The 72,089-nt window shown below is 41.6% G+C and overlaps 1 long non-coding RNA gene across 1 annotated transcript; it reads right to left on the bottom strand.

The window, feature by feature from the left end:
• Positions 1-27,959: 27,959 nt before the first annotated feature.
• On the bottom strand, positions 27,960-66,346 carry LOC132813935 (uncharacterized). The gene is made up of 3 exons (XR_009644223.1): positions 66,258-66,346; positions 29,123-29,192; positions 27,960-28,068 (listed from the first exon to the last, which is right to left on the bottom strand). It is a non-coding gene; the product is annotated as an uncharacterized LOC132813935 (long non-coding RNA).
• Between the last annotated feature and the right edge of the window lie 5,743 nt (positions 66,347-72,089).

The raw sequence follows: 72,089 nt of genomic DNA, 5'->3' as shown, positions 1-72,089 counted from the left end.
GCACAGCAAATAAAATTAAAGAAAATAAATTAAACACTCTGAATATAACAGCTTTAAAATTTTCAACCTCTGTAAAACAAAATCCTGTCTATTCCCAGACACCATCTCTTTCCAGCTACTCAAACTCCAGGGAAATATTCCCTCCCTGTCTGAACCTTTGGTTTGATTTAACTGCTTTTCAGTTCTCGGTCTGTGAGCTGTGAAGCGTTCTTTTTTCCCCATTTCTCCGACCCAGAAATGTGATCACAGCAAGCTTCGCACCATCAAAATCATCATTACACCATTTTGCTTTTGGTGAACATATAATCACCAGCAGTGCAAAAGTGAGGGCTGCAGATGCTGGAAACCAGAGCCTAGATTAGAGTGGTGCTGGAAAGGGCTTTTGCCACAATGTTGAATTTCCGGCTCCTGACCTGCTGTGCTTTTCCAGCACCACTCTAATCTAGACATTTAATCACCAGCAATAAACCATTTGTGTAACCAATTGAATATTTCCAAACAAAGCCATGCAAACCATTACAAGTGACAGAGTGAGAAAAGGACGAAATCAAAGTAGAGTTGTGGGGAGGGGGCAACGGTGGAGATAAAGCACTTTATTCCCTGCAGTGCACACCTCTATCTAAAGGCATCAAGAGAATTGATACACACCGCATACTCCTCCAAGGACACCCTGCTGTGTAGCCTTTATACGCAATCATGGAATAGAATCCCGACAGTGTGGAGGAGAGCATTGGCCCATCAAACCCCAACAACTACCCGAAGAACATCCGACACATTGCACTCCATCCCTGTAATATTGCATTTCCCAAGGCTGATCTACCTAGTCTGCACAATCCTGGATACTGTGGACAAGGTAGCACGACCGATCATGGGAGAATGTGGGAAATCCACATTGACCAAGGCTGGACTCCAACGTTGTACCTCGTGCTGTGAAGCAGCCGTGCTATAATCACAACTTAAATCAAAACAGATGATCCCTGCTCATTGTCCCATTGCTGTTTGTAGAGACATCCTGCCCAGAGAGACATCCTGAGATTTAGAAAGTGGCAATGTAAGTTCAGTCAACTCCAGCCCAGTTAATGTGGTTAACAACAACAACATCAATACTCCAACAGTGTCATCATGTACAAGGGCCACTCCTGACTCTGATGGACAGTAACAAAGTCAGAGTCCTGCAGTCCTCACGGAGCAGGTGGATAACCACTTCCCTGTGAGCACTCACTGGTCTCTCAACAATGTTGAAGACGCAGCAAATCCCTTGTCACACAGAGGGGTGAACAGCTCCTACCCAGTGTGAACTCGCTGGACTCTCAGGGGGCAGGATGAATCACTGAATCCCTTCTCACACACTGAGTATCTGAATGGCCTCTCCCCTGTGTGGGCTCACTGGGATCTCTACAGGTGGTGCATTTGAGTGAATCTCCCTCCACACTGGGAACAAGTGAATGACCGTTCCCCAGAGTGAGCTTGTTGGTGTTTAAGCAGGTCAGAGGACTGAGTGAATGCTTTCCCACACACTGAGCAGGTGAATGGCCTCTCCACGAGGGGAATGCACTGATGTCTCCACTGGTGAGAGATTTGAATGAATCCTTTCTCACACATGGAGCAGGTGAAGGGTTTAAACCCACTGTGCCATCCCTGGTGCCTCAGCAGATTGGAAGATCGAGTAAATCCCTTCCCATACGTGGGGCAGGTGAGCGGCCTCTCCGCAGTGTGACTGTGTCGGTGAGTGTCCCACTGGGAGGGGTAAGTGAATTCCTTATTCTGATTGAGTACGTCCTCCTGTTTTCTCTCAGTTGTTATTGACAATCTCATTCACCTCGCACCAGAACCTGTTCCAGAGAGGGTTCCAGATCAGGCAGAATGGTCAGCTGCAGCTGGTCACCTGACCGGTCACTGGTCCCAAAGGTTCACTCTCCACAGATGCTGCCAGATCTATTGAATTTTTCCAGCAATTTCTGTGTTTATTTCTGATTTCCCAGCATTTGCAGATGTTTAGTTTTCCAATACTCGTCTTGTCTGTTGCAGAGGAGTTTATTGATGAAATTAAAGGGTTTCAAAAATTGTACATTAGGTCACAAATCAGCTATGATCATCATGAGTGACAGAGCAAAGTCGAGGGGCTGAATGGCCTCCTCCTGTTCCAATGAAAGTTGCCCATCTGCAGCTTGTGGTAACATTTCCCCTCACTGCTCACTTCACCTCCACTTCAAACACACTGTTACTGACTGAACAAACCTCTTGTGTTTGAACTAAACCTGCTGATGTTCAGTGGCTCCCTCTCCTGCCTCCTGGGTTTAACTCTCACCGTGGAATGCTGTCTCAAATTACTGCAGGAATGCCCACAAGGACTAATCCTGGAGAGTGTATCCGCTGGGATCCACAATCACCGTTTATTTCCTTCTTCCTCTTTCATTCTGGCTATTGAACTGCCGGTTTCAATCCATTCTCCTGTCAAGCTTTTCAACATGTCCATGTGGGTGAACTAGAGGCAGTTGGGATGAAGGGAAGTGGGGATTAGGTGGAAGCACGAGGAGAGGTGATAGCAAAGACAGTTCTCATTGTAACGGCAGAGTTTCTCCGTGACCCAGTGAGTGGTGAGGCAACTGAGTTTGTGGGGGGAGACAGATTCAGTCAGGGATTTGGGAAGACACTCAGACATTGACCTGTCCATCTGATTGTTAACTCAGACAGTTAGAAAGAAAGATGCACATTTAGATCGCACATTTGATGATCTGGGACAATGAAACATGCTTTCAACCCAATGATTTCAACCTCAAATCTCTGAAAACACAGACACAAAGCTTCCTACTTATAACAGGTTTTCTCTGAGCCTCGTCTTTTCTTGAGAAAGCGTTTTGAGCTGTTCAGCCTTTCCTGGTGATTATAACCGATATGTTCCTATAAGATTTGTGACTGAACCTTTATTTCCTGTTCCTTGTGAGTGATGAAAGTAGCAAAGACAGTTCCTGACCTGTGAGGGGTTTCGGTTGGAGTATTTATATTTGCAAATCCATTCCCACCCTCACATTCAGTGTGAAATTGATGTAAAACTGAAGGGAAGGAGTGAGTGAGCACCCACAGAACCATAAAGGAAGCATATGTATCTGAGTTGAATGAACCTACTCTAAGATCAAACTAACCAACACGCCCTTCATTTACTATCATCCATCTGCCTATCCAAGAGTCGCTTAGATTCACTGATGGATCTGAATCTACTGTCACCACTGGCAGTGCATTCCATGCACCCACCACTATCTATAAAGAAACTATGTCTGACATCTCCCCACAACTTCCCCAATTCACCTTAAAATTATGCCACTTTGTGGGGAAAACTCTTTCATTATCCATTCTATCTATGCCTCTAATCATCTTATAAAAATCTGTCAAGTAAACTCTCACCCTCTTTCACTGCAATGACCAAATCCCCAGCTCCCTCAACATTTTTTTTCATAAGACATGCCTTCTAGTCCAGGCAGCATCTTGGTAAATCTCATCTGTACCTTTTCTAAAGCTTCCACATCCTATGTCTAATGAGGTGATCAGAACCGAACCCAATATTCCAAGTGTAGTCTCACTAGGGATCCATAGAGCTGCAGCATAATCGCAAAACTCTTAAACTCAATTTCCCAGCGAATGAAAGCCAACACAGCATACACCGTCTCAATAAACCTATCACCTTGGATGTCAGCCATGAGGGATGTATGGACGTGCACCCCACGATCCCTCTGTTCCTCCACATTCTCATGAATCCTGCAGTTAATCCGAAAATATGCACTCAAATTTGAAATTCCAAAATGAATAACTTCAAACTTTCCCAGGATGTATTCCATCTGCCACTTCTCAGCTCAGCTCTGCCAATGTCCTCTAGCAACCTACAAAAGCCCTCCACACTATCGACAACTCCACCAACCCTTGTGTTATCGGCAAACTTCCTAACCCACCCTTCTACTTCCTCATCCAAGTCATTTATAAAAATCACAAAGAGCAGAGGTCCCAGAACTAATCCCTTCAGAATACTACTGGTCACCGTGCTCCAATCTGAAAACTATCCATGTAATCTTACCCTGTCTTCTATGGGCCATCCAATTTATTCTCTAACCAGGCAGGTTTCCCTGTATCCCATGCCTCATTACTTTCTAAATGAGCCTACCATGGGGAACCTAATCAAACTCCTTGCTAAAATCCAGATACACCACATCCACTACTCTGTCCTCACCAATGTGTTTGTAATATCCTCAAATAATTCAATAAGGGTTGTGAGGCATAACCTGCCGCTCACAAAGCCATGCTGACCATCTCTAATCAATCTATACTTTTCCAAATAATCATAAATTCCGTCTTTCAGAATCCTCTCCAATAATTTGCCCACATCTGATGTAAGACTGACTCATCGATGATTCCCAGGATTATCTCAATTCCCTTTCTTGAATAAGGGAATAATGTTTGCCACCCTACAATCATCTGGTATGACTCCAGTGGACAGTGAGGATGCAAAGATCATTGCCAAAACACAGTAATCCCTTGCCTCCCTTCCCATAACAACCTAAATTATATCTTTTCTAGCCCAGGGGACATCGATCCCTGTGATTTTTCAATGTTTTCAGAACATTCTCCGCCTTAACATCAACCTGTTCGACCATATCAGCCTGTTCCACGCTGTCCTCACAGGAACAAGGTCCCACTCACTCATGAATACTGAAGCAAAGAACTCATTAAGGACCTCCCCTATCCACCCTGACTCCTGGCACAAGTTTGTTTCAGTATAAGGGGTATAAATATGGAATTATGTCTCAGCACTGAATTAATGTAAAGATATTGCAGTGTACAATCACTCAATTACTTTGAATATTGAGCTGTATTTTAACTGAGAAAACACAGTCGAATTGATTTGATTATATTTCACTTCATGCTAACATTTATTGTGTTTCGAAGCACAATAAGAGTTTCATTTTTACATATATAGAACTTACTTAAAATTCCTCGCACGGTTATGTACAGAAAATAGAATTAACATCTGCTTGTTCCTTTCTTTATCGATGACTGTTCATTTTGAATTTGTGGAAGTTGTACATTCTTGAAACGAAGGGAAATTGCATTTTTAAAATCAAAGTACAATGATCACGCAGTTTTATCAATTTGTCTTTCAAAGAATTGTCATGAGATTCCTCTTTATTTAAGACCACCATTGTATTGTTATTGTAAAATATTGTTTAATTTCCAGTCCATTACACACAGAAACTACCTAATTCGAATTACTACAATAAACAGCTGATTAGTTTTCATTTGTGTAACCACATTAAACATAATATTGCAGTCCTGCCCGTCCTGAGTGGGAACATTATGAAAGGAGCTTGTGAAGCTGTGGCAGTGTCTCTATTACTAGACCCGAGGGAAGGTTTCAAATCACACCTTCACCAGAAATATATCAAGAGCTATCTGAATGGTGAATAGAGAGTACCTGAGCACAGACTGAACTGCTTTTCAATTCAACATTAGATCTGCGTTTATCTATTATATCAATAATCACAAAATCTGATACTTATTTGTGTCAGGTTACCAAGAAATATGTATTGAAAACTTCACTTTCGCCACTTTGCTTTTACAAAAGACTTACATCTGTCCCTGTTTACTCTAACTGAAAGAAATCTGAAGAGGATTTTCACTTTTACAAAAAAAGGGGAGATGTTTCCCATATAAATTAATGCTTCTTCGATTTGCCCCTTTTCAGTTTATGTGAGGTTTCATAATAACACTCTACTTTCGGATAGTGGGGATACCTGTATCTAATTCTGTTGCTTATTAGTTCCTGGAGAATATTTGAAAATGTTGCAGAATTAAAGATAACGATGTCTAAGTAATGAGATTGATCTATTTTTGTTGCAAAGGGGCAAGTCCAAACAATTGAAACACATTAAACATTCTTCTCTCGTGTTATAAGTTTGAAACAAAGTTGATATCTTCTTCAGTTAACTAACAAATGCAACCACCAATTACTTGTCAGTCAGCTGGTTACCTACTTTGCAACTAAATGTTATGATTCATCTAAATATTACTCTATTCTTTGATCAAAGTGAATTTGTGATTGTTGTTCAGTTTATGAATTATCAGAAACTTGTTTTTATTTTTCCATTCACCTGTTCATTTTGACCGATAGATTGAAATGTTTTGAAAATATTGGAGTTTGTTCTTTTAAAAATAAGGTTTGCACATCTCTCACGTATCTCATTTCTTGTATTATGATTCAAGAATGTTTCCTGGCGGAATTCAAGTAAATTCCAAACATGTGTTGATATCAAATAATATCTGTACCACCCAGTTATCAATCTGTTTTTAATGTTTCAGTTGGTTACATTGACATTGATTAGGTTCTCATTCAGAGAGATCAATTAACAATTATAAACTATTTGCAGGATTATTGAATTGAAAGAGAGATACAGATGGGCAAACATTTTTTGGAAGGCATTGCTTTTTCATTTAAATGTGTCGGCTGTTCAAGAATTCTATCTCGCCTTCCATTGGTTTTCTTGTCGAGAATGCAGATTTATAGTTCATGTGAATTTTAATGTGTTCTGTATTTTGAGATTTGTATCAGTTTTAAGAAGAAAAGGAGAAACAATTAACATGAAAACTTTAGTGAATAGAAAGCAAAGGAAATTAAATTGACAGAGGCAGCTTTTAGTATAATCTCTGAATATTCAGTCAAATTTTTCTAATGTCAAGAGCGTGGTGCAGGAAAAGCGCAGCAGGTCAGGCAGCATTCGAGGAGAAGCAGAATCGACGTTTTGGGCATAAGCCCTTCATCAGGAATATTTTCTGATGACGGCTCAATGCCCGACAGGTCGATCCTCCTGCTCTTTGGACGTGCCTGCCCTTTTCCAATGCCACACTCTTGGCTCTGATCTTCAGCTTCAGCTTTCCTCACTTTCTCCAAATATGTTTCAGGAACATGAACTGAAAAGGTTAGCATCAGCAGTTGAACAAGACCAAGTTAACACATTTTTTGCAATATTTATAGAGAAAACCTGTTTGAGAACATGCAACAAATCAGATCGAACAACACTCTTGCTGTTAGAACCCTTGGCCATCCATAATAAAGAATAACCATGCTTTGAACAACCAGTGTGGTGTATAACTACTGAACTGAAATACCAGAGGGACAATGATTGCATTTATTGGAGGGAATGATAGCCAGATCCTTACTGTGATAGTGGTGATTAATCTCAGAAACAATAAGATATTTACTGTGATTATTCCACTGGACAGTAATTAGATGGTCATGAAGAACTTTGTGTGGCTTCATGTGCAGTGTTTTGTTTGAACATTGATTTCAATAACATTGAGATATTTTACAAGATTGACAATTGACTGTTAAAGATAAGTTTTAAAGGCAACTTTTTTTAAATGTCAGTGTTGTTTAGCGAAACACAATTCTAATTATACGGAATCCCTACTGTGTAGAAACAGGCCATTTGGCCCAACAAGTCTACACTGAGGTTCCAAAGAATAATCCACTCAGCACTATTCTGCTCTCAGATTACTGGACATTTACCCTGACTAATGCACCTAACCTACACATCCCTGAACAGAACGTGCAGTTTAGCATGGCCAATTTACCTAATCTGCACATGTTTGGAATGTGGGAGAAAACCAGAACATGCAAACTCCACACTAACATGTGGCCGAGGATGGAATCAAACACATTTGCATAACATTGTAAGACACAAGTGCTAACCAATGATCCTCTGTTCTCAATGCCCAGCCCCCATGCAAGAAGTGAAATAAGTAAGAGACGTGCAAAACAAAAAATAAAAATCTCTAACAAATCACAAATGAACAATAATTAGAAAATTAATATGATCAAAGGACACAACAATATTCAGGTGAATTGCATTGTTAAATTACATATTTGGGAATGAGCTAACTAATGAATAACGGGAAGTGACATTTGTTTATTTCACTGATAAAGAAATTGTCTTGCTTTCCATCTTTGTAACACTGCAGAATAGCAATTTATGTGCCTGAAATGTTTGAATTAAGCTCTTTCTAATAAAAGAAATTAGTGACATCACATTGACTTCTGCATCTTTAAGACTGCAACAATATCAAATACTTGCCAGAAATTTAGAACGAGCAGAATTAGTTAATTTGGTTGCTTGGGAACTCGAAGAGAATAAACAGCAGATTATGTGAATTAGTCATTCAATGCGATTATACAGCTGAAGACAACATCCCTTCTTTGCAAAAATGCTCAACTTCGAAAACTTCAAAATGCATTGTCATTGTTTAATGAAACAATGCAGAGATGTTAATTCTTTTTCATTTGACTTAACAAAACGCAGAAATGTTACATGATTTTGTTGCATGAAAATACTTAAATCTTATTGTGATTAGAAGTACAATAAATGTTTGCATCGAAGTGAAATATATTTAAATGAATTCAACTATGTTTCCGCGGGTAAAATAAGAATTAATATTAACAACATATTTAGTTATTTATGTAAAGAGCTGTAATTCCACATTTACAGCAAATACTGGATTGAATGATTATTAGGTATGAGCAACAACTGAATTATAAAATTCGATCAATGAATTTAGAAATAATGATAAATCTCGTTTTGCTATGTGACTGAGGAATATGTGCAAACAAACAGGAATTATTGCAGTAAAAAGTAATTGCAGGTCTGTGAATTTAAAGTCTGTGATTATGGAGTTCATTCAAAAAAGCAAACATCAGACATTCACAATTAATGTTGGATGGGAAGTCCTTGGATCCATCGTGGGAAACTTGACCTGAAAATGAAGTTTCATATTGCAGTGTTGGTACTCGGAAACAATTGGTTAAATTAAAATGTGAATTTCACTTTACTTGTTTAAAAGACTTTCTTAAATAATTGTGCAATTATTATCATGACAATGACTTGATAATGTTGTTATATGAGCAATAAAATGATTCAATATTTCAAAAACACTTTGCTGTTATGTTGATTGAATATTTATTAAAAGTGGTAAATTGTGGAATACAATATAGTAACTAGCTTTATGAATTGATGAAAAAATGAGCCATTCAGTGATTATAGAACTTTTTTTTCTTTACTAAATACAGGTAACACAATAAGTATGAATTTCTATCAAATGGTTTCCACATAGAGACATGTTATTTTAATTCAGACAATTAATATTATGATCAGATTTCAGACATTTGTGTCAAAATTTGAAAGAAAGTTAATAGATAATGAAAGTGAACATGAAAGTGAACAAATGATGCAGACATTTGGTACATAAAGGAATTATAATAATTGTGTCATTATTGTACAATGATGGAATAGAAAAGACATAAAGAATCAAGGTGTTCAAAGCAGTCCTTTTCTTACAATTAACTGAAAACAATAATCATTTTGTATAGCACGTGATTTGGAAAAAAAAGTCATTTAAAGTGTTATATAAACTGAAAACGAATTCCATTTTGCAAAAATGGAGACTTTCCCAAATTCAAAGTTTAGGTCTGCTGAATTATACAACAAAAATTGTTGTCATTTGAAATATCTCTTGCACACAAATGTAAAATAAGTAAACTTAAAGATTTTTAGAATGACAAAACGTTTGTTGTTTGCATGATTGTATTACAGTCAATATCTTGATAAAGTAGAAGCATTGTTTTAAGCAACATAAATTATCTTTAACTACTGAACTGAAATAGAAGGTATCAATTGCACTTGTTGCATGGAATAGTAAATAAATGCTCACTGTTGTCATTGGTTTCAGGAACAATAAGGTTCTCAGGTTACTCAGGTTATCCTACTGAACAATAATCAGATGGTGATGGAAGTCTTTGTGTAGCTCTATGTGTACTGTTTAGCGTGGACATTGGTTTCAATAAAATTTAGATATTTTCATGAATTAGGAACAGATTGATAATTGGATGCGAATGATCTGATTTAAAATCTGACAGTTTTTTTTATATTTACTACGATTGCTGAGTGAAACGTTCTTAAACCATCATGCAATCAATGGGATAAGTGAGAGTTGGCAAATCCAACTTTCAAATGAACACAACCTGATATTTTCACACCATTTCAATGTCACATTCAATCTAAATAAATGACTGGAAAGCTAAAATCAAATCTCACACAATTCATAAACTGACCAGTAATTTAAAAATGATAAATAATATCATGTGACATTTGTTTATTTTACTAAAGAATTAATTGATCTTTTCTCATATTTATAGAACTGGAACATAAAATTCTATGTGTCGTTTTAACTAAGATCTACGGAACAAGAGAAAATTAATGACTATCATGATTTTGTATATTTCAGCTTTATGACTGCAACATTCTCAAATATTTTCCGAGGAATGTTGATTGAGTGGAATTAGATACATCTTGCTATTAGTGACCAGAATAAAGTATATAGCAGATACTGTAATTTTTTGGAATGAACAATGATATCTCCTTATAATCTACTGATATTGTGATTGGATATACAGTAAATGTCAGCATCGAAGTAAATTATAATCAAATCAATTCAAAAATGTTTCCAAGTTTAAAATAAATACAATATTCACAATGATTGAGAGATTTCACTTTGCAATGTCCTTGCAGTATTTATTGTACAGAAGCATAATTCCACATTGATACCCCTTACTGGATTGCACAATTATTATATATAAGATATATTAGCAACAAAGGGATTTTAAACATCATATTTGTGAATTTGAGAATAATGAGATATCTCATCTTGATATTAGACTGAGATAATATATAGAAATGAAGAATAATATTGCAGGGAAACATAATTGGAGCTCTCTGAATTTCAAAGGCTGATGTAATTGTAATCTTTCAAATGAGCAAAAATCAGATATTTACAAAGAATTTTGCAAGGGATATTATTGGTCGTTTTGTATTTGGATTGGCCTGAACAAATAGGTATTAATATAACAGCATTGACAATAAGAAATAATGAAAGAAATTTTAAAAAAACACTACAAAGTCTAAGTTAAATTGCTGTGTAATTATTGTAATTGATAAATGCCTTTGTAATCCTGACAGATAAATTAACTTAATATTTTGAAAGCACTTTGCTCTGATGTTGATTGGATATTCATTAAGGGTAAGAAACTGAAAATTAAAGCATAAAACTTAGCTGGATGGTGTGAAAAAATCATTCATCAACAATTGAAAAAAAAACAGATTTTGTTCAAAAATGCGGGCAATGCAAGAGTTATATGCTTTCTTGAAGAGCCATGTTAATTTTGTTAATATAATTTGTATCACAATAAAGATTTCAATATTTATTTCAGAATTAAGAGGAAAAGTTTTAGGCCATGAAAATGACTATTATTGTGAACAAACTGTAGCGTCAATGACATTTGGTACGGAAAGGAATTCTCATAATTGTGTGATTATTATTCACTGCCTAATAACATGGAAGGAAAAGGGAAATTGTCAACATTTCCAAACATTTTTTTTTCTTGTAATGAAACGAAATTAAAAATCATTTTGGAGGGCACATGGTTTGAAAAAAAAGAAAAAGTCACATCACTTGACATTTGAGCGGAAGACTCGTTCCCGTTTCCTCCATTGTAGTCTTCACAATAATTTAAAACTTAGTGTTGGTTGAACTAAAGATCAAATGGATATAATCAAATTGTTTTCTTGTACTCCAAAAAAGCAAATGCAAAGCAATTTTATCATGAAAATTAATCATTTCACACACAATAAATGTTTGTATTGAATTGAAATGTCATCAAAGCTGTAGAAGTGTTTCCCCCTGACAGGGAATGAGGACTCAGGAGGGAGGCTGAGCTCAGGCATGTGGAAGATGTTTACTCATGCAGCAACCAGTTAATGAAGGGATCATCCCCCAAGGCCAATCTCGGAAGGGAGATCCATGACACACTGTAACATGGACATTAAAAATCAGCATTTTTATGGACTTTCTGCATCACAATGACCACATGCAATGTGGTTACAGCTCTCTCCTCCTCATCCCGACACCCCATTCAAACACATAATCGCAGATCGACATTCTAATGGACATTCCCAAATTCCTTTCATGTTGTTTAACAGGTACAATAATCTCCAGGCTTTGCGATCTTTCCACGCATCTTATTAATTCAGATTCCAAAGTTATTCCTGCACTCCCTCGGGCCTCTCAGGATGCCTCATCAGTTGGGACATTTTGAATTCTGCTATTCATTATATTTTATTTTATCAAAGTCAATTACTTCTCATATTGCTCACTGTACTAATTATATATGTACAAAGAAATACAAAAGACAGTTAGTTTTAACTTACTTGCTATAAGATTAGTAATATGACTTGTGTTATAATGTTCATTACATTGTGTGAAATTATCCAGCTACTCTTACTGTCTGGACTTTATAATTAATGGGCAGTCAACATCATACCTTGACGTTAATTCCTAAAACTAGCTAACTGCACATCTAACTCTAAATGCTTTTCTATAATGTTTTTTTTTGATAGGCATTGGTTACATGTATCTAATTATGTTACAAATTACCCCTATGATTCTCAGAAATTTGTAATTAGAACCTTTGTTTAATATTCTTAGTAACTTTAAAATAATAACTATTTCTGACAAACGAACTCTTCTATTGTCGCACCAGCTGATTAGAAATCTCATATAGCTGCCCGTCATATGTAAAAATGAACAGCATTTGTTGGAGTGTAATGGATGGCACGGTGGCACAGCGGTTAGCACTGCTGCCTCACAGCACCAAAGACTCGGCTTCAATTCCCGCCTCAGGCGACTGACTGTGTGGAATTTGCACATTCTCCCCGTGTCTGCGTGGGTTTCCTCCCACAGTCCAAAAATGTGCAGATTAGGTGAATGGGCTATGCTAAATTGCCCGTAGTGTTAGAGGCAGGGGTAAATGTAGGGGAATGGGTCTGGGTGTATTGCAGTTCGGCGGGTCGGTGTGGACTTGTTGGGCCGAAGAGCCTGTTTCCACACTGTAAGTAATCTAAACTCAAAAAAAATCAGACGTCACTTAATATGTAAGGCCGAATATTAATCCAATGATTTCTGTGAACATTCAAATTAGAAAGGAACAGATACTACCTGTGAGTGTTGGATGGGGAATCATTAGTTAGTTTGTGTTTGTGCTGACCTGGAATGAGAGAACTATTATTCCTTTTTAATATTGGCACTAAGAAATAATGGATTAAATTAAAATGGCAATTAGACGATGTTTGTACAAAACCTAAACTGAATTACTGTGAGCTTTTTGGAGAGACAATGAATTGATAATTAATTTTAGAACTTTGGCAAAAGTAAATGATTCAATATTTCCATAATGGTTTGCTCTGATGTTGACTAGATATTTCTTAATCTGTCAGCTGAGAATACAAATTCTGGCATGATGATGTGGCAAGACATTAGGCATTCAACGAACGTTGATCAGAAATGGTTTGTCATTCAAAATTCTCAGATCTTCAAGATTTCTGTACTTGGTTTCTTAGCTTTTCTTCTGGAGAAATATAATATATAAAAAGAACAAATACTGCATTGTATTTAATTTATGCAATTTTTCATATCATCAATATTTAGACATATGTGTCAGAATTATAAAGAAAATAAGTCAATAAGGAAGATTTATTTTCACAGAAACATACAGTCAACAGCATTTATAATTTATTTGTTTCAATATTGTCTCGGAATAAACAGATAAATACGTTTAATGGGGATCTGTTGACAATGTAATGAGCCACAATTACATTTTTATCATACTTTTTGGATGGAAACTATCAGAAAAAGATTCCTATATTTAAGACTTGCTTCATCTCGATACATGTTACGAGTAATTTCCTCAGTCAGAAGTAATAAGGTGTCATCACGGGTCTGGGAAAGATGTAACGTGTAAATTATAATAATGTGTCTGTTACATATCTTTGGCTCCGGTGAGACTGTGATGTTTGCTGTGATTATTCATCCTGAGAACAATAAAGCACGTACAAAGTGTTTTTCACAGAACAGTAATTAGGTGGTCTTGAAGAACATTAAGAGTACTTTGATTTCAATAATGTTGAGCTGATTTCCATGATCTGGGAAATGTTTCACAACATTTTACCGAAATTCTGGATTCTAAGAATTCTATGGGTTTCGTGCAAACACCCTTCACTTGTCGTCATTCTCAAGCGAGGTGTATAACGCTCAGGCACTGGCTGCAAGTTAAGGTGCCAGGAAGTCTGCTTAAAACTCTCCAAAGCTCAACTCTCGGTCTGGTTGTGACTGGATCTCCAGAAACGTTGTGAGCTCTTTAACCGGGCTTTCCACTGTTTATTGGAACTGGTTATTTTGTCTAATGCTTGCTTTAGTTCGATGTTTTTAGCTCTGATTTCTCAAGCTTTAGGAATATTTAGAATGTTCAATTATGGGCCACAGGTCACTTGACCTTAGTGGAGAGGTAAAATATGTTTCCCTTATTGTTTTAATAACGAATTGAGAATGAATCGTTGCATTTTAACAAATAAAAGTTTCAATTTTTTCAGTGGTTTACAATGACAATGATTAGATACTCATTAAGAGAGATCAACTGACAATTATAAGCTATTTGCAGGATTATTGAATTGAAAAAGGAGACTGACGTGCAGGGATTTTTTATTTGGAAGGCATTGCTTTTTCATTCAAATATCTCGGATGTTCAATAGGTCTATGTAGCTGTTCATTGGTTCTCTTGTCCAGATGCTAATTTATAATTCATATCGCTTTTATTGTGCCCGGAGTTTTGAGATTTGTATCAGATTAAGAAGAAAACGTGGAGCTATTAAAATGAGAACTTGAGTGAATAGAAAGCACAGTAAATTTATATTACCGAGGAAAAAGAGAGTATTTGCTCCAAATAAGCAGACAAATATTTTTTATGTCAAAAGTGCGCTGGTGGAAAAGCACAGCCGACCAGGCAGCATCCATGGAGCCGGAGATTCACGATAGAACAAAGAACATAGAACAATACAGCACAGAACAGGCCCTTCAGCCCACGATGTTGTGCTAAACATTTCTCCTAGCTTAAGCACCTATCCATGTACCTATCCAATTGCCGCTTTAAGGTCACCAATGATTCTGACTCTGCCGCTCCCACAGGCAGCGCATTCCATGCCCCCACCACTCTCTGTGTAAAGAACCCACCCCTGACATCCCCCCTATACCTTCCCCCCTGCACCTTAAATTTATGTCCCCTTATAACACTCTGTTGTACCCGGGGAAAAAGTCTCTGACTGTCTACTCTATCTATTCCTCTGATCATCTTATAAACCTCTATCAAGTCACCCCTCATCCTTTGCCGTTCTAATGAGAAAAGCCTTAGCACTCTCAACCAATCCTCGTATGACCTATTCTCCATTCCAGCAACATCTGGTAAATCTTCTCTGCACCCTCTCCAAAGCTTCCACATCTTTGCTAAAGTGAGGCGATCGGAACTGCACACAGTACTCCAAATGTGGCCTAACCAAGGTCCTGTACAGCTACAACATCACTTCACGACTCTTGAATTCAAGCCCTCTGCTAATGCACGCTATTGCACCATAGGCCTTCTTACAAGCTCTACCCACCTGAGTGGCAACTTTCAAAGATCTATGAACATAGACCCCAAGATCCCTCTGCTCCTCCACCTTACTAAGAACCCTACTGTTAACCCTGTATACCGCATTCTTATTTGTCCTTCCAAAATGGACAACCTCACACTTGACAAGGTTGAACTCCACCTGCCACTCCTCAGCCCAACTCTGCATCATATCTAAGTCCCTTTGCAGCCGACAACAGCCCTCCTCACTATCCACAACTCCACCAATCTTCGTATCATCTGCAAATTGACTGACTCACCTTTCGACTCCCTCTTCCAAGTCATTAATAAAAATTACAAACAGCAGAGGACCCAGAACTGATCCCTGCGGAACTCCACTTGTAACTGGGCTCCAGGCTGAATATTTACCATCTACCACCACTCTCTGACTTTGACCAGTTAGCCAGTTTTCTATCCAACTGGCCAAATTTCCCTCTATCCCATGCCTCCTGACTTTCTGCATAAGCCTACCATGGGGAACCTTATCAAATGTCTTATTAAAATCCATGTGCACTACATCCACTGCTCTACCCTCATCCACATGCTTGGTCACCACCTCAAAGAATTCAATAAGGTGATGAAGGCTTATGCCTGAAACGTGGTTTCTGCTGCTCCTCAGATGCTGCCTGACATACTTTGCTATTCCAGCACCACCAAAGACATATTTCAAATGAACACACTCCGATATTGTCAAAGCATGTCAAATTTACATTCAATATGAATAGGTGAATGGAAAACAAAAAAAAAAGAAAATTCACGAATGAACATTAATTAGAAATTTAATTTGATCAAAGGTCATAACAATATTTAGACGAATTGCAATTTTTAATAACAAACGTAGGTAATTAGCTGACTAATGAATAATTGGAAGTGGCATATTTTTTTTACAAATGAAGAAAGTGACTTGTTTTACACGTTTGAAATACTGCAGAATGACAATGTATGTGTTCGAAATGTTTGAATCAAGCTCTTTTGAACAAAATAAAACTGACCATTTACGATCACTTCGCCTTTTCACCTTTAAGACCACAACATTCTCAAATATTTTCCACGGATTTAGAACCAGCAGAACTAGTTAATTTCTTTTGTTGAGAACTGTAAGAGAATAAACAGCAGATACTGTGAATTAGTGATTCCATGCAAGCATTCGACTGAAGACAACATTCCTTCTTTCCAAAAATATATAACTTACAAAAATCCAAAATGTACTGTTATTTTTGAATGAAACAATAAAGAGATGTTAATTCTTTATCATTTGACTTTGTTGTATGAAAAATCCTTAAGTCCTATTGTGCTCCAAACATGATAAATCTTAGCATTGAAGTGAAATATAATTAAATGAATTCAACTATGTTTCCAAAGGTAAAATAAAAATTAATATTAACAATGATTGTGACATTGTACCCTGCAAAATCTTTACAGTAGTTCATGTACTGTGCCGTAATTCCACATTTGCACAATGTACTGGATTGAATGAGTATTAAAAATTATTAGATAATAACAATTAAATCGTCAAAGTCTATCAATGTATTAAGTAATAACGAGAAACCTCATTTTGCTATGGGACTGAGCGATGTCTGGAAATGAACTGGAATTAATTCAGTGAAAAGTAATTACAGTTCCCTGTATTTTAAGGCTGAGATTAAGGCTGATCATTCTAATGAGCAAACATCAGATATTTGCAATGATGTTGGATGGGAAGTCATTGGTTCTGTTGTGGGATAGGTGACCTGCAAAATAAATGCATTTTCACACTGGAGTATTAGTACTAAGCAACAATGGATTAAATTTAAATGTGAATCTTACTATATTTGTTCAAAAGGCTTTCTTAAAAATTGTGCCATTATTGTAATGACAATGTCTTGCTAATTAGTGTTGGACATGAAGAATTAAAATGATTCAATATTTCAAAAGCACTTTGCTGTGATGTTGATTGAATATTTATTAAGATCAGTAACCTGAGGAATAGTACCTAGTTTTATGGATTGAAGATAAAAAATGAGGCCATGCAGTGATTATTGAACAAGATTCTTCTTTTTCAACACAAAAATATACATTATACAAGAATCGTGAATTTCCATCCACTGATCTCCTTGTAGAGATGTGTTACATTGATTTATATGATTAATATTATGATGAATGTTTAAACATTTGTGTCAGAATTAGGAAGAGAATTAGTAGATCATGAAAGTGAACAGGAAATTGAACAAACAATGTAGTCAACAACATGTGGTATATAAAGCAATTTTAATAATTTTGTCATTATTGTACAATGATGAATAACGTCGGAATAGAAACGGCAAAAAACAATCGACCTGATCAAAGCTGTTCTTTTCTTACAATGAAATGAAAGCAATAATCATTTTGTAGCACACATGATTTGAAAAAGCAGTCCTTTAATATGAAGCATACCTTTTTGCAAAAATGTAGGAATTCCACAAATTTGAAATGAAGCGTTTGTTGAATTTGCAACAAAAATGGCTATAATTTGAATTGTCTGTTGCACACAACAAAAAGCTTAAAAATTGTTAGAATGACAAAACGTTTGTTCCCAATGTTCTTGTATTACAGTCAATGTCCAGGATAAAGTAGAATTATTGGTTGAAACAATATAAATCATTGTTGACAACTGGACTGAAATATAAGGTATCAATTGCACTTACTGCAGGGATTGGTAGACAAATGCTTACTGTTGTTATTAGTCTCAGGAACAATAACGTATTTACTCAGTAATCAGGTGGTGATAAGGAACTTTGTGTTGCTTTATGTGCAGTGTTTTGTGTTAACATTGATTTCAATAAAATTAAGGTATTTACATGAATTAGGAACAGACTGATATTTGGGTGTGAAGGATCTTATTTAAGATTAGACATTTTTAAATATTTACTAGAATTGCTGAGCAAAACACACTTAAGACATCATGCAATAAATGAGGTAAGTGAGAAATATGTAAAGTCAATTTTCAAACGAACACACCCTGATATTTTCACAGCATTTCAATCTTGCATTCAACATAAATAGGTGAGTGGAAAACTAAACATTTCACACAATTCACAAACAGATCAATAACTAAAAATTGATAAATGATAGCAAGTGGCATTTGTTTATTTTACTGAAGAAGAACAATATTATTTTCTAATATTTGTAGCACTGGAGCATCAAGTTCTATGTGTTGTCCGAACTAAGCTCTTCAGAACAAAACAAAATCAATGAATATAATTACTTCGTATATTTCATCTTTATGACTGCAATATTCTCAAATATTTTCCAAGGAATATTGATTGAGAATTAGATACATTCTGTTATTAGTGACCTGAAAAAAGTAAATAACAAATACTGTGATTATTGGAATTAACAACAGATGGAAGCATATCGAATATTGATTTGGAAGGCAATTCAATTGATTTTTAGATATTTTCGAATCAGAAAATACCTACTGGTATACCTACTGGTATACCAGTATACCTACTGGTGTGGTAGCAGAGACAGTAACAGAGCTGCACAAGATTCCTTCATAACTTTCCCAACCATAATGGGCAAGGTGACAATCACACGCTTGTTACAAATTCTAAGCTAAAATGTTGTGTAATTACTGTAATTGATAATTGTTTCTAAAATCCTGATAGATAAGTTGACTTAATATTTTGAATGCACTTTGCTCTGATATCGATTGTATATTCATTAATACTAATAACCTCAAAATTAACACGTCAAAGGTGGCTTTAATAATTAAGAAACACTCACCAACAATTGATTTTTTTTTTGTAGAGTCATGTCTATTTAATTAATGCCATTTTTACCGTGACAAATGTTTAGACATTTATGTCAGAATTAGGAAGACAATAATCAGAGCTGAAAATGTGTTGCCAGTTAAAGCACAGCAGGTCAGACTAATTAGGCCAGGAAAGTGAGTATGATTGGGAAGGAAGGGTTTTGTTAATGACATTTGGTCCCAGGAGTCATTTCGTACCAAATGACTGATAATTGTGGGATTATTTTTCATTGACAACTAATGTCGGAAGAAAAAGAAACTATCTCAACATTTCAAAAGCAGTTTCTTTTTCTGCTTATGAAATTAAATAAATATTGTTTTGGAGGTCATAGGATTTGAAAAATAGAAACAGCCATTTAATGTGAGATTTGAGCTGAAGAATCGTTCTTTTCACCCCAGTGTAGTGTTTCCAATAAATTAAAATTTAGTGTTAGTTGAACTAAAGAACAAATGGATGTACCTACATTGTTTTCTTGCACACATAAAAAGTAAAACAATTTTAACATGGAAATTATTTTGCTCTGAAAGTAATAATTTGACAGAAAGTAAGTGCTGGTATTGAACTGAAATGTCAGCATAACTGTATGAGTGTTTTCCACTGAATGAAGACTCAGGAGGCAGACAGAACTCTGGGAAGTGGAAGATGTTTACCTATGCTGCAACAAGTTAACATAGAACATAGAATATTACATTGCAGTATAGGCCCTCCGGCCCTCGATGTTGTGCCGATCTGTCATACCAATCTGAAGCCCAACCAACCTACACTATTCCAGTAGGTCCATATGCTTGTCCAATGACAACTTAAATGTACTTAAAGTTGGCGAATCTACTACAGTTCCAGGCAAAGCATTCCATAGGAGTAAGTGAGGACTGCAGATACTGGAGATCAGAGCTGCAAATGTGTTGTTGGAGAAGCGCAGCAGGTCAGGCAGCATCCAAGGAACATGAGTATTGATGTTTTGGGCATAAGCCCTTCTTCAGGAATGAGGAAAGTGTGTCCAGCAGGCTAAGATAAAAGGTAGGGAGGAGGGACTTGGGGGAGGGGCATTGAAATTGCGCTAGGTGGAAGGAGGTCAAGTTGAGGGTATAAGGCTGGAATGGGGTGGGGGAGGAGAGGTCAGGAAAAGATTGCAGATTAGGAAGGCGGTGCTGAGTTCGAGGGATTTGACTGAGACAAAGTGGGAGGAGGTGAAATGAGGAAACTGGAGAAATCTGAGTTCATCCCTTGTGGTTGGAGGGTTTCTAGGCGGGAGATGAGGCACTCTTCCTCCAACCGTCGTGTTGCTATGGTCTGGCGATGGAGGAATCAAAGGACCTGCATGTCCTTGGTGGAGTGGGAGGGGGAGTTGAAGTGTTGAGTCACGGGGTGGTTGGGTTGGTTGGTCCGGGTAGCCCAGAGGTGTTCTCTGAAACATTCCGCAAGTAGGTGGCCTGTCTCCCCAATATAGAGGAAGCCACATCGAGTGCAGCGGATGCAATAAATGATGTGTGTGGAGGTGCAGGTGAATTTGTGGCAGATATGGAAGGATCCCTTGGGGCCTTGGAGGGAAGTAAGGGGGGAGGTGTGGGCGCACGTTTTGCATTTCTTGCGGTTTCAGGGGATGGTGCCGGGAGTGGAGGTTGGGTTGGTGGGGGTCGTGGACCTGACGAGGGAGTCACGGAGGGAGTGGTCTTTTCGGAACGCTGATAGGGGAGGGGAGGGAAGTATATCCCCGGTGGTGGGGTCCATTTGGAGGTGGTGAAAAAGCATTCTATACCCTTACTACTCTCTGAGTAAAGAAACTACCTCTCACATCTGTCCTATATCTATCACCCCTCAATTTAAAGTTATGCCCCCTTGTGCTCCCCATCACTATACTTGGAAAACGCTCTACTTGTCCATCCTATGTAACCCTCCGATTATCATATATGTCTCTATTAAGTCACCTCTCCACCTTCTTCTCTCTCACGAAAACTGCCTCAAAACCCTCAGCCTTTCCTTGTAAGACCTTCCCTCCATACCAGGCAACATCCTAGTAAATCTCCTCTGCACCCTTTCCAAAGCTTCCACATCCTTCTTATAATATGGTGACCAGAACTGTACACAATACTCCAAGTGCGGCCGCACCAGAGCTTTGTACAGCTACAGCATAACCTCATGGTTCCAGAACTCGATCCCTCTATTAATAAAAGCTAAATCACTGCATGCCTTCTTAACAACCCTGTCAACCTAGGTGGCAAATTTCAAGGTTCTGTGTACCTGGACACTGAGATCTCTCTGCTCATCTACACTACCAAGAATCTTAGCATTAGCCCAGTACTTTGCATTACAGTTACTCCAACCGAAGTGAATCACCTCACACTTGTCCACATTAAATTCCATTTGCCACCTCTCAGCCCAGCTCTGCAGCTTATCTATGTCTCTCTGTAACCTACAACATCCTTCCTCATTATCCACAACTCCACCAACCTTATTTACTAACCCACCCTTCTAAGACCTCATCCAGGTCGTTTATAAAAATGACAAACAGCAGTGGACCCAACACCGACCCTTGCGGTACACCATTGGTAACTGGACTCCAGGATGAACATTTCCCATCAACCACCACCCTCTATCTTCTTTCATCAAGCCAATTACTGTTCCAAACTGCTGTATCTCCCACAATCCCATTCCTCTGCAGTTTGTGTAGCCTACTGTGGGGGAACTTTTTTGACTGCCTTGCAGGAATCATCCCCCAAGGCCAATCTCAGAATGTAGGTCCATGACACACTGTAACGTGTACAGTAAAAAGCAGTAATTGTACACACATGCAATGTGGTTACTGTCCTTCCCTCCTTATACAGACACCCGATCCTGTAGAACACCTAATCTCAGAAAGACATTGTTATGGATAGCCCCAGCTTCCTATTGTTTCATGATGTTTAAAAGGTCCTAAAATCTCCTGGCATTGGTATTTCTCAATTTATCTTATTTCTTCAGTTTACAAAGTTAATTATTACACTCCTTCCAGCCTCGCACTCTGCCTTGTCCACAATTCTCAAGAATCTGCAATTAGAAGTTTTTTTTTAATGTTCTGAGCAACTTTAAAATAGTAACTGTTTCTGACAAATGAACCCTGTCTGTTGCCCTGATAGCTGCTGTGAAAGTTAACTGGGCTGTACCCTGCAGCTGGTGTTTATTCATTCACTGGGACAATTATTCTTTTGTTAATGAAGGTCAGGGTTGGTCGTTTTTCTGTATCTGGCATGTTCTTATTACTGTCTGGAATATTACGGTCTGGACTGGCATACTGATGGACTTGGAGTAGGATTTTACAAAAGATTATTTTCTTTCATCAAGATTGGAACAAACTGTTAGTTTATCTCTCCTCTGCCATCTTGTGTTCTAATTCTAAAGCAGGTTGCGTCTTTTTGTGTGTCGGACATTTTGTATGAGCCAACATAGGCCATTCGATTCCAGATGGGGCAGGGCACCCCTCCAACAGCAAACCAACCAGGATTTCAGTATTAAAATACAAATCTGCATTCACTACCATTAGAGAACAATACCGTGCAATATGCCTACGTCACTGAGACTTAATTCCACACTTAAAGCCAAATATACTGGATTTTATCAGTGATTAAATATTAGATATAAGGAAAAATTTGTCTTAAAACAGGTCACTGCAAACTTAAAATAATTAGAAACTTCATATTGCGATCTGTAACATGTAGATATGAACATTAATTATTGGAGTCTAAAACAATTAGACGTATCTTCATTTTAATGCCAAATATTAATCCAATGATTTCTGTGAACATTCAAATGAGAAGGCATCAGATATTTCCTGTGAGTGTTGGATGAGGAATCATTGCTTGGTTCATGGATGTGTTGACCTGTAAAAAAGATCCATTTTCCTTTGTAAAATTGGCACGAAGAAATAATGGTTTAAATTGAAATGTGAATCTCATGATATTTGTTGCTAAACTTAAACAGAATTATTGTGTGATGTTGGTCTAACAATGAATTGGTAATTTATTTTAGAATGCTGACACATTAAATGATTCAATATTTCCAAACGAGTTTGCTCTGATATCGATGACACAGTAATTAGTATCAATGAGCTGAGAACTAGAATGCTGGCATGATGGTTTGGAAATTACATTCGATATGCAGTGATTATTGATCAGAACTGTTTTGTCATTCAACATTCTCAGATACTCCTGCAATCTGTACTTGCTGTCTCAGCTTTTCTTCTGTAGAAATACAATATATAATCCATTCAATTTTCCATGTCATCAATATTCAGACATTTGTGTCAGCATTACACAGAAAATAAATCGATAAGGAACATGGTTATTATAGCGAAATACAGTCAACAGCATTTATAGAGGAAATGTTTCAATCGTGTCTCTGAGTAAACACGTGAAAAGGTTTAATGGGGATCCGCTCACAATGTACTTAGCCACAATTACATTTTCTTAACATGATGACTGGAGGGAACTTATCAGAAAACTCGCCTATATTTAGGAATTCCTTTATCCCGATACATGTTACTATCAGCATCCTCAGTCACAAATAATGAAGTATGATTATTGGCATGGGAACATGTTGTGTGTAAATTATAAGAAGGTATCTATTGCATACCTTTGGGATGATGTGATAGCGTGATGTCTGATGTGTTTACTTATCCTGAGAACAATATGAAACTGACAAAAGGTTTTTCACTGAACAATTATCAGGTGGCCTTGAAGACCATCTTATGGCTTTATGTGCAGTGATTACTTTGAGTTCAAGACCATTGATATATTTTCCATGATTTGGAAAGTGATTAGATTACTTACACTGTGGAAACAGGCCCTTTGGCCCAACATGTCCACACGGACCTACTGAAGCGCAACCCACCCAGACCCATTCCCCTACATTTACTCCTTCACCTAACACTACGGGCAATTTAACATGGCCAATTCACCTAACCTGCACATTTTTGGACTGTAGGAGGAAACTGGAGCACACCCACGCAGACACGGGGAGAATGTGCAAACTCCACACAGACAATCACCTGAGGTGGGCACTGAACCCAGGTCTCTGGTACTGTGAGGCAGCAGTGCTAACCACTGTGCCACCGCGCCGCCTAATGATTAATAACTTTATGACAAATATCTACATGTGGTTATTAGCTGGATTCAAAGCATTCAATGTGTTGGTGCCAAAACCCTTCATTGTTGACATTTTCAAGAGAGATATATAATGCGCAGGCATTGGCTGGAAGTCAAGGTGTAAGAAAATTTGGGTCATCCTGGAACTGATTGATTCTCGCTGCTGTTTGACTTAGTTTGATTAATTTTGTGTTTGTCCCGATTTATCTGGCTGTAGGTGAATTTAGAATGTATAATTTCTGTCCAAGGGTCACTTCACATCACTGGAGAGTGAAAATATAGTTCACATACCGTGATAACAATGAAATGATAATTAAATTTTGTGTTTTAACAGATAAAATGATTTATGCTTTCCAGTAGTTGTTAGATATTGATTAGATATTTATTAAAATAGATAAACTGAGAATTGTAGTCCTGTTGCAGGATTGTTGAATTGTTAAAAGGTACATATGTAGAGTGTTTTTGGAATGATTTGGTGGGGCCAGTGTTGGATTGGGCTGCACAAAGTTAAAAAAAATCAAGCACCACCAGGTTATGAACCAACAGGTTTATTTTGAAGAACTAGCTTTCGGAGCGCTGCTCCTTCATCAGTTGGTTGAAGGAGCAGCACTCCGAAAGCTAGCGCTTCCAAATAAACCTGTTGGACTATAACCTGGTTTTGTGTGATTATTTAACTTTGTTTTTTTGGAAGGAATTGTTTTTTTCATTCAAATATACAGGCTGTTCAAGAATTCTATCTTGCCTTCCATGGCTTTCTTTTAGAGATCACACATTTATAGATTAGATTAGATTAGATTAGATTACTTAGTGTGGAAACGGGCCCTTTGGCTCAACAAGTCCACACTGACCCTCCGAAAAGCAACCCACCCAGACTCATTTCCCTACATTTACCCCTTCACTATGGTCAATTCACCTAACCTGTACATTTTTTGGACTGCGGGAGGAAACCGGAGCACCCTGAAGAAACCCACACAGACACGGGGGGGATGTGCAAATTTCACACAGACAGTTGCCTGAGGTGGAAATTGAACCAGGGCCCCTGGCGCTGTGAGGCAGCAGTGCCACCATGCCGCCCACAATTCATATAATCTTCACTGTAATCAGTATTTCAAATTTGCATCAGATTTAAGATGCAAATGAGGACCAGTTAACGAGTCCTTCCATGAATGGAAAACACAGTAAATTGAATTTACAGAAGCAAATTCAAGATTGGTCCAAATAAGCAAATAAATACTTTGAATGGAAATGATCCGAAAATGTTTACATCTACATTTGGACTAAGTCAAATGACTCTTTTTTTTGAAATGATTGGACTGAAAACCTGTTTGAAAACATGTACAAATCAGGACTATTGACAAGTCTTGCTGTTAGTGCTCTTGGCCAATCGTAATAAAGAATAAATACTACTTTGAGTAACAAGTATCATGTGTAATTGCAGGGCTGAAAAGTAAGAGGATAGCTCTTGTATTTATTGGCAAGAATTATAACCAAATGTTTACTGTGGTTACTGCACTCAGTAACAATAAGATCAAGATCAATGGCTGTTAGATCCCTGGCCACTCGTAATGAAGAATAAACACTGCTGTGAGCAATACGTATCTTGGATAATTACAGAACAGAAATTTCAGAACACACTCATTGTATTTACTGGAGGGAATGATAATCAGATGCTTACTGTGGTGATTGATCTCAGGAACAATAAGACAGTTACTCAGATTATTCCACTGAACAGTAATTAAATGATCATGAGACCATTGTCTGGCTTTATGAATAGTGTTTTGTGTGAGCATTGATATCAATAACAATGCCATAGTATACAAGTCTACAGGTTAGGTGAGTTGGCCATGCTAAATTGCCCATAGTGTTCACGGATGTGTAGGTTAGGTGCATTAGTCAGGGGAAACGTCGAGTAATAGAGTAAGGGAATGTGTCTGGGTGGGTTACTCTTCAGTGGGTCGGTGTGGACTTGTTGAGCCAAGTATCCTGTTACAACACTGTAGGGATTCTATGACTCTATGATTCTTTGATTTAGGAATAGATTGATAAGCGAGTGCTAAAGATACTATTTAAAGTCAACAAAATCTTTATGTTGAGTAGAATTGCTTAGCAAAATGCATTGAAGCCATCATACACAAAGTGAGATAAGTGGAAGTAGTAAGGTATTTTGATTAAATAAAATGAATGTCATTAGTTAGATATTTTAAATTTGAAAAACTACAGTGTCCTCAAATCTAAAATTTAGAGACAATGTAATGTGATACATACATTTATTAATGACCTGAAGATAATAAATTGCAGATTCTGTGATTATTGGAATGAACAACAGACAGAGCAAATCCAAAATTGGATTGAAAAGCAATTCAAAATCTGCCTAGATATTTTCTAATCACCATTCTAAGCTGTTTTGGTGCATCTCTGTTGAAGATGGGAACTCAACGCACACTTCCTGGTCTCGTGGGAGACACTCTACTGGAGCTCCATAGGTTCCTTTCATAATGTTCCCACCAAGGAAGGGTGGGATTATAATTAATTGTGATTACTTAAATGAAAACTAACCAGTGTTCACTCCGATAATTGGGCTGGGAATTAATTCGACTGTTTCGATGCAATGGACTGAGAATGAAATGGTAATTCACAATAATGATGGTACTAAGTATATAGGCTCTTACGTAACAATCAATATCGTGACAATTGAAGGAAAAATAAATAGACATAGAATGCGCTTATTGTAAATTCATGAAAAATACAACTGCTGAATATGTTTAAAGCAATTTTTCTGATAACGAAAAGATAATTAGAATGCTTATCACCAAAAAAAATTCTTTCACTGTGACTATTCAGCTGCAGGCAGCTCCTCTTCCTGACACAAATGTACAACTTCCAACAATTCAAAATGTACTCTGATTGATAAAGGGAAGAACAAACACATGTACGTTTTTTCTCGTGTTTACGAAAAAAGTCACAAATTTGAATTTTTTTACCTTTAAAATATTTAACCCTTGCTGAGATCAGAAATACAATAAACCTTCACGTTGAAGAAAAATATAATCAAATCAAATCAAAATATACATCGATATTCACAATAATTGGGAGAGTGAACACTGCAATATCTTTCCATCAGTTGATGTACTGAGCTATAATTCCACTTTTATATCCCTTACTGATCAGTTATTAGATATTAGCAATATCTAAATTATTAATATGCTGTCAGTGAACTGAATATCAAAGAGAAATCTCACACTGCTGTTTGAACATACAATGTTCTGGAATAAACAGTAATTATTGGCTAAATGTCATTAGATATCTCTTAATCGATGAGGCTATGGTTAGTTTGATTGTTGAAATAAGTGGCATTCAGATATTCCAATGAGCATTGGATGGAAAGTCACTCTTTTTGGTATAGATGTGAAAAAAATGTTTTATTGGAGTATTGGCAATAAGAAATGTAGGACTAAATTATGATGTGCATCTCACCTTAATGAATATTTTCAAGTTTTCTCAAAGGTTTCTAGTCCAATCATCAGTTTAAAAGTGGTCATTTTCGTTCAGCAGATCAGTAACTGCAAACATTTTCAACACATCTTCATCAAATCTGATAATTCAGAAAAAATACCAAAGCATTACCTGTGTAAATGTCAAACTATATCTTTAGATTAGAGTCAAGTTCATTCTCTACTTATTTTATTCCTATTTTTGATACCAGTGACTAAATATTGATTAGATTATATGTCATATGTGTTAGACATGAGTTTTCTCTCAAAGATCTGTGCAACCCAGGAATGGGCCCTTTGGCCCATAACGTTGTGCGGAACATAATGCAAAATAAACTCACCCCTTCTGTCTACCCTTGGTCCATATCCTTCCAAATTATCTAAATGAACATTTAAAAAGCCCTAATGTATCTGCCTTTATCACCAACCCTGGAAGTTCATTCCAGACACCTACCACTCCCTTTGTAAAAAAAACAAATTACCCATCACATGCCCCTTGAACTGTCTTCCCTAACCTTAAACGCATGTCACATACTTTTGACGTTTCAACTCTGGGAAAACCATTTTGACTGTCAACCCTATTTATGTATCTCCTGATTGAATAGACTTGCATCAATTCTTCCTCCATCCTCCGCTACTCCACAAAAAAGCAACCTGAGTTTTTCTCACGTCTCCAAATCCAGGCAGCATCCTGGTAAATGCCTTCTGTACCCTCTCCAAAGCCACCATACCCGTCCTATAATGTGGCGAATAGGAGTGAATACAATACTTTAAGTATGCCTTAACCAAAGTCTTATAAAGTTGCAACATGCCATCCTGACTCTTGTAATCAGTTCCCTGACCAATAAAGGCAAGCATGCCATTTGCCTTCCTGACCACCGTATCTACTTGCATGGTCACTTTCAGGGAGCCATGGTCTTGAACGCCAAGATCCCTTTGAACAACAAAGCTGTTCAGGGTCCTGCCATTACCTACTTTTCCTTAATATTTGAGCTCCCAAAGTGAAACACCTCACAGTTGTATGGATTAAACTTTGCCTTTAATTTCTCTGCCCATATCTGCAATTTATCTTTTTCCTGCTTCATTCTTTGACAGCCCTCTACATTATCCACAACTGCACTGAACTTTGTATCATCTGCAAACTTACTAACTCACCAAATTAGATTTTAATTCATGTCACTTATATATATTTGTCCCGCAAACAGAAGGGTTCCAGTGCAGATCCCTGTGGGAAAAAGACAGAAAATGAGGAAAATGCAGAATTCTTCAATAAATGAGGTTTCTTTCAATGACAAAACTATTCTGATGAATAATCTCTGAAGGTGTGATTTTTGTTTTGAAATTAACCCAATATTTTAATTCTCAGTTTACTGATCTTATTGAATATCTAGTACAAACTGCTGTGAAAATATTGAATCGTTTTAAGTGTTTAGTTCCAACATTAATTATTCTTTAATTGTAATTTCAATTATCACACCATCATGAGAGTTGAATCTATTATTTCTTAGTGCCAGTATCATGATGAAATATTTACACTCGTTTCAGGTCAACACACCTGCAATCAAGCAAAGTTTTCTCACCCAACACTCATAGTAACTATCTCATTCTCTTTCATTTGAATTCTCATTTTAATTAAATGATCATTAATCAGTCTTATCAATTAAGAGATGACTAACTAGTTTTCACATCAATATTTCAGTTCTTTCCAACATATTGTACAATTACATTGCAGTAAGGGTTTCTCATCATTCTTAAATTTGTTATCAGCTATTTTTGTGTCTGATTTCCAGTATCCACAGTTTTTTGCGTCCTTGTATTAATTGTTTTTCATTTCAATGCTAACATTTCTATATTTCTAATTATTACAATAAGAGCTAAGTATTTTTCATGTTAAACATTGTATTAATTTCACGTGTTTCTTGTGTATACAAACCAGAATTAACAAATGTTTGCTCTATTCTTTTACAATAAATCTTGAATTCTTAGAAATCACAATTTTGTGAAAATGAGGGAAATTATCTTTCGATTAATAGTCACATTGAATGACTAATGCTTTACTTCCAAGTCATGAGCATTACAAAGCAGTTTAATTTTGAGTACATAAATGACTGCTTCAAACATATTTAATTACTTGATTATCATGAGATTTATATTTGTTTAAGATCATTGTCGCTTCGTTCCAACATTTTTATGAATTACTAATTCCTTTTATCAGTCCATTACACACTGGAATTGTCGAATACAACCCAGTCTGATTATCACAATAAATATTTCAGCAGTTTTCCCTGTGAGTAACCACCGTAAGTATGTGATTATAGTCCTGCCCTTCTTGCATAGGAACATTATGTAGGGCTCTGGTAATGTCTGTACTGAAAGACCAGGAGGTATGGATTCAATTCTAAACTTCAACAGAGATGTGTCAAAGCACATCAGAGTTGATTAGAAAATATCTAAGTGTCTACTGAATTATTTTTCAATCCAACATTTTCTCAACTTGTATCCGTTGTTCATTGTAATGTTCACAATATCTTGAATTTATTTGCTTCCGTTCACTGACTAAACTATGAATGTTATTATGCTGCTTCTAAGTACCTCTCAACTTTTAATAACTTTGCAGTCATAAAGATTCTACAGTGTAAATTACATTTAAGGTAAGGAGGAAAGATTTAAAAGGGATCTGAGGGGCAACTTTTTTCACAAAGTGTGTTTGGCTCACATGGAATGAGCTGTGAGAGGAAAGGCGGTGGCTGGTACAATTATAACATCTAAAAGACTTTTGGACAGTTACATGGATAGAAAACGTCCAGAAGGATATGGAACAAACACAGGAAAATGGGGCTAGTTTAGTTTAGGGAACCTGGCCGGGCTGCCTGAATGGCCTGTTTCCGTGCTGTACCAAGCTAGCATTGTACAATTCAAACTTGACTGCGATGGGTAAAGGAGAGAACAAACGGGTGTTGATTCGATTTTGCGTCCATAAAAAAGTGACATGAATTTTAAATAATTTTGTCACAAGAAATAGTTCACTCTTATTGTGATCAGAAATACAATGAATGTGAGCATTGAAGTCAAATATAATAAAAACAATTCAACTGTGTTTATATGGTTAAAATAAAAATTGATATTCACAATCATTGTGAGTTTGTACACTGCCATATCTTCACATTACTTCATGTACTGAGCCATTATTGCATTTACTGAGCATAAATATACCCCCGACTGAACGGAACAATAATTAGATGTTAGCAACACTTAGATTTTCAAAATCTATCAGTGCACCGTGAAGAAGGAGAAATTGATGTAATTTTATCCTGATCGATGATCCAACATTTGTGTCTGAATCAGGAAGAGAGTAAGGAGATAACCAAAGTGAATATCAGAGTGACCACAAGATACAGTCCATGACATTTGATAGAAAAAGGAATTTGCATAATTCCATGGTTATTGAACGTTAATAATTAATTCCCTCCGCAGGTACTGAAGCAGTCCAAGTCCAAGTACAACAAGATCTGGACAATATCCAGGTTTGGGCTGACAAGGGGCAAGTAACATACATCCCACACAAATGCAGGCAATGACCATCACGTATAAGAAATAATCTAACCACCATCCCTTGACATTCGCTGGTGTTGCCATCATTGAACACCCACGATCAACATCCTGGGAATAATCATTGATCAGAAACTGAATTGGTCTCAGCACATAAACACGGTGGCTACAAGAGTAATTCAACTGCTGTCTCCTGAAATCCTGTCCAACAGCTACCAGACACAACTCAGGAGTGTGATGGAATACTCCCCACTTGCCTGGATAGTGCTGCCCTAACAACACTCAAGAAACTTGATACCATACGAAACAAAGCAGCCCGCTTGATTGGCACAGCATCCACAAGTATCCACCCCCCCCCCCCACCACCACTGATGCTCCGTAGCAGCATGTATACTATCTACAAGATGCACTGCAGGAAATCACTAACCAGTACCTTTCAAACCCATGACCACTTCCATCGAGAAGGACAAGAGCAGCAGCTAGATGGAAAGATAACTATCTTCAAGTTCCCCGATAAGGTACTAATCACCCTGAATTGGAAATATATAGCTGTTCCTTCACTGTCGCTGGGTCAAAATCCTGGAAATCCCCACCCCAAGGTATTACATAGAACATAGAAAAATACAGCACAGTACAGGCCCTTCGGCCCCTGATGTTGCGCCGACCAAAGCCTACCTAACCTACACTCGCCCAATAACCTCCATATGCTTATCCAATGCTCGCTTAAATGACCATAAAGAGGGAGAGTCCACCACTGCTACTGGCAGGGCATTCTATGAACTCACAACCCGCTGAGTAAAGAATCTCCCCCTAACATCTGTCCTATACCTACCACCCCTTAATTTAAAGCTGTGTCCCCTAGTAACAGCTGACTCCATTAGCGGAAAAAGGTTCTCACTGTCAACCCTATCTAAACCCCTAATCATCTTGTACACCTCTATCAAATCTCCCCTAAACCTTCTTTTCTCCAATGAGAACAGACCCAAGTGCCTCAGCCTTTCCTCACAGTTTTGTGCTGTATACCCACAGCAGGTAGAGTGCAGCGGCTCAAGAAGACAGCTCACCACCAATTTCTCAAGGGCAACTAGGGACGGGCAATAAATGCTGGGCCCAGCCAGTGACACCCACATCACATCAAATAAATATTATTATAATGTCTGCAAGATCAAAACAGCTCCACGCTGTCCTAGCTGCAATCTCTGCCCCTTATTGAAAAAGATAAAAGAATCTGACCTTGCTCAACTTTCTCATCAAAACCAAGTACAGTATTCACCCCAGCCCTCTCTTATATGAACCAGCAGCATTTCCACCACCAACAGTAGATCCTCTTAAAATATTTTGTCAGTAACTTTTAATTAACTGGTTACTACAATTACAATGCAATCTGTACAAACAGATTAAATACCTTTAATGCAACAACAAATTTTCTAACAACTTTTCTCGATCTCTGTCATTCTTTTTAGTTCGATGAGGTAGGGAGGGATGGAAACACGACAGTGATGTAAGATATATGTAATACAGTGAGACAGGGAAGCTAGTATGGCTCATGTTGACTCTTAGACCCCACACAGTGAAGCAACACATTCACTGCATAATAAACATAACATAACATTTCAACCCCACTCACACCCGGAGTGACAGAAATAAAATGTGGATCGGTTGGACAGGATAGGTTTGTTACAGTTAGAGTTTGGAAGGTGACTAAGGAAGTGGACGAGGGTAAAGCAGTAGATGTTGTGTATATGGATTTTAGTAAGGCGTTCGATAAGGTTCCCCATGGTAGGCTAATGCTAAAACTACGGAGGTATGGCATTGAGGATACATTAGAGGTTTGGATTAGGAATTGGCTGGCTGGAAGGAGACAGAGGGTAGTAGTTGATGGATTATGTTCATCTTGGAGCGCAGTTACTAGCGGTGTACCACAAGGATCTATTTTGGGACCATTGCTTTTTGTTATCTTTATAAATGATCTAGAGGAAGGACTTGAAAGCTGGGTAAGCAAGTTTGCGGATGACACAAAAGTCGGTGGAGTTGTGGATAGTGAGGAAGGAAGTGGTAGGTTACAGCGGGATATAGATAAGTTGCAGAGCTGGGCGGAAATGTGGCAAATGGAATTCAATGTAGCTAAGTGCGAAGTCGTTCACTTTGGTAGGAATAACAAGATGATGGATTACTGGGCTAATGGTAGGCTACTTGGTAGTGTGGATGAGCAGAGGGATCTTGGTGTCCATGTACACAGATATCTGAAAGTTGCCACCCAGGTAAATAGTGCTGTGAGGAAGGCATATGGTGTACTGGGCTTTATTGGCAGAGGAATTGAGTTCCGGAGTCCTGAGGTCATGTTGCAGTTGTATAAGACTCTGGTGAGGCCTCATCTGGAGTATTGTGTGCAGTTTTGGTTGCCATACTATAGGAAGGATGTGGAAGCTTTAGAACGAGTGCAGAGGAGGTTTACCAGGATGTTGCCTGGAATGGTAGGAAAATCTTATGAGGAAAGGCTGAGGCACTTGGGGCTGTTCTCATTGGAGAAGAGAAGGTTTAGGGGAAATCTGATAGAAGTGTATAAGATGATTAGGGGTTTAGATAGGGTAGATACTAAGAACCTTTTACCGCTAATGGAGTCAGGTGTTACTAGGGGACATAGCTTTAAATTAAGGGGTGGTAGGTATAGGACAGATGTTAGGGGTAGATTCTTCACACAGCGGGTTGTGAGTTCATGGAATGCCCTGCCCGTATCAGTGGTGAACTCTCCTTCTTTATGGTCATTTAAGCGGGCATTGGATAGGCATTTGGAAGTTATTGGGCTAGTATAGGTTAGGTAGGATTCGGTCGGCGCAACATCGAGGGCCGAAGGGCCTGTACTGCGCTGTATCCTTCTATGTTCTATATTCTAAGAGTGAGGGGTGACATGACTGAAGTATCTAACATCCTGAATGGTTTGATAAGGTGGATGTGGAAAGGATGTTTCCACTTGTGGGTCATTCCTGAACTAGAGGGAACTGCTTTAAAATTGGGTTCACCCTTTCAGGACAGCGATGATGATATTTGTTTCCCATCAGAGGGCTGTGCAAATTTGCAACTCTCTGCCCCAGAAGGTGGGCTCACTGAGTATTTTTAAGACACAAGTTGATAGATTCTTGTTAAGGGACGTTGGCAGAAGATGGAATACAAATCACTAACAGATCAGGCCTGGCCTTATTGAATGGTGGAGCAGGCTCGAGGGGCCGAATGGTCACCTTCTGCTTCTCTCACACATGATCCCCGGACTGAGAGCTTTGTTTCAAATTCATTCACTGGGATGTAAGTGCCACTGGCTGAGGGCAGCATTATTCCCCAGAGGGCAAATAAGAGCCAACCACATTGCTGTGGGTCAGGAGTCACATGTAGGCCAGACCAGGTCAGGATGGCAGCTTCCTTCCCTAAAGGACACCAGTGATCCAGATGGGTTTTTCCTGACAATCGAGAATAATTTCATCAATAGACTCATAATTCTAGATGATTATTAAATTGAAGTTCCACATCTGTCGTGGTGGGATTCGAATGAGGGACCCCAGAATATTCACTGGGTCTCTGCATTAACAGTTCAGCAATGATACCACAGGACTGTTCCCGAGCTACAAAGGGTGGGAACCAAAACCTTGATCAAACAGGGAGAATTAAGGAGCGTTGAAGGGAATGGGGGAAGAGAATGACCAAGTTTAGGTTCAAGGCAACTGAAACTAAAGCCACCAACAGGGAGGAGAACAAAGTAAGAAACCCTCACACAGCTGGAATTGGATAAGTGCAGATACCCCAGGGAGGTGTGGGACTACACAGGGAGGACAGGGTGAAGGCACGGGTAGGTTTAAAAGCAGTGAACCAAATTTTGAAATTTTCTTCATGAACATAATGTAGATCGGGTTAAAACTGAGGTAGGTGTCTGACACAACTTGCTGCAAGGACACAGACAGCAGAATCTGAGGTGACCATGAGGTAATGGAGGTAGAATGTGGGAGACAAGCTGGGACTGTATTGGAATAGTCACGGTGAGAGAGAACAAATACTGGATACAGGGTTTCAGCAGCTGACGGACTGACGCTGAGGTGAGCCATCGGAAACTGAGCAAGTGAGCCTCACAGCGCCTGTAGACCCGGGTTCAATTCCCGACTCAGGCGACTGACTGTGTGGAGTTTGCACGTTCTCCACGTGTCTGCGTGGGTTTCCTCCGGGTGCTCCGGTTTCCTCCCACAGTCACAAAGATGTGCGGGTCAGGTGAATTGGCCAAGCTAAATTACCCATAGTGTTAGGTAAGGGGTAAATGTAGGGGTTTGGGTGGGTTGCGCTTCGGCGGGTCGGTGTGGACTTGTTGGGCCGAAGGGCCTGTTTCCACACTGTAAATCTAATCTAATCTAATCTAATAGGACAGAGAAACTGATCCATCAGCCTGAAACTGACTGACCACGTGGCTGTCAGTGACTCCAACACAAGTGAATGGAAACATTGCTCAGAGCCTGTTTCTGTAACATTCAACACAACCAGGAAATACAAAAAATGAATAATTAGCTGAAAACAAGGCAACTGCTCTGTTAGAGTCTAAACTATTCAATGTTCAGTTATTGAACATTATTGATTCACAGAATATTCTAACCTGCACAATCACAGTAAAAGGGGAAAGTAAACAACATTCTTGGCAAAGACATAATGAAGCTACTGCTTGTATAAAACAGCTGAGAACAAAGGGGCTGAATTCTCCACAAACTGACAAACACAGGTACCATCGGTTTATAGATAGACAATGAAATTCTTCAGAAAAACACTTCCCTGCCGATGGTGTGTGAACTGCCACTTATTTCCTTTGAAAAGAGTCTCTGTTTCCCCTCAGAAAAGCAGGTATGTCGCGCACTTACAGACTGACTTACAGACAAAGGAAACCTGATCTGAGATTCGCAGGTTAATGAAGCTATTAGTGACAGCCCATTGCACACAACAAGAGCTTAGACCACAACAGATTCTAGTGAAACCAACAATGCAATGAAAAAGGTGAATTAGTCTTTATAATCATGCAGCCTCTCTCAATCAAATAATCCTAGTCAACCTCCAAACATTTTTAAACTATTAATCCCTAATTTCCTCCAAAAATATATCTAATTATTCTCTTCAAAGTACATTTTAAATGGTCAATTCATAATCACATTTCATTTCCAGTTATTCTTAGAGCCAAACAACTTGCAAACTAAAATAGTTTTCATGTTAATAATGACACTGGAAACTTTGTTATGTAGTTTAACCATATTTCCAAATATTGTTTTGGTTCATTATTGCAGTGAAGCTAAAATTAAAGTCTTATTTATTTTCTCTGATATCCTTCCATTACTTTATTCCCTAATAACAATGCCCATGGTGTAATGGGTGACAAGCATTAAAATAAAATCAAATTTTCATTGCAAGAACTGGTACAAATGATCACATATTATTCAGTTCATTCATTGTCGTTGACGTTAAGAGTTATTTTCACTGTATGATCATGTTAAATTCACTTAAATAATCACAGTACAATTCTCACCTCTATAGATCTGTAAAGTGAATGTCAAGTTATAAATATTTCAAGTAAAACCAAATTCACATTTTGTTCTGTGTTATTCCTGGAAGGACAGAATGTGTTCCATTATTATGGGGAACAGGAACAAGTGAAGGTGGTGCCTCTCAGACGTGAGGCCTTAAAGCCAAAGGGCCAGCTGGCAGTCACAGTGGGGGATGTACCTAGTGCCCCGCTCTCCTCAGAAGGCAGTGAGGATGGTGACACTGGGTAGAACAGGTTAGATGGTGAAGCGCCCACGTATGGACAGAGGGACGGCAATGGGTGGGATGACCCACTGCCCTGTAAGGCCCAGAAGGCCGTGTCCATGGCACCGCTCGGCATCAAAGCTCAACGTGGCTCGACAGTAGGGAGCAACAAAGGGAACTGACAGAAACCAAACCTGAACCGTTTACCCGGCTGAATGACAGGTGTTGGTGAATGACCACCCAGCCTGATAGAGAAATGGTATTAATGGGCCTTATTGAGACAATATGGATTATTTAATTGAGGTACACAGTCTCACCGATGATGGTGTCAGCCAAGATCTCTCAGGCCAAGATGCCCTGACGTGTCCATCAGAAGCTGTCCCTGCAATGAGAGGGTGAGGGTGTGAGCCGGTTCCCCCCAGTGCACAGCTGGCCAGTGCCTCCAGGCATTTACAGATATTGCAGGGACACACTGGGGAGGGGACAGGCTGAATGGTCTAAAATAACCTTGGTGACTCATGGAGCCAAGGGTAATATCAAGAATCATACAGAGAGGAAGCCTGAGGTGTGTAAGGACCACGGGGGATTACCAAACCCCAAAGTGTGATGATGAAATAGGTTTGATGTGTTTAAAAGATGACATGGGACCCCATTTAACTGTAATTATAAACATGGGACTCCCAGTGGGAGATAATTCTAACCAAATGCTGAATTGGTCATGAGAGCCGAGGCAAACACAGAAACACAGAAGAATAGCTTCAATACAGGGAGGGGAACCAGACCCACAATGTTACAAGGGAAGCAGGAAAGGGCACATAGCCAAGGAACGTAGGCAGAGAGAGGGAGATAGATGTTCACATTGTGTGTGGCCTGTGTTCACGTAGGCACATGCAGAGCCCATGAATATTTATTGATGCTGTGTTTGCTGTATTAATAAATATTAATACAGGAGCAGCTATATCAGTTACCGATATGGATTTGCCCCCACCCTCTCAATTACTAAAATGAGAGCAGTTGGAGAGGGAATCGAGGAAGCTGGACGAAATAATCCGATGCAGATCACCGATATGGCAAAATATACTCAGATATGGGAGTGTGAAACTGAGGAAGGGACCATTCTGGGAGTTGCCATTTTAGAACAGTTCGGAGCAACTATTGATGTAGAGACCTGAACTGTAATATGGGAACAACCTGGACAGGCCTGAGACAGGAAGCAAAGGAGAGGCGACATCTCCAGAGTAGTTTACCTTGCAGGGAGACTGGAACAGTCAGGGAATCTGGGGAGTTATAGCTAGGACCCAAACAGCAGTGTGGGGAACTCAAACAGGAATGTGGGTTATTATCTGTGGATCCTGTAAAGATCGAGGGCCCTCTCACTCCCCACACAAACAGGATCCCATTAAAGCTGGGGCTGAGGAGGCAGTAATTGTGACAGTAACAGATTGAGAGAAGCAGGGAACAGTCAGTTGACAGTATCCCAGACTAATTCACTGAATCCAGACGGCTCATCCCACCTCACTATTGATTATACCTCCCTCAGTAAATCCGCCACTAAAGAGTATCCTACAGTAGCAAACCACACCACTGTATTTAATGGATTGAAATCGCAACAGGATATGGTCTCAGCCCTTGATATTGTGAATGGGTTCTGGTCCATAATGGCAGAATAAGCTGATGTTTACTATCAAAGGAAAACAGTCGACCTGGATCCAGTTACCTCAGGGATCCCATAATATTCCAGTATATCCCACCGATACATGGCTGATGGAGTTAGTCTATTTAATCTTACCAACACCTCATCACCTCAGTTGGTGAGAAAGAACATATCCAAATATTAGAGTATTGTGTCAGTTCAGGCAGGCCGGGCTTAAAATTAACCCACAGAGAGTGCAACTGGGAAGGTAAGTAGAGGTGTACCTGGGACATCATATCAGGGAGATCAAATCAGGAAGGCAGAGGGGATAATCCCATTGGAACGAAAGACCATGATTTTAAAACTATCCATCTGCACATCGCGAAGGGGTAAGACAAACTTTAGAATGTTTAATTATTGTGAGAATTTTGTGGAGAATTCTCCAGAATTGGCAGAACCATCATAAGCCCTGACAGAAGCACTGACATTAGCCAGGGGTCAGGGAGTCAGCATATACACAGACAGTCAGCATGCCTTTGGTATTGTTCATGACCATGTGTTGCTCTGGGCTCGGTGAGGGTACATCACCTTGTCTGGGGGCCACATAGAGCATGAGGAACCGGTCAGAGAGTTAGTGGAAACAGCTAACTTTCCCAGTGAAGCAGCAATAATGAAGATTAGAGCTCACAGGGAAGTAGAAACCCCACACCAACGGGGCAGTGAGTATGTGGCTAAGGCAGGTAAAATACTGACTGAAACAGTGCAGACATTTGAGGAGATGGCAGTGGCAGTAGCTGCAGAAGTGAGAGAGGAAGGTTTAAAGATATTCACAGAAACAGTCCCACAACAGGAGAAAGAGGAATGGGAAAAGGGTGGGGCAGTAATAGGACAAGACAGAGTCTGGATGATCCAGCAGTGCCACCACACTGTATAAGACAAACATTATTAATAACATATCATGGTCAGCCCATATTGGACAGGATACAATGCTCCACTACAGGGGGAGGCCTGGAACAGGGAGAGATACAGCAGCTTTTTGTTGAAGGGGTGTAGACTTGTACACACTATATGAGCTGAAAATGTGTTGCTGGAAATGGGTTGGCAGGGATATGGATCAAGTACAGGCAGATGTAATCCTGACGAAGGGCTTATGCCCGAAACGTCGAATCTCCTGTTCCTTGGATGCTGCCTGACCAGCTGCGCTTTTCCAGCAACACATTTTCAGCTCTGATCTCCAGCCTCTGCAGACCTCACTTTCTCCTACACACTATATGAGCCAGGAAAAGCAATCAGGATAAAATGGAGGCACAGCAGGGACCCAGGAGCCCATGGGAACATGACCTGCTCAGGAAGGGTGACCAGACCCTAACCATTAACTGATTTTTCTTCACAGATGCTGCATGACCTGCTGAGCATTTCCAACAACATCTGTGCAAGGTTAAAGGCAGTTGCGTCAGGCAAGTTTCTTATGCAGAATGTGGTCAGTGACTAGAATGTATTTGCCTGAGAGATGGTAAAAGCAGAAACAATAACAATGTTTAAGAGGCATTTGGGCAGACACATATTCAGGCATGGGTTGGCAGGGATATGGATCATGTACAGGCAGATGGAATTAGTTTGGAATGGCACCATGATCCGCACAGACATAGTGGGCCGATTATTCCGGTGCTGTCCTGTTCTGTTTTCTGGGGGGTAGAATGTGTGGAGCGAGAGATAATATTTTGAGTGGAATATGTCTTCTTTAGAACATACAGTAAGTTGATGCATTTTGAGAGAAGCAATGTAGAAAGGGAATATATATTTGATTGGAACAGACACAGGGAGCAGGACAGCAGGATGGGGGCCAATGTGTACAAATCATTCAAGGAGAGAGAGAACATAAAGTGTTTTGAGTAAATGTATAGGATACTGGGCTTCATTAATAGACCGAATGATAACAAACTCATGGAAAAGATGCTGACCATTGATAAAGCTCTAGTTAGGTCACAGTCAATCATTGCATCCAATTCTGGTCACCAGATTCCTGGTCAGGATGAGACAGTTAAAATACCACAGAGGGTCCAGTTCCATACTTTGCTTTCTTTCAGGATACATTGGCGACTCAAGGGTTAAATATTCTCCTGCCAAAGGACTTCCTGCTGCATTGTAAGAGTACGAGGCCTGTCCTCTTACAATACAGACAGAACACCTCAGTAGGGGGAGGCGGACTGTACCTTCGAAATAGAACGTATTGCAGCCACACATGTGGATTCCCCCGTAACCCCAGACAGAGGGATTTGCCCTTTCCAGACAAGACTGAGAGCCCTGGGCACAACCCTGTTAAACTGCCTCCCGCTCCCATTGTCTTACCTCCCCTCCATATTAGCATAGGTAAGTGAATTCCCCATTTACTGAAGGAAGAACTCTTCTGCTGTAATCTCTTCCCATCAACACATAATCAGGAGCAATACGATAATCAGTTTCTGTAATCCATTCACACGTTATCACAGGACATCGCCATTCATCAAGCTTTGTAAGGTCATAATTACCTACTTTAAACTACGTAATGGCAATCGCCCATGTGACTGATATGCCTTTGTCTAATTCCTATTAAATATACTGTCTCTGTGGGTAAGGCAGAGATTCATGAAGAACAGTCTCTGCAAGTAGACACTCAGCTACTTTAGAGACACTTTGAAACTCCCGCCAGCTGCCCAATAATAAATCTACTGCTGTTGTGCAGAAAACTTGCATCGTCTGGATTTGTGGAACAAATTAGACATCAATAATGAATGATATGAGTGATCTTCAGAGTGTGGAGTACAGACTTACTGGAGTGGTTCACTAATGAAGAAAATGCAGTCACTGAATTGATTTGAAGAAATTTGCATTTTCTTTGAAGTAAACAAGTTGAATATATTTTTGATAGAGCTGTATAAGATTAGAACACACCTAGATATAGCAGACAAAAATATCTGTATTCAATAGGCGATCGCACAAGAATTAAGATCAGATGTAAAGTTTTGATACAGCGGGAGATGAGCAAGTGTTTCTACTGACTGTATTGGCTGGAAATATGCAGAACATGCTGCCTATTATTTTGGTGCAAGCAGAGAAGATGAATGATTGATAAAAACAATTATACCAGATCTGAGGGAAATAAACTTGCAGAGTTTGGGGGACGTATGAGGAATGAGAATATGGGATTCTGCTACAGAGAGCCAGCTTGGATTTGATGGGCCTCTCTCTGTGCTATAATGCATTTTATTTGGACTTGCTTAACTTGCTCTGGTCACCGATTAACTTGTCATTGAGGTAAATCTGCTCAGTGTTCCTACTCAGTCCAACACAGGCTGTCCTTCCACAGCAGGAGATAATGTTTACTGCTTTATACTGGGTTCTGGGAGGGGGTGGGGTGTGTAACGGTGTGTATAACAGCCTGCCAGCACTTATCTGAAATCAAAACACTAGTGCAGCCACACTAGGGACCGACTCTGGAAATGTGGGGAATGCCAGAAGGGAATTCTTTACCCATTCCCACCTGGAAACTGGCCAAACCAGACAGTCTGGGGAGAAGCTGTTCACCTGCTCTGTGTGTGTGTGTGTGTGTGTGTAGGGGGAGGGGGGGTGTGAGGGGAGGGGTTCACTCAGGCATCCATCCTGCTGAGACACCAATGAATTTACTCATAATCACAACTTGAAGGACTTTTTTTTTCTCTTATTCACACCAAGTAATGAACAATGGTATTGGCAGTTCATAAAGATTTGCATATACAGAACTTAGCTTTGGAAATGTTCACAGCAGTGTTGAACATGTACAGATTCACACTGGGTAGAGACTTTTATTTTCCTTTATTCATTCACAGGATGAGGGTGTCGCTGGCCCGGCAGCATTTCCTGCCCATCCCTAATTGCCCAGAGGGCAGGTATGAATCAACCCCATTGCTGTTTATATTGATATTAATCAACACGAATGTCAAACTAGATTAACTATCATCAAACTCAAATCCATTTGATATTCATATATTTACAATCAGTGTTCAATTCACCAAATGTAGCTGAAGGGAGTAATCTTCAAGTGATTCTAACAGAGAAGATACCTGAATACTTGTTCAGCAAACACCTGTTGCGTTTAGATAGTAATAATTGTAAAAAGGTGACTTGAGAATAATGGAAGAAGTTGATTGTTGGGTAACTGATAATCTTGTTTTAATCTGAAGTTAATTTAGGATTAGTTAACAAATGGTAGGGAATCCCAGCCCCATGGAGTGCACATCCAGTTCCATGTGGGAAAACCAGGACACTTCTCGTATCAGTGACAACCACAAGAACACGGAGGTGACACTGGAAATGTCAGGAACACGAGTTAATCCATGGTTAAAGTACTGCACTCACTCCTAGTCCCCACGTTGATGTGTTCTCACCAGAGAGGGTACAGAGGAGATTGATCAGAATGTTTCCATGATTGGAGAATGTCTGCTCTGAGGAAAGGTTGGATAAGTTGGGCATGTTTTCCGAGGAGGATGAGCTGAGATTTAATTGAAGTGATAAGATGCTGAGGAATCCAGATCGAGTGAATAGGAAGGAGCTATTCATAACAGAGAGGTCAGAAACTGGAGGATTTAGATTGAAACTAATTCTCAGAAAAAGGGGAGTGGATGGTGGGGGGCAGGAACTCACTGATGGGGTGGTAGAGGCAGTAGCCAGCATCACATTAAAATAAAAGGACATGGATGTAACTGAAACCCTGGAACATGCAGGGCTATGGACTAAAGTCTGCAGAATGGGATCATTGTGATTTATTTGACATTTCTCCAGAATATTAAACTCAAGTCCAATTTGAGAATTTATGAATATCATCCGACCTGAATTCCAAACGTCAGACTAAATTTGTCAGTAAGTTCCAGCACAGATCGAGGCTACTTGGTCCATCCTGCATGTGTTGGCTGTAATAGAACGATCCAGGCTTTACAGCGTTCTGTACTCACCAGTGACAGCAACAATTTCAGACTGTGTACTCTGCCCTCTATGTTGTTATAATCTGTTTTTTTTCAATGTATTTCTTTGGCAGCTGCTCAACTTGTTTCCTTGTTTCTTTCCCAGCCCTAACTCCATTCCCCGTGGCCTTGAGGGATTACCATTTCTGCTGTTTAATCTCTCCTGCCTTCCCCCGAGTGACAGACTGTCTTTTTGTCCTTGTCTCACCCCCACCTTGCTCACAACCTGTTACATTTCTGATGGTTCCCAGACCTCTGTAACTTTCACTGCGCCCCCTGGGTCAATGGCACGAGTTTTGAATTTTCTTCCTCATGAGATAATCAGAAATCTTTCTGGTTGCAGCTTCCCCCAGATTTTATTTTGAAAAAGAAGAGCATTTGTGTCAGAGTCAAGTATTTGTGAGCCTTCATCCACAATCCTGAGCACTTAGACATAATATGTGACCCTCCCACAGATGTGCAGGTTTGCTGGATTGGCCGTGCTAACATGGCCTGTAGTGTGTAGGTTAGGTGGGTTGGGCTAACCATGGAAAATGTGGGGTTATGGAGGTAGGGTCATTGCAGACTCGATGGACCAAATAGTTTCTTTGTGCGCCTCAGGGAGTCTGTGATTCTAACTAGTTGTGATTGTCGACACGTTTTCCTCATGCCAGGTTCATTCAGCTCAGGTACACACGCTGCCTTTGTGTTTCTGTTGGTTCTCACTCAATCCTTTCCTTCTGTTTTACAGCAATTTCACACTGTATGTGAGGGTGAGAATGAATTTGTCAATACAAATACTCCAACCGAAACCCGCACAGGTCAGGACCTGTTTCTGCTGCTGATGTCGCTCACAGGGAACAGGAAAATAAAGGTTCAGTCATACATCTTACAAGGACACAGAGGTTACAATCACCAGGAACGGGTACACAGCTTAAACCCCTTTTCTCAAGAAATAAAGGACGCTGGAGAGACTGCCTGGTACAAGTAGGAAGCTTTGTGTCTGTATTTTCAGAGATTTGAGGTTGAAATCATTGGATTTGATTCATGTTTCATTGCCCCAGGTCATCAAAGGTGCGATCTAAATGTGCAGCTTTCTTTCTGTCTTTTTGTCTGAGTTAACAATCTGAACCATCTCCTGGGCAGTTAGAATGGATGACAAATGCTGCCCCAGCAAGTGATGCCGTGATCCCACGAACAAACAAAACAAATCCAATCGCTGTGGTTAGTTGTGAACTCGCTGGTGTTATTGGAAGGTTTATGGGGTAAAGGGAGAAGAATGGCATTCAGTGAGGTGATCCTTTGGAGAGCTGATCAGCCAATCAGCCTCCTTTTGTACAGTAACAATTCTGTGAATAATTAATTCTGAGCCCTCTAAGGAAATATCAGAGCAGGGTTTGTAAAGAGGTCAGATTGAATGAGTGTCTCGGTGAGCACAAGTGAGGCACAGGTACAGAGAGGCTTTGGGACGGATTAAATTAAATTTTATACATTTGCACTGTCATCAACATTACAGCAGTGAAAAATGGGAGTGATGGAGAGAGTGGAATTAGAGCAGCAAATAAATCTTCAACATTTATGTAGCTAACGGGGATGCTGGGTAAAGATACTGTAGTTAGTGCTTATTTTATTCCAGGCACACCCGCCTAGGAGCACATCCTTCTTGTATCTATCCTGTCGAGCTCTTGACGATTTTGTTCATTTGAAGTGTTTCATGTTTAGATACTTCAGAGAAGACAGCTTCAAGCTCCTCAATCTCTCCTACCAGGGAAATGCTGCTGTTAGAATTCAATTCACTGGGGCATGTAACTGGCTGCTTCATGGACTGGAACTGGCAATTGAGACTGAAAGGTAAGTGAGTGGTGAGCACTGCTGCCACACAGCGTCAGGGACCCAGGTTTGATTTCAGCCATATGCGACTGTGTGGAGTTTACACGTTCTCACCATGTCTGCGTGGGTTTCCTAGGGTGCTCGAGCTTCCTCCCACAGTCCAAAGATGTATAGGTTAGGTGTATTGCCTATGCTAAATTGCCCACAGTGTCCATGTATGTGCCGGTTAGGCCATTAGCCATGGGAAATGCAGGGTTACAGGGACAGGGTGGGTCTGAATGGGATGCTCATCATAGGTTGGTGTGGACTCGATGGATGAATACCCTGTTTCTGCACAATAGGGACTCTATTCTATTCTCATGAAGAAGAATGTACTTGTCTCAATGTGTTGCAAATTTGTGGCATTCCCTCTTCAAAATGCGGTGGATGCCAGGACAATGAGCAGATTTAATGAAGAGATACAGATGTTGAATTTGCAATGAGATGAAGGGTGAGAGAGAGCAGGTGGGAAAACCCAGCTGAGACCGAGGTGAGCTCAATCATCACCGTATTAAATGGTGGGGCTGGTTCGAAGGGCTGCATTGCCTCTCCTGTGCCCAGTGCTCATCTTCTTACGGTAATAACTGGAAAGCTGCATCCAAAACTCACCACCTTCACCAAAGGAGATTTTCGGAAAAAGCAGGCTAGTCAGGTGGATTAGCGTTCCAAACTTAGATAGTGAGGAAGCGTGTAGGAGATAGTGATTTTGCAATTTTAAACTGAGGGGAGACAGGGATTTATGGTTTTAGACTGTGAGGACATTCACACCGTCCAGAATAGTCTGTTGTGAATATCTATCCTATACTTTAATACGACAATGTAACACAAAACACCCAGGAAACTTCGCCTCACCTCGTAATCTGGTAAAAGACTTCTGATAAATCTGGTTGAACTTAGAACACAGCTGGAAAGGTGGAAGATTAAATCCAATCCAAGATCCAGTGCTTAAACAAAGGAGACTACAATAGGATGAGGCAGGAGTTGGCTAACGTAGACTGGAAGCAAAGACTTTACCATGAGAAAGTTGACGGACAACGGGGGAATTTTTCGAAGTGCTCAGCAAAAGTATATATCAGTGAAAAGGAAGGACTGTAGGAAAAAGGAGTAATCTGCCATGAGTGGCTCAGGAAATAAGGGAGTCTATCAAATTGTAATAGAAGGCATACAAATTGGCAAAGACTACGGAGAAACTAGGAGATTAGAGAAACTTTAAAGATCAACAGAAAGCTAGATGGGATTGGGGGAGAAAAGTGATGAGTAACTGTCCCCAGGGCCGGAATAGCAGTTTACACTGCTAGAGAGGAACCTATTGTGTGGGGAACATATGGCCTCTGTAATTGTTGAAGCACCTCACTGTCACCATAGAGATAATCCTGATCAAGTTACAAATCACAGCACACTCCAAAAGCTTGTACTTCCAAATAAACTGTTGGACTATAACCTAGTGTTGTGTGATTTATAAGTTTGTCCACCCCACCCCAACACTGGCTCCTCCATATCAGAATCCTGATAGACAGCCCCACTGAAACTGAAGTGCCTGTCAGATACTTGAGGGAGCCGCAGGGGTGTATGTTTTAACCACAAAGTGTGAAACTGAACTAGACTTTCTAACTGCCATTGCCATGGAGATAATACTGAGAGAGACTCTCTATTCAAAGTCCCAAACCACAAAGGTATAAAGAATGGGAGCTTTACATCGGACAGGTGGGGAGTTACCTGATGCTGCTTGGAGGTGTTCTGCATGTACACTATCCAGGTAACTGCCATATCTCATCAATAAAGACTCAAAGAAGACCTCTCAGAGTTCTGTACCAAGTTATTCTTATCCAGCAGGGTTTAGGAATGAGTACACCGCAGTCAGTCTTCACAGTGGAGGATACGAAGAACATGCCAGTAATTGATAAGGAGACTGAGGAAGGTGAGGACCATGAAACAACGATTATCACCAAAGCATTAGAGCTGGGCAAGCTAATGGAGCTAAAGCTAGATAAGTCTCTTTGCCCTGATGGAATACATCCCAGGGTGCTACCAGAGATAGCAGGAGAAATAGTAAATATACTTGGAGTCAGAGCCCTACAGCAGAGACAGGCCCTTTGGTCCAACTGGCCCATGCCGACCAGAATGTCCATCCACACTAACCCCATTTCCCTGCACTTGGCCCACCTGCTTCTGACCCTTTCCTATCCATGTATTTGTCCAAATGTCTTTTACCTGTTGTTAATGTACCCGCCTCAACCACTTCTACTGGCAGCTCATTCCATATACATACCACCCTCTGTGTAAAACAGTTGCCCCTCAACTTCTCTTTTATTCTTTCCCCTCTAACCTTCAACTGATGTCCTCCTGTCCTTGATTCCCTGGGAAAAAGACTGAATGCATTCACCTTACCCATGCCTCTCATGATCTTACACACTTCTAGAACAGTACCCACTCAGTTTCCTCTGCTCTAAACAAAACAATCCTCGCTTGTCCAACCTCTCCCTATAACTCAGGCCCCTGAGCCCTGACAACATCCTTGTAAATTGTTCTGCACTTTTTACAGTTTAATAACTGAAACCTACACTGCATTCATCATATTTCCAGTATTTCCCCACGGCGCTGGAACCGATGTGACAACGCCAATGGATTACAGTCCATGATCGAGAATGAACTCCTTTACAACAATCCCGTTTTCATAGTATTTCCCATGGTGCAGGTATCCTTGTGTCTTTCTGGTTGTATGGTTAATTAAAGACTTGTCCTTCTACAAAGCAAAGCTGTGGCTTAATTTTTCCTGGGAAACATGCCATGATTTTTCAGACTTTCAAAAACAAACAAACTCTTTCTCCACAGTCACCACGGTAACATGGACTTGGCTGTGTCTCAGTAGATTTTCCAGTCACACTGAGATTTGAAATATTCGCCCATGGACAGAATACACACCTTTCCTTCCACATGAAAAGGCCAATGAATATTCAGATCGGCACGGATCAAGTAACTATCAGATCTGAACATGAAGTTCAATTTGAATTTCTCATCCACAAATCCACCCTTTCAGTATCCTACAACTGAGAAAACAACTCACCACATTAATACAGGATGGATCTTTATAAGATAATTATAGTATTAAATTGTAGTTTCATGTTTCCCAAAGTTTTAACTCTCAATCTAACAATTTCTTTCTTCTGTGAACTGAAATCCAAACCAACCTCCTCACTCCTTTCCTCCACACCTGGTTCTCACACACTCTGTCCTCTCTTTGAATTCAGTTTCCTAGCTCTTGTCTGCGGACTAAGAACCAAACCAATGAGTCTGATTCTGAGTCCACCGGGGGGGGGTGGGGGTGGTGAGGGGAGTTGTTGGTGAATCCTCTGATGACAACCACCCTGCATACACTGCTTCCTGCACACTCTGGCCAAAACCCGTCTTACTAAAATGAACCAAATTAGAACTCAAATTGCAGGTCCATCCTTGTCACTTTCCACAAAAACCCTGAATCTTCACAAAAAAGAGTTCTGATAACTTTCTGCAAAATGCTGCCCCACTGATAGTCTGATCACATGGCAGGGTACCAGGAAACAGGCCATTCCCCTGGGTCCTGCTCCGGAAGATGCCAATGACAGATTAATCCGATACACCCAGAGCCTCCTTCCCAGGCACTGACCCGTACTGTGCATACTCCCACAATAGGCCAGCACTGTGCCCATACACTGGTCTCCCCTCCTACAGCACGTGCTCCCGATCATACAGGAGTCCGGGTGATTGACAGCAGCTGCTGCCCAATATATCAGAATCCCTACAGTATGGAAACTGGCCCTTCGGCCAAACAAGTCCATACCGACCCTCCAAACAGTAACTTGCACAGACCCATTCCCCTACCCTATATTTACCCCTGACTAATGTAACTAATATTATGGGCAATTTAAAATGGCCAATTCACCTGTCCTGCACATCTTTGGGATTGTGGGCAGAAACCGGAGCACCCAGAGGAAACCCGCTTAGACACGGGGAGAATGCACAAATTCCAGGTTTGGCTGGAATCAAAACCGGGTACCTGGTGCTGTGAGGCAGCAGTGCTAATCATTGAGCCGTCTCTATGGACGGGAAGGGGCGGAGCTGGAGAACTGGGGTAATGAGATTGTAAACAATGAATGAATGTGGAGGACACTGGGGGATGGACAGGTCAGTGAGGGACAGGAGCAGTGCAGCAGCAGGAGGGGATCCTGGACAAACTGAGCAATGGGAGAGTCTGACAGGAGAGAAACTACAGGAAGGTTCTGTTTAGAGGCTGAGGCAGGGACAGCTGGGAGACAGTATGGCCTGGTGGCTTGGGCAGGTTTTCTAATCAGCCTCTTCAAAGATGCTGTTCCTCAACTCTGAGCCCGATCCTCCTGGTCCAGAGGTAAGGACACTGCCACCATTTCCTGGTGGGCAAGGGATACGGGGACCGCCTTTCAAAAAGGAACTCAATTGTGTTGGTGACATTAACAAGACTCAATACACAGTCACAGACAAAATGCTGCCGTACTTGAACTTCATCCCGAATATTAACACCTATAACTGGGTAACGCAGACCCCGATGTACAGAGTTAAATCCTGGATATTAATAACAGCTTTGTGCATGGGAAATCATGTCTCATGAATCTGACTCAGTTTTTTTGAAGAAGTAACAAAGAGGATTGCTGAGGTCAGAGCATGGACATGATCTACATGGACTTCAGTAAGGCGTTCGACACGGTTCCTCACGGGAGACTGGTCAGCAAGGTTAGATCGTATGGAGTACAGAACTGGCCCAAAAGTAGAACGCAGAGGGTGCTTTTCAGGCTGGAGGCCTGTGACCAGTGGAGTGTCACAAGGATCGGTGCTGGATCCACTACTTTTCGCCATTTATATCCATGATTTGGATGTGAACATAAGTATTGTAAGTAAGTTTGCGGATGACACCAAAATGGGAGGTGTGGTAGACAGGGAAAAAGATTACCTCAGAGTGCAAGGGGATCTAGATCAGATGGGTGATGGGCTGAGGAGTTCAGTTTAGAAAAATGTGAGGTGCTGCATTTTGGAAAAGCAAACTTTAGCAGGCCTTTACAGTTAATAGTAAGTTCCTGGGGAGTGCTGCTAAACAAAGAGCCCTTGGGAGTGCAGGTTCATAGTTCCTTGACAGTAGAGTAGCAAGTAAATCGAATAGTGAAGGCGGCGGTTGGCCGGCTTGTCTTTATTGGTCAGAGCATTGAGTATAGGGGTTGGGAGGTCATATTGCGGCTGTACTGGACATTGATTCGGCAACTTTTGCAATATTCCATCGAATTCTGTTCTCCTTCCTATCATGTTTAAGAACATCCATCTGAAAGAGGTCAGAATAGAAGTATAGCATGTTGCCAGGGTTGGATAGGCTGTTTTCTCTGGAGCTTCAGAGGCTAGACAGTGATCTAAAAGAGATTTTAAAAATCAGGCCGGGCATGGATAGGGTAAATAGACAAGATATTTTCCCTCCAGTGGGGGAGTACAGAACTAGGGGTTTGGGAGGGAGGGTAGGCAGACAGGGAGTGGGTGGATTGACAGGGGTGGGACAGCAATGGGTAGGGAAAGAGAGGGGGGATAGAGAGGGGTGGCACAGAAACAGGTGGGGACAGAAAGTAGGATTAGAGAGGAGGGGAACAGAGGGGGCGACTGATGGTGGGGGGGAGAGAGAGACGCGGTGGGCGACTGACAGGAGGGGGCAACCGACCGAGGCGGGTGTGCGACCGACAGGGTGGGGGGCGCGACCGACAGGAGAGGGGCAACCCACTGGAGGGGGCAAACGACAGAGAGGAGGGACAGACCGAGGGGGCGACAGATGGGGGATCAGACCGACAGAGGGGAGGACGACCCATGAGGGGGTGGGGCGACGACAAAGAGGGGGGGAACAGACAGAGCGGGGGGGGGGAGACGGGGAGGAAGATGGAGAGTTATTTTATAGATCTACAACTCAACCCTGTTTGTGTTTTGTCCTCCTCACCTTAATTCCCTCTGAAGGGCTCAGAACAACTGCATAGTTCCTGGAAAGTTTCAGGGAGATCAGGTGCTGAACATGGAATTTGGGACACTAACATTGAATGGAATGTGCTGGTCAATAAATGGACTCTGGTTCGACTCCACTGTCTGTGTGGTGTTTGCACATTCTCCCTGTGTGTCTGCGTGGGCTTCCTCTGGGTGCTCTTAATTTCCTCCCACAAATCCAAAGCCATGCAGGTTAGGTGGATTAGCTTTGGGTAATGGTAGGTTACAGAGTTAGGGTGGAATGCTGTTCCGATGGTTGGTATGGTCTCATGGGGCGAAAGGCCTGCTTCCACACTGCAGGGATTCTGTCACTGAGTATAGGGGTTAGGAGGTCACGTTGTGGCTGAGTAGGGCATTGGTCAGGCCAGTGTTAGAATACTGCATTCAATTGTAGTCTCCCTGATTTCAGAAAGATGTTACCAGTATATGACTCAACCTCTTAATGGCAAGTTCTTGGGAAGTATTGACAAACAAACAGACCGTGCAGTGTAGGTTAATAGTTCCTTGAAAGTGTAGTTGAAGGTAGACAGGTCAGTGAAGGTGGTGTGCGGTATGCTAGCTGTTATTGGGCAGTGCATTGAGTACAGGAGCTGGGAGATCATGTTTCGGTTGTACAGTTTATTGGCTTGGCCACTTTTGGAATGCCCGCTGCTTTCAATTCCAGTCTCCCTGCTATAGGAAAGATGTTGGGAAACTTGAAAGAGTTCAGAAAAGATTTACAAGGGTGTTGCCAGATTGGAACATTTGAACCATAGGGAGAGTGTGAATAAGCTGAGGCTATTTCCCTGCAGCACTGGACACGTTAGGTGGCTTTAATCGAACTTTATCAAATTATGAGGATCAATGATAGGGTGACTAGTCATGGTTTCTTTTTTCCCAGGGTAGGGGAATCCAAACGAAAACGTAAATCTTTTTTCCAAGGTGGAAATGACAAATTCTAGAGCCACACATTTAAGAGAGGGAGCAAGTTTAAAGGCTATGAAAACCGGAACAACTGCAGATGTTGTAAACCAGGAAGAGAAACAGAAGCTTCTGGAAACGCTCAGCAGGTCTAGCAGCATCTGTGAAGAGAAATCAGCGATAACGTTTCTGAGGGTGACCAGACCTGAAACTTTAACTGATTTTTTTCACAGATGCTGCATGACCTGCTGAGCATTTCCAACAACATCTGTGCAAGTTTAAAGGGAGTTGTGTCAGACAAGTGTCTTGTGCAGAAGGTGGTCAGTGACTAGAATGTATTCTCTTGGGAGATGGGAAAAGCAGAAACAATCACAGTTTAAGAGGCATTCGGACAGACACATAAGCAGGCATAGGTTATCAGGGATATGGATCATGTTACAAGCAGATGGAATTAGTTTGGGATGGCATTATGATCTGCACAGACACGATGGGCTGATTACTCTGGTGCTGTAACTGTTATGTTTTCCAGGGGTTAGAATGTTGTTTGAAGTAACAAAAATGATTGATGAGGGCAGACTGGTCGACATGATCAACGTGGACTTTAGTAAGGCATTCGGCAAGCTTTCTCATGGAGACTGGTTAGCAAGGTTAGGTCTCATGGAATAAAGCAGAAACCAGCTATTTGAGTACAGAACTGGCTCAAAAGTAGAAGACAGAGAGTGGTGGCGGAGGGATGCTTTTCAGACAGGAGGCCTGTGGAGTGTCACAAGGATTGGTGCTGTATCTATTATTTTCCGTCATTTATATCAATGATTTGAATGTAAACACAGGAGGTATTAGTAATTTTGCAGATGACGCCAAAATTGGAGGTTTAGTGGACAGTGAAAAAGATGACCAAGGCTGCAATGTTTCCTGCAGGTGTCACCATTTCAGATGCTGCCCGACCTGCTGGGGATCTCCAGCACTTCTTGGGTTTGTTGCAGATTCCCACCATTTTGCTGAAGCACTGGAGACAGAGAGCTGTACAGCTCCAGATTTTGTTGACTCTGATTCCTGGGATGTCAGGACTGATGGATGAAGAGGGACTCAATCCTCGTTTAATCCTCCTTTCCTTTGGTTTTCGGAGCCGCTGACTACATCACTAATATTCTACCTCCCACTCTCTGTCCTGAATCTGACCCATCTAACCTGACACTTTAGCTCCCACCCCCCTGCCAGACTAGTTAATACCTCACCAATGGAACTGGCAATAGCGCCCCCCCCCCCTCCCCAGGAGATTTGACCCAGCTCTGCCCAGGGGTAACCGGTCAGGCTGGTACAGTTCCCACCTAACCCAGAAACGCTCCCAATGCCTGAAGAATCTAAGCCCTTCCATGGTACACCATTTCTCCAGCCACATATCCGGCTGATCTACCCTCTTATTCCTGCTCTCACTAGCACATGGCACTGGGAGCAAGTCTGACATCATTTCATTTCAGGAGCTGCATTATAATGTGTCCCTGCTCTCCCAATATCCAGCTTTCAAACACTCATCCCTTTGTTTCATGCTGTCGTTGGTATTGATGTGTTCTCCAACCACGGGCTGTTTACCCTCCAGCTCCAGAATGTCCTGTAGCTGCACCATGATATCGCGGATCCTATCACCAGGGAGATAACATACCATCCTGGATTCATGGCTGTGGCCATAGAAGTGCCTGTCTGTATCACTGACTATTGAATCCCCTGTCACTATCTTTCTTCCCGTTCTGGGCAGCAGAGCTATCTACGGTGTCATGAAATTGGCTGTTGCTGATTGCCTCTGAGACCAACACATACGCACACACACACACACGAATCCCAAGCGGTATACAGTATCTGTTTGGGAAGGGAATAACCACTGGGAACTCCTGCACTTCCTTCCTGAGCCTTTTACTTGATCTGATGGTCCCCCATTCCCTTTCTGCCTGTGTAACCCTCACCTGCAGTGTGACTAACTCACTGAACATGCTGTCCATAACATTCTCAGTATTGCAGATGCTCCACAGTGAGTCCACTCACAGCTCCAGGTCTGAAAAGCAGTTTCCCAGTAGCTGCTGATGGGCACATTTCCTGCACACATAGCCCGTCAGGGACACTGGAAACATCCCTAATTTTCCCACATTGTACAAGAGGAGCACACCATGGGTCTGAGGGCTCCTGTCACACAGGCTCTCTAGATTCAGCTAGTTACTCCCATTTAGAGAATTTAAATGAGCGAGCAATCTTCCTACCCTTCAAACATTGTAATCAAAATCCCGTATTCTTTACTTAAGTTGATACGTTATACCTTAAAAACTGTTACAAAATTTCCACAGGTATCGCTTACAAACTGGCTGTTCCCTTTGGGACCATGTGAATTTCTGAATGGGCTGAAACAAAACGGAGTTTCAGCTTCACATTCTCCCTGTCCCACCTCGCTCTGTTTACACCCAACTCCAAAATACTCATTGAGCCAAGCAGCCCTCACAGTGCAGCCCTGTCATTGTCATTGTCTGCTCACCCCTACACTGCCCTCAGCCTCCTGTACGGTTCCAATACATCTCAATGGGAGCTCAGGAACAGCATCTCATCTTTCAATTCAATCCTTTGTAGCCCCAGAGTCAACATGGACCTCAGCAGTTTCTGGATGAACAGACAGTTGTTAGAATCTGGAACATTCCACCTAAAACGGTACTGGAATTTGTGTTTATAAGGAGCTGCAGGGAATTGAAAATAAGGAGTTTACAGGTTAGCATCATGAAGTGGGTGATTGGGACTAAATCTGACAGTCCCTACAAAGAGACGAAGTGCAATCTGGACAAATCTATGCTCCCCCTCAGACCAAAACAGACCCTGAGCTTCCAGTTGCCTGCCACTTTAACACACGAGCCTGTTCCCTGGCCAACATCTGTCTCATTCTTAATGCAGTGTTCCAGGGAAGCTTGATGCAGAACACTCCAGAACATACCAAATGGCCCTGTATTTCAAGGACTGCAATTTCCCCTCCCATGTGGTCAACAATACCCTTCAGTGTATCTCCACCACTTCCTGCACCTCTGCTCTTGAACCCCACCCCTCCAACCGCAGCAAGGATAGAACCCCCAAGTCCTCGCTTTTCAGCCAGATACAACACATCATCCTCTGCCATTTCCACCACCGACAATCCGACCACACCAGAGATATCTTTCCCTCCACACCCCTTTCAGCATTCCTCAGAGACCATTCCCTGTGACTTCCGCATTAGATCCATGCTCCCCACCAACCCATCCTCCACTCCCAACACCTTTGCCTGCCATTGCAAGAGGTGTGAAACCTGTGGCCACACCTTCCCCTCACCTCCATCCAAGACACCAGAGGTCCCTTCCACATCCAGCAGAGATTTTCCTGTACATTGAATAACCTCATCTATTGTGTTCATTGCTCTCTACAATGGGGAGACAGGACGCCAACTTGCAGAATGTTTCAGGGAACCTTTCTGGGAGACGTGCACCAATCAACCCCACTGTCCTGTGGTCAACCATTTCTACAACCCACCCTCTCACTCTGCCAAGGACATGCATGTCCTGGGCCACCTCCACCACAAAATCCTAGCTACATGACTCCTGGAGCAAGAATACCTCATCTTCTACCTTGGGACCCTTTAAGTACAGAATCAATGTTTCATCATTTCCCCTCCCCCCACCATATCCCAGATCCAGCCCTCCAACTCAGCACCACCCTCTTGAACAGTCCCACCTGTCCATCTTCCTTCTTAATTACCCACTCCACCCTCTCACCATTACCCTCCACCAGCATCTTCCTGTCGCCTTCCCAACTACCTTCTCGCCAGCCCCACACACACATCCTATTATCTGTCAACCCTCTTCCCCACTCACAATCCTGCTGAAGGGCTCAGGCCCAATATGTCAATTCTCCTGCTCCTTGGATACTGTCTGACCGGCTGTACTTCTCCTGCGCCAAACTTTAACGTAAGCTGGAAGAACAAACCTCATTTTGTACTTGGGGGACCCTTCAGGCCTCTGACCTTAAAACTGAATTCATTAATTTTAGGTCCTAAGTCTCCCACGTCCTTGCGCCCTAGTGCCCCACCCCACACACCAGGCCTTGTTATTACATAGCCTGCCATTACACATTACCTATGGTTAGTCACTAACAGTCTCCATTAACATCTATTCACTCTCCCCCAGCCAGATCATTATTCATTCCTTTGTCCAATTGCTGCTATATCTCTTTTTGGACTATATCACCACCTATCATTTACTCCTTAACCCCTACCTTCTGCATATAAACTGACATTTTTTCTCAGTGACATCAGTTCTGAGGAAGGGTCAGCGGATCCAAAATGTTAACTCTGATTTCTCTTCACAGATGCTGCCAGACCTGCTGAGCTTTTCCAGTACCTTCTGGTTGTTGTTTCTGATTTAAGCATCCACAGTTCTTTTGGTTTTCATTTACTGGGAGTTTCTAATTCAGGTCTAGCAGCCTACATCATGAGTTTATAAACTCTCCCAGTCCACACTAACTCCATTTCTCTCCCACTCCCTTCACACTCACTGGGTCTCTTCCCAACCCCTGCCCAGTGACACTGCACGTGCACAGCTCATGGTCACATGCTGGCCTGTTGGCAACACCCCTCATTCACTCCCATTGGCTGGAGGATTACATCTAGTCTCCTATTGGTCTGAACCTGCCGTCAATCAGCCAGGCCCCATTGTGACATGAGTGGTGGGATCCTCCCAGCAGTGTGGGAGGCTGAGGGGTAACCTCATAGAGAGGTTTATAAAATCATGGGAGGCATTGATGAGATAAATAGACAAGGTCTTTTCCCTGGGGTGGGGGAGTCCAGAACTAGAGAGCATAGGTTTAAGGTGAGAGGGGAAAGATATAAAAGGGACCCAAGAGACTACTTTTTTCATGTAGAGATGGCGCGTGTATGGAAGCTACTGTCAGGGGAAGTGGTGGCAGCTAGTACAGTTACACCATTTGAAAGGCATCTGGATGTGTATGAATAGGAAGGGTGTAGAGGCATATGAGCCAACTGCTGCCATATCGTACTAGATTAGGATAGGATATCTGGTCGGCACGGACGAGTTCGACTGAAGGGTCTGTTTCCGTGCTGTATATGTCTGTGGCTCTGCCCTGGGATGAGGTTCATCATTCACAGTGAATGGGGCAGTATCACAGAGCACAGGGGTTGGGGGCTATTCAGCCCATTGCGGCTATACTCTCTCCCTCTGGACATGCTGCCAATCTGCCCTTCCTCCCCTCCCATTTACCCGTAGCACTCCAAATTTATCCTCAAATAGTTAAATTCCGAGATGTACAGCACAGAAACAGACCATTCAATCCAACTCATCCATGCCACCCATTTATCCCAAATTAATCTTGTCCCATTTGCCAGCACTTTGCCCATATCCTTCTAAACTTTTCTTAATCACGTACCCAGTCAGATGCCTTTCAAATGTTGTAATTGTACCAGCCTCCACACTTCCTCTGGCAGCTCATTCCATATTCAGCTTGAAAACATTGCCCCTAAGATCCCTTTAAAATCTCTTGCCTCACACCTTAGGCTTGTGCCCTCTATTTTTGTACTCACTTAACCTTGGAAAAAGACCCTGGTTGTTCACCCTATCCATGTCCTTCACGATTTTATGTACCTCGAAGGTCATCTCTCAGCATCCGATGCTCCAGGGAAAACAGCCCCAGCCTATTCAGCCTCTCCCTATAGCTCAAATCCTCAACCCTGGCAACACTTTTGCACATCTTTTCAGAATCCTTTCATGTTCTGTAATATCACTCCTACAGCAGGGAGACCAGGACTGAAAGCAGAATTCCAGATGTGGCTGAATCAATGTCCTGTAGAGCTGCAAAACAATGTCCCAACTCCAATACTCAATGCACTGACCAAGTACACCAAACGCCTCCTTCACTACCCTGCCTATCCATGATTCCACTTTCAAAGAACTATCAACCTGCACGACAAGGTCTCTTTGTTCAACAACACTCCCCAGGACCTTCCCATTAAATGTATAAGTCCTGCCCTGATTTGTTTTTTCAAAATGCAGCACCTCACATTTATCTGAATTCACTCCACCTGCCACTCCCCAGCCCATTTGATTGAAGTCCCATTGTACTCTGAGGTAACCTTCTTCCCGATCCACTTCCTCCAGATCCAATTTGGTGTCTATGTAAAGTCACGAACCATAGGAATCATTGATATAAATGATGAAAAGCAGTGAACCCTGCACCGATCCTTACACCATATTGCTCATCACAGGCTTCCAGTCCGAAAGGCAACCCTTCACCACTCCCCTCTGTCTCCAACCTTACAGCCAATTTTATATCCAAATAGCTAGTTCTTCCACCTTGAATGTCTTTCTGAAGTCCAAGTTAGTGATTTCCATACACAAAGCCATGCTGACTGTCCCTAATCATTTCTTACCTTTCCAATTACATCTAAATCCTATCCCTGAGAAGCCCTTCCAACAACTTGCCTGACTCCAGGCTCACCAGTGTATTGTTCCCTGACCTTTCCTCATCACCTTTCTCAAATAATGGCGCCAGTCTTCCAGCACCTCGGTGATACAAATATCTCAGCGAGGGACCCAACTATCACTTCCCTAGCTTCCCACAAAGTTCTGGGATTCACCTGATCATGTATCAGGGATTTATCAATCTTGATGCATTATACAAGTTCCAGTGCCTCATAACTTATATGGACACTTGTCAAGTTATCCCTATTTATTTCTCCAAACTCTCTCACTTCCATATCCTCCTTCAGTAAAAGCGGACATGAAATACGCAGATAGTATCTCTCCTGCCTCCTGCAGATCCATAGACAATTTTGTTGATCTTTGAGGGTCCCTATTCTCTGCCTGGTTACTCTTTTGTCCTTAGTGTATTTCTAGAATCTCTTTGGATTTTCCCCAAACCCATTTCACAAAGCTCTCTCGTCCCCTTTTTGCCCTCTTAGTTTCCCTCGAGTATACTCCTACTGCCCCTATATACCTCTAGGTATTCACACAAACCCAGCTGTCTGGACTTGCCATATCCCTCCTTCATTTTCTTGACCAGAGCCACAATTCCTCTTGACAGCAGCATTCCTTACACCTCCCAGCCTCGGCCTTAACAGGAACATACTGTCTATATACTCATTGTCGCAGGCCTATGGGGGCAATGGCAGATGAAGACAGAGAAACAATCAATCATTCTCAGTAAAGAGGCAGTGCTGGGAAAGATACCAGCCGAAAGGTAGATGGGTCTCCTGGCCGTGATGGAATGCATCCCCGGGGACTGTAAGGAATGGCAGTGGGTAAATAGCAAATACACTCGTGATAATTCACTAAAATTTGCTGACTCTGGGACGGTTCTAACAGATTGGAAAGCTGCAAATGTGATGCCAATATTTTAAAATGGACGTGTCAGCATAACTTCTGTAGTGGGGAAAATGTCTGATCTCTCAAGAAAGAAATAGTGAGCTATGTGGATAGAAATTGTCTCATCGAGCAGACACAGCATGGATTCATGAAAAGTGGACGACACTAAGATGAGTGGTAGAGCAATGTGTGCAGAGGCCACTGTCAGTCTGCACAGGGATACAGAGAGGTTAATTGAGTGGTTAAGGGTCTGGCAGATGGAGGACAATGTTGGGATATGTGAGGTCATCCATTTTGGTCGGACTAACAACAAACTGGATGATGAAATGGTGAAAACATGCAGCAGGCTGCTGTACAGAGGGAGCTGGGTGTCCTTGTGCATGAATCACAGGAAGCTGGTTTGCAGGTACAGCAGGTAATTAAGGCAGTGAAGGGAATATTGTCCTTCATTGCTAGAGGGATGGTTATGCTGCAGCTGTACAGGGGGCTGGGGAGGCCACACCTGGAGTACTGTGTACAGGTTTTCGTCCCCTACTTCAGGAAGGATGTAATGGCGCTGGAGGGGGTGCAGAGCAGGGTCACTAGTTTGAGTCTGGAGTTGAAAGGGTTGCCTTCTGAGCAGAGATTGACAAAACTGGCATGATCCTCATTGGAATTTAGAATAATGGGAGATTGTATAGGAAAAATATAAAATTATGAAAGGAGTAGATAAGATAGAAGCAGGGAGGTCATTTCCACTGTGGACTGGACAAACTATGGTGCATAGCGACAAAATAAGGGGGTATCAGATTTAGGACTGAGTTCAGGAGAAACTTCTTCAGCTAAAGGGTTGTGAATCTGTGGAATTCCCAGCTGATTGAAACAGTTGAGACTTTCATCTTGAATGTCTTTAGGTCAAAATGTAGATTTACGAACAGGAAAGGAATTAAAGGTTATGGGAGAGAGCAGTAAAGTGGAGCTGAGATCAGCCCTGATCTTATTGAATGGCAGAGCAGGCTGGAGGGGCCAGATGGCCTCCTCCTGCTCCTATTCCTTATGTTACGTTCCCACTTTTCAGCCGTCCCTTTACCTGGGAATAGCAAAGAAGTATTGAAAGATTTTATCTTGTTCAATCACAATGCACCTTTATCCAATTTAGAACAGCAACTTTTAGATCTGGTCTATTCTTTTTTGGAACTATTTTAAAACTATTATAATTATCAGAGAATCCAGACAGTGGGGAAGCAGGTCATTCAGCCCATCACATCCGCACTGACCCTCAGAGACTCCCACCCTACCCATGTAATGCTGCCTTTCCCATGGATAATCCACCCAACCTGCACATCCCTGAACACTGTGGGTAATTCAGCCTGGATAATCCACCCAACCTGCACATCCCTGAACACTGTGGGTAATTCAGCCTGGATAATCCACCTAACCTGCACATCTTTACATAGTGGGAGGAAACCAGAGCAATCAGATGAAACACACGCAGATATTAACAATAAGGTGATCAATCCTTTCTTATTTCCCAGTTCCGTCCAAATAATTTCACTGAACTTACTCCCATGAATATCGTCCCCAAGCACAACTCTAATGCTATCCCTAACCAAAAACACCACTCGTCCTCCTCTCTTGTCCCCCTTTCTATCCTTCCTATAGCATCTATACCCTGGAACATACAGCTGCCAGTCACATCCATCCCTGAGTCATATTTCTATAATACCGATGATATCCCAGTCCCATGTTCAAACCATAACCTGAGCTCATCTGCCTTCCCTGTCAGGCCTCTTGCATTGAAGTAAATGCAGTGTAACTGCTCGGTTCTACCGCGTTCTGCCTTGACTGTTTGATTTCTGAACTGTACCAGCCTCAGACTTACCTCCTTTCTCACTATCTCTTTAGGTTTACCCCCACTCCCTCACTGGTTTAATGCCTCCCGAGTAGCACTAGCAAATCTCCCTGCCTGGATATTAGTCACCTTCCAATTCAGGGACAATCCATCCTTCTTATTCAAGTCACTTCTACTCCAGAGGAGAATTCAATGACCAAAAGATGTGAATCCTTCTGCCCTACACCAGATCTTTAGCCAATCATTCATCTCCTCCATCCTGCTATTCCTACTCTCACTAGCATGTAGCATTGGGAGTAATTCAGATATTACGACCGAGTATCTACTTTTTTATATTCCAGGCTAATTTGCTATATTCTCTCATCAGGACCTATCTTTTTCTCTTCCTGTGTCATTGGTACCAATGTCCAATGACCTCCCACTGGTTATTCTACCCTTTAAAGAATATTCTGCCACCAATCTTTTCTGAACCTTTCAAGTTCCACAACATCCTTCTGATAGGTGGAGAACAGAATTGCACTCAATATTGTAAGAGTGGCCAAACCAATGTCCTGTACAGCCACAACATGACTGCCCAACTCCTGTACTCACTGCTCTGACCAATAATGTAAATCATACCAATCACCTTCACTATCCTATCCACCTGCGACTCTACTTTCAAGGAATTATGAACCTGCACTGTAAGGAAACTTTGCTCAGTAACACTCCCTCGGACCTGACCATTAAGTCTATCAGTCCTGCTAGGCTTTGCTTTTCCAAAAAGCAGCACCTCACATTTATCTAAATTAAACTCCATCTGCCACTCCTCAGCCCATTTCCCCATCTGATCAAGATCCCATTGAAACCTGAGGTACCCTTCTTCACTGCCCACTACACCTCCAATTTTGGTGTCACCTGGAAACTTACTAACAATACCTCCTATGTTCACATCCAAATCATTTATGTAAATGATGAGAAGTAGTGGACCCAGCACCGACCCTTGTGGCACTCCAGTGGTCACAGTCCTCCAGTCCGAAAAACAACCTTCTACCACCACCCTCTGTCTTCTACCTTTGAGGCAGTTCTATATTCCAAATGGCTAGTTCTCCTGGTATGGTGAGATCTCATCTTGCTAACTAGTCTTCCATGGCGAACCTTGTCGAACGCCTTACTGAAGTCCATATAGATCCCATCTACCGCTCTGCCCTCAAAAATCCACTTTCTTACTTCTTCATAAAACAGCTCAGTAAAGTAAGTGACATGATTTCCCGCACACAAAGCCATGCTGACTATCCCTAATCAGTCCTTGCTTTTCCAAATACATGCAAATCCAGTCCCTCAGGGTTCCCTCCAACAACTTGTCTGGCACCAACATCAGGCTCACAGGTCTGTAGTTCCCGGGCTTGTCCAAACCGCCTTCATTAAACAGTATCATCATATTAACCAACCCCCAGTCTTCTGGCACCTCAGCTGTGACTATCGCTGATACAAAAATCTCAGCAAGGGGCCCAGCAATCACTTCCCTAGCTTCCTACAGAATTTTAGGACACACCTGATGAAATCCTGGGCATTTATCCACCTTTCTGCGTTCCAAGACATCCAGTACCACCTTCGCTGTAATATGGACATTTTTCAAGGTGTCACCATCGATTTCCAACATTCTATATCTTCCATATCCTTCTCCACAGTAAATGCTGATGCAAAATACTTGTTTAGTATCCCCTCCCCACCCCATCGCCTGCAGATCCACACACAGGCTGCCTTGCTGATCCTTGAGGAGCCCTATTCTGTCTCTAGTAACCCATTTGCTCTTAATGTATTTATAAAAACCCTTTGGATTGTCCTTACCCTGTTCGCCAAAACTGTGTCCTGTCCCCTTTTTGCCTTACTGATTTTCCTCTTAAGTATACTTCTATTGCCTTTATACTAGAAGGATGTTCTGGATTGGAATAAATGCCAAATATTGCATCTTGATAAAAGGGCAGGACTTACACTGATTAAAAGTCGGGCCTTGCATAGTGATATAGAACAAAGAGACCTCGGGGTTCAGATCTTTGCAGTTTATGTCACATGTAGACAGGGTTGTTCAGAAGATGTATAGCACACTTGCCTTCATTGCTCACACCTTTGAGTATAGGAGTTGGGACATTACATTGAGGTTGTACAGGATGTTGGTGAGGCCTCTTCTGGAATACTGTGCTCAGTTCAGGTTGTGCTGTTATAGGACAGATGTTATTAAGTCGGAGCGGGTTCAGAAGAGATTTACCAGGATGTTGATGGGAATGGATGCTTTCGGTTATAAGGAGAGGCTAGGTAGGCTGGGACCTCTTTCACTGGGGTGTAGGAGGCTGAGGGGTGACCTTATTGGAGGTTTATAAAATCCTGAAGAGTATAGGTAATGTGAACAGCAGGTGCCCTTTCCAGGAGGGGGCGCGATTCAAGAGTGGGTGAGAAAAGGAAGACTCTAAAAAGACGTTCCGGATTTTACTTTTTGTTTTTGTACAGAGAGATTCACATGTGGAATAAACTAGCAGAGGACGTGGTAGCTGTGAATACAATTACAATTTAAGGGTGGCACAGTGGCTCAATGGTTAGCACTGCTGCCAGGGACACAGGTTCAATTCCTGCATTGGGTGGCTGTCCATGCGGAGTTTGGATATGCTTCCCCATGTCAGCGTGAGTTCCTCCAGGTGCTCCCGTTTCCTCCCACAAGCCACAGATGTACAGGGTAGGTGAACTGGCAGTCCTCAATTGCCCATAGTGTTCAGGGATGATTGGGTTTAGTGAATTAGTAAGGGGTAAATGTAGAGTAAAACGGTAGGGGAATGGGATTCTAAGAGGAAAAAGCATTTGGACCTGTATATCGATAGGGAATGCTTGGATGGATTTGGACTAAGTGGAGGTAGATGCGTTCAGTTCGAATTTATGGTTGACACGGACTGGTTGGAACACAGGGTGTGTGTCAGTGCTGTATAACGTTCTGACTCTATCGCTCGTTGTCTCTGTAAATTCCTCTATGCTCGGAACTCTCCGTCAATGCCACCTCATCCAGTCTTACAACTCTTCCTTATCTCGATAATTCCTCTCCAGCCTCAAAACTCAAAAAAGTCTATCAGAAATATCTCTATCTCTGTAACATCCTCAATCCTCAGAATCCTCTCCAACTTTCATCTCCTCCAGCTTCATTACTCTCCCTATCTCTAATCCCCTCCAGTCTCTCAAAGCTCTGCTATATGTGCCTTTTTTATTTCCAGCCTTCAGGATTCCCAATGTTTATTTCTCACTTGATGACGGCCCTTTCCGATTCTGTGCTGAGCTTCTGAATTCTTCCTTAAACCTCTCAATCTCCTTTTCCTCCCAAAACATCGGCCAATCATCTGTCATCTACTCTAGTATCACCCTTTCTGACCTGAAGTCCAATGGAGCCTGTCATATTCCTATAATAAACATCTTAGCGGTCTACAGAACAGAAAAAGGCTCTGGTAGTACATCGGGTCTGTGACAAAGAAAACTACCACCTAACTGTCCTCATCTATTTTCCAATAATTGTGGAAAAGTCTCATCTATCATGGCATTGCAAGTGCACACTAAATACATCTCAAATGCTACCGGGATTTTGTGTCTCCCACCCTTACAGACAGTGAGGTTCAATGCAACTGTTGCTGTATGACGACATCACCCACAGGAACACAGAGCAGCTGGGTCTGTGCAAACCAGAGATCACCCACACATTGGGAAAGATGGCAGGGTTCCTGAGAGGGGGCATAGGAGATTTACCAGGATGGTACAAGGAATGGGGGATTTTAGTTGCAGAGACATGGGTGTTGTTAATACATATCAAGAATATCCATCTACAATAGATGGACTCTTGTTCTCAACCTCTCCCCTTGCCTGGGCTGTGGTAACCTTCCGGTTAAATCCACCACCAGACATTTCTCCCTAATGAGAGAGCAGCCCTATGGTCTGGTCAGACAATGCTGACTACCTTTTACACAGTGATGCCACTGTACCCTGGGGATGGGGAGAGGGAACGCTGAAGGTGGTGGATGGGACACCACTCAGGCACAGTGCTTTGTCCTGGAGGATGTTCACTTTAATATTGTTGGTATCTGCACTGATGCAGGCAAGTGGAGAATGTTCCAACACAATCCTGATGTGTGCCTTATAGGGAGCAAACAGACATTGGGGAATCAGGGGTTTGGGGAAACAGATTGTTCTCCTTGTAGCAGAGGAAATTGTGGGTGCCCTGTGACAGAGGGGTTTACAGATTTAGAATAATCCACCTTACACTCATGAGTTCATCAGAAAAGGATTACAGGACACATATTGAAGACTTGGGGGAGATCTACTGAGAGTGTGGGGTGATTCAAAAGAGGACATTTATGCAGCAAATGGGAATGAGCTGGAATACAATACTCACACACAATGTGAATATCCAGCTCCTGATGAATTGAGTAATTTTGTCACAGTTTGGCGTTACAATTACTGAGATTACCATCTGAATGTCCACCTGTAATACACGTTTATAAAACTGTCACTGTCAGTTCATTTAAGAAACTCTCACCACCCCCTCCTCCTGGCCCAGGATGACTGGACACATTACCCCTTGTGGGGGTCAGCAGTCAGTTCAGGGGGAAATCTATGTGGGTTTCTGTGAGTTTCCACACTGGGTCTTCATGTGACTGAACAGGGCAGATCTTTGACACATGGGTCACAATGTTTCAAGAGTCAGTGCGATGTGGAGAGCAGGATGTGCTTCCTTTTCTTTCCTTCCGTGCTGCTGCTGTGCCTCATCAATTAGACGGGGGGGTGAAAGGCTCATGCAGCTCGATGGGCAAGTTGTCTCCATTCTGACCCATGAGCAGCAAGCTCCTCCCACTCATTCCAAAGAGTCTCTCTGAAAAGGTAACAACTGCTTCCCACTGCCCAGTGCTCCCAGGAAATGTTTAGAAGAATGAGCGGGGAAATCTCTGAGAAAAGGCAGAACGGTAAAGTTCCAAAAGGATCATAAACAGTTTATAGAGAGGGATTCATTGGAGAAGTGGGCAACAAGTTAGCAAATGGAGCATAATTTGGGAAATTGTGAAGTTGCTCATTTTGGAGGAGATAATAAAAGAACAGAGTGCTATGTAAATGGTGGAAACTGTCGAAAGCTGCACCACAAAGGGACCAGGGGTAATTGCGTAGGAAACACAGTTATAACAGGGAATCAGGATGGGGAATGGAACGCTGTTTCTTATTACAAGGAGTTTTCAGTGTAAGTGTTTGGAGTATATACCTGAGAGTAACTTTACAAAGTGCGAGTGAGACCACATCTGGAGTAATGACAGAAGTTTTGGTCCCTTTATTTAAGGGAATACATAATTTCATCCGAGGCATTTCAGAAAAGATTAACTGGGATGATCCCTGGCTTGTAGGGATTATCTTTTAAGAAAAGGCTGAAAATGTTGGGACTCTACTCACTGGATTTGGGAAGAATGAGAGGTGATCTCATTGTAACATGCAGGATTCTTAAGGAGTTTGACAGGGTAAATACTGAGAGGATGTTTCCCATCATGAGGGATCTGGAATCAGATACTCGGATAGTCACGGAATCAAGGGTTCTGTTTTAGATTCGTCAAGTTTAAGGCAACATCAACACGGGTCAGGGGTTTCAGTAGCAATGGAGCTGGGGTGAAGGGGGGGGGGGGGGAAGCAACGTTTTAGAGATTGGAATTCCTGGTGTTTGTGATTGTGTAGATACCTGATCAGAAGGTCACCTTGGGGTTACAGATATGAGAGCAATATTGTGAAGAGTGTAGTTCTGCCTCAGACAGTTCCCAGGGAGAGGGAGGGGCTCAGCAGTAAGGGAAAGGAATTTGTAATAGCAACTGAAGGCAATAGGTTTAACCATTTCAATGTTCCGTTGCAGGAAATTGCAGCCAATCGCGTAGTGGGAGTGTGATGAGCAGTTTGATAACTGAGTAATGGAGAGGGATGATGGGGAGGGAGAGCTAGGCATTGTCAGTGTACATGTGAACCCTCAGACGGTGCTTTTGGACGATGTCACCTCCTGACAGTATGTGGGTGAGAAACAGGAGGGACCAAGAATCGATCCTTGAGGGACACCACATACAAGGAATTTAGAAAGGAATGGGAGAGTGGGGATGGAGTAGGTTTTTCCAACAACGGTGAGGTCAAAATATTACTTCGTAGCAGAATGGGAGAGAAGGACATAACCAGAAAAGACAGACAGACAGACAGAACAAGGAACAATACCTGTGATTTGGTGAGGGGAGGGAGGTGGGGGTGATGTGGAGGAAGAGCCCAACTCCAAAAACACACTTTCTTCATTGGTGACATCACCCAACTCCACCCTAGTCTCAGCTCATTTACTGAATGCAGGGATGGACGAGTATTTATCTCCAGACTTAATTATCCAAATACTCTTGGCCAGCCTCCCACATTCAACTTACATGTAATCTCAAGAGTATCTTAAACCCTCCTGCCCAAGTGCTCACTTGTACCAAAACTAGTTGATCCATCGAAAGGCTCCTATTTACAGGCAACAATTTAAAATTCTCACCCTGTGAACATCCCTGTCTCCCTGCACCACACACCCTGCAAGACCTTGACAACTCATTTGTGTTTATTCATTGCTTCACCTGTCTGGCTGTTTCTACTGTTGCCAAGGCAACACTGTCTGGAATTCCCACCTAACCCTCTCAGACCTGCTTTCCTCTTTTAAGGTGTTCTCGAAAACCTGCTCATTTGGCAATGCTTTTGATCACTTGACCTAGTATCTCAATCTGTGGCCTTATGCCAGAATTTTTCAATAGTATTTCTGTGAAATTATAAACATGATTAAAAAAAACAAACTGTTGCTGATTTGCACATACATTGTCAACTCTTCAATATTGCTGAGTGTATAATCTATAACAGCACTTACCCAACCACATTGTGGGAGCACCTTCAACACATGAACTGCAGCTGGACAGGGAAATCAAACATCACCCTCTCCACAGGCAATGGGGCTTTGGCACTGATCACTGGGATCTGTGGAGGGAGAAACACAGTTGCTATTTCAGGGAGTGCAAAATGCATTATAAGGAGGGAAAATGGGGCAGAATTTGGGATTTTCAAATTTGTGATTCACAATGTGCACCAAGTTCTGTAAAACCTCTCATCCCATACCATGAAAATTTCCTTCTCTTTCTGGTCTATGTCTTTCCTTTCTCCTGCCCTGCACCTTCACACATTTCCAATGCCTTGTCCACAATACACTGTGCTGCCAGTGAAGTTTATCACGTGGTTGAGTATTGTCCCGCCCCTCATTCACTCCGATTGGTTGAAGGACCAACTGGCACATCCTGGTCCTCCAGCCCCGTTCCCCCGACTCTTATTGGTCCTGCGCTGACATCAATAATCCGAGGCCCATTGTGGGCTGGAGCATGCTCAGTGCTTCCTGCTTTTGCTGCTGTTCACCAGGTATAAGAGAGAGAGAGAGGGCTCATCCCTGTTTCTCCTGATGTCAGACAATAACAACAACTACCTGCATTGTATGGAGCCTTTCACATTGACAAATCTCCTAAAATGTTTCACGGATGATGGAAACGTTGATTAAAGAGAACGATTTTTAGATACATCTTTAAGGCGGACAGAGGGGGTGAGGGAGGATATTCCAAAGGTGTGTGTCCTCAGCAGCTCCAATCGTGCAGTGATATAGGTGGGCAACAGCTTACAATGGAGACAGTTAGTGGCTAACCACAGGTTAACAACCTCATGTCGTAGCCACCTCATGTCACAGCCTGTCATTACACACTACCTATGGTTAGCCACTAACAGTCTCCATTAACAGCTAGTCACCCTCCCCCAGTCAGATCGTTATCCACTCCTTTATCCAACCGCTCTTCTCACTCTATCCCCACCTTTACTCCTTTTATCTTGCCCCCATCCCCCCACACTATCTTCTGCACATAAACGGACTTTTTTTTTCTCAGTAACATCTGTTCTGTGGAAGGGACACCGGATCTGAAACGTTAACTCTGATTTCTCGTCACAGATGCTGCCAGACCTGCTGAGCTTCTCCAGACCCTCCTGGTTGTTGTTTCTGATTTACAGCATCTGCAGTTCTTTTGGTTTTAATTTACCGGGAGTTTGTAATTCAGGTCCGACAGCCTCTGTCCCAGTCCCTGCTGTCTCTCCCACCCCCACCCAGTGACACTGCACCTGCACAGCTCATGGACAGGTGTTGTCTTGCTGGCCACACCCCTCATTCACTCCCATTGGCTGCAGGACCGCACAGACTCTCCTCCTATTGGTCTGGAGCTGCCGTTAATCAAGCCGGCGCCGATTGAGAGGTGAGCTCCTCCCTCTCTCTGCTCTGGGATGAGCTTCATCATTCACAGTGAATGGGGCAGTATCACAGAGCACAGGGGCTGGGGGCTATTCAGCCCATTGGAGCTGTCCTCTCTCCCTCTGTAGATGGTGCAAATCTGTCCCAACTACCCCCAAATCTTTCCTTAAAAAGTAAAATTCCAAGTCTGTTTCAAAATACCTGCTGAATCTGTGTCGTTCAGACTGTTCCAGATGCTCAGAACTTACTGAGTAAAATAGTGTTCACATTTTCACCTTGTATTATTTGCCAATTACTTGAACGTAGTTACTAAAAATTGTGACAGGGTTAACAATTCCTCTCTCTCTTTGCAAATTCAAGACCTTGGAACCAAATCTGCACCAGATCAAAATCACTGCTTCACCTTCTCAGCTCCAAGGATAATTATCTGTGCTTCAGCTAGCTCGAAACAAAAGAGAGGAATGCATCTTAATTTATTAAGATCAAAGAAACAGACCTCCGGTCCAATTCGTCTGTGCCAACAAGGAATCCTAAACTAACGAATTCCCATTTACCATCTATTGGCCTGTATCCATCAAACCCCTTCCTATTCATGTACCCAATTGGAAGCCTTTTAAATGTTGTGATTTTTCAGCCTCCACTACTTCATCTGGTAGCCCCTCCCATACACACACCACACTCAGCTTGAAAATGTTGCCAGTTCGATCCCTTTTAAATCTTTGCCCTCTCAACTTAAACCCATGTGCTCTAGTTTTGTACCCACCTAACCTGAGGAAAAAGGATGCCAGCTGCTTACCTTATCCACGCCCCTTGTGATTTTATAAATCTCAATGAAGTCACCTCTCAGTCTTTGACTCTCCAGAGAAAATAGCCCCAGCCTATTCAGCCCCTCCCTGTAGCCCAAATCCTCCAATCCTGGAAACGTTTTTGTAAATCTTGTCCAAACCTTTTCAAATTTCACAACATCCTTCCCAGAACAGGGAAATTCAAACTGAAAACAGAATTCCAGAAGTGGTTTAATCAACGTCCTGTCTAGCCACAATATGACGTCCCAGCTTCTGTATTCAATGCATTGACCATTAACGGAGAGCGTTAATGGAGTCCCATTTGCCAGCGGTTCACCCTTATCCCTCTAAAACCTCCCTCTTCAAGTACCCAGTCAGACACCTTTTAAATGCTGCAATTGTACTAGCCTCCACCCCTTCCTCTGGCAGCTCATTTCATACTTGCAATGCCCTCAACATGAACACGATGCCCCTTAAATCCCCTTTAAATCTTTTCCCTCTCACCTTAAGCCTGTACCCTCTCGTTCTGGAGCCACCGAACTTGGGAAAAAGTCCCTGACTGCTCACCTCATCCATGCCCTTCAGGACCTTTATAAGATCACCTCTCAGCCTCCAAATCTCCAGGGAAAATAGTCCCAGCCTATTCAGCCTTTCCCAATAGCTCAAATCATCCAACCCCAGGAAAGTCCTTGCAAATGTTTTCTGAACCCTTTCAAGTTTCTCAACATTAATCCAAGAACAGGGAGATTGGAACTGAAAACAGAATTCCAGAAGGGCCTTCATCAGTGCCCTGTCCAGCCACAATATGACATCACAACAGCTGCATTCAATGCATTGACCAATAACGGGGAGCGTACCAAATGCTGCATTCACTCCCCTGCCTACCTGTGACTCTACTTTCAGGGAACTATGAACCTGCACTCCAAGGTCCCATTGTTCAGCAATGTTCCCCAGGACTTTACCATTAAGTGCATAAGTCCTGCCCTGATTTGCCTTTCCAAAATATAACAGCTCACATTTATCTAATTTGAACTCAGTCTGCAATTCCTTGCTCCACTGGCCCATCTGATCAAGATCCTGTTGTATTCTGAACTAACCTTCTTCACTGTCCACTACACCTCCAATTTTGGTG

Source organism: Hemiscyllium ocellatum, unplaced genomic scaffold (assembly GCF_020745735.1).
Source record: "Hemiscyllium ocellatum isolate sHemOce1 unplaced genomic scaffold, sHemOce1.pat.X.cur. scaffold_553_pat_ctg1, whole genome shotgun sequence".
In the NCBI taxonomy this organism is placed as follows: Eukaryota; Metazoa; Chordata; class Chondrichthyes; order Orectolobiformes; family Hemiscylliidae; genus Hemiscyllium; species Hemiscyllium ocellatum.
The sequence above is the reverse complement of the archived record's forward strand: the minus strand, read 5'-3'. Positions and strand labels throughout refer to the sequence as shown.